Genomic DNA, 60948 nt, shown 5'->3' with positions numbered 1-60948 from the left:
CAGCGTTCAGCTGCAGAGTCAGCAGAGACAGAGCCTCCTGCAGGTGGGCAGCTCTGTGCTTGCAGAAATGAAGGGGGGCAGTGGACTGGAACCCTGTGGGCCCCCCATGCCTGGGGCAATCCCCCCCAAAAAACTGCATCCATGGTTGTTCCTCCCCCACTCTCCCTGCATGTCCTCCCTTTGCTTTTCTGCTGGGAAGCACGGAGTGGGGGTGGTTTCTGCAGGTGTGCTGTCATGCAGAATCCCCCCGCGAAGTAGCAGATGTAGCTAGTCAACACCCAGGCTCTCTCCCTACCTTGTCTACTGCTCAAAAGCAGCAGCCCTTTCCAGCAATCTTCACACCATCTACAAGGCCCAACCCACAGCTGATAAACACCCCCAAACAGGGCAGGGACTTCTTCATGGTGAGAAGGACAGGGTAAGAATGACTGGGTTGCTCAAGGGTTTTGTCCACACTAGAAAAAAAAGCTTTTTAAATAAAAGCAAATGAGTTTTAAAATCTTACAGAAGACCATGCTGCTGGTCAGGTGAAACCCAGCAGGAACCTAGTATTCACCTAGATCAGCTACAATGTTAAAATTACAAAAGGCCCCCCCATCAGCCCTAGGGTTAAACGTGGCAGCCAACATACCTTCTACCCTATACATAGATATACCCAAAGGAGGAAGAGAAATGATGGAGATCCTGTTCAACTGACCTACAAACTGGGGGAACCCTCCCATGGAGGTACAGCAACTAGGCCCCTCCTTGAGAAGGATTCCTGCCAGAAACAGGCATCCCCTATCCCAGCTGTGGGGATAGAATAATTCTCCAAATACCTTTATTCCATGAATCCCATTCTTCTGGTTTATACACATAAAAGATTCCCTCAGAAGCTTGGCAAGAAGGGCAACTGCCTGCTATAAGGAATGAAAAGTTGTCTACTCCCCCAAAGAAACCTGGAGAAGATGCTCTATATGCCAGCATTACTCTTCTCCCACTGCTACATGCAATCTGACTCTCAAATTCACTACTGCCCATGTGAAACCTCAATGTGCTTTAGCTAAGTAAGGTTATCTCCATTCTGCACCTAAACTAACTGACAGGGCCCCATTTAAATCAATCTTTTTCCAAACAATACAAGTGTCAAGAGGCATTACTTATTTCACCAGAGAATGTTTCCTCTTGGGAAACTGACTTCCTGGCCATGGCAGTGTCTTCTGGCTCATGTGCACCTGCAGCAATTCCTCCTCATCATGCAGTGCAAAATAATCTGGAAGTGGTTTGTATAATACTTAGCACTTCAGTGCTCTACAAACAGTGTTTACTACACCTAAGAGCTAGGTATTATCCTCATTTTGCATCCTACTTTTGGCTAGAGATTTAAATTTCCGAACAGTATGTGGGCCCTGAAATCCAGCAGGGAGCAGTAACTACCTCAGGAAGCTAAATCCAAAGTGAGTTTATAATAGAACCTCCCTTCCCACACAGTATGATCGCAGATAAGTGCATCTGAGTGTATGCCTGCTACAAATGAGAGTGTACAGCCATTTGTTCCATCAGAAAGCTGAACCTGTAATTGTTTAGTGTACAGTGAGTTCTGGTTTTAGGCTAAAGTAACTTCTGAACAGAATGTCACTCAAACCAAATGTTATTAAATATGAATTTCTATCTACATAGGGAATCCATTAAGTCTTGGAGGAGATCTACAGCTAATTTAAAATTACTAGTGGTCAGTACACAGTAATACAGGAAATACAATTATTTTTTTCCCTAGTGTTTTCTTGGGATGACTAAATACTGTACTCAGTTACATAAACACCATATCGTTCAAATATGAGTCATAAGCAGCATCATATAGAGGTCTGCCACATTACTCTTCAGACATCCCTCCATTCCTTTTTAAACGTACTGCAGCTCTATAGGCTGCAAGGCCTCCCTGTTTCATCTCCTTAGCGTTCTATTTCAAATATTTGTATTTCTTCTTTCCAATAAGTTGGTTCTTTTGGAGGATCAAATCGAGGAGTACCTCCTTGTAGTTCAAAACTCAGCATGGATACACCTGAAGACTTTTCAAGAACGTCTGCTACGAGAACATGTGCACACTCAGTTGTTATTGCATTGGCAGATTTAACTGGAACAAAGTTAAAACACTGTGGCATCCTCTTATCTCTAGTACAGATGGGTGGTAAAAAAACTGTATATGGGCTAACAAACATTCATCTGCACACAGGCTCCTCACCTGGGGATCTCTCCTAGAGTAGGGTTTGCACTAGCATAGCACTTCATTCAGCAAAGCCTGCATCTCAAGTTAGTCTCCTTTATCACCATAGATTCTTCCTATAGTTACTACACAAGCACATTTCAAAGTAATTATACAGCAATCCAGTTCAAAGAATCTTGCTCTTTTTAAAAAATATATTTATTCAAAGAGGAATAGGTTTAATAAAACACTCCACATGGTTTCAGCATTGAAATATTAAGTTTCACATTTTACACATGTAAATATATTACAAATTCACTTTTCATCAAAGTTCAGTTAATGTTGCAGCATTTTCCCATTGTCTTGGTCTTTCAGGCCATTTAATCGTCATCATCCACGGTAATCAAAAAATCAACTTTTTTGGTAATCCTGAAAAATGGTAAATTAATTTTATAGCGTAAGTATTTAATTTGTATTAATACTGATAAATGAGATAAAGGTCCCAATCCCCCACTCAAAGTTTTACTAGTTATTTAGGGTATGTTTGAACAGCAAAAGCTGTGAACAGGCTAGCTTACCAGAACTAGCTTGAATCCAGCTAGCACAGGTAACAGGAGCAGTGAAGACAGCACGGACGTCAGGTTGGGCTCATGAGCTGAGTATATACCCAGCCTCTGTACTCAGCTCTTGAGCCCACACTGCTCCCTACACTAGCTGGATTCAGGCTAGCTTGGATAAACATGCACAGCTTTTGCTTGTAGCTATACCCTAACTACTCTGTAGGCCCTGTCTAGTCTTGGAGCAGGCTCATGTAAGAGCAGCTAAAATAGTGCATGAAAAAAGTTGTCCAGAACGTTTCTCTCATGTTTACATGAAACATGCAATCCAAAATTAAACTATTTATAGAAAGCTGTTTTGTACTCCTAAAAAGTTTCCAAGCTATCTTTGTGCAAGGCTGTGTGACATGAAACATTTTAGACACCACCAGTCTTTCCTTCCATTTGATATAAAAAATTACAGGTTTAAAATAGAATTAAGCTTAGAAAAAAAAAAAAGGCAAGTGTCAGTGGGGTGGGTGGTGGTATTGTAATAAAGATAGTAAGTTTTCTAGTTTCGCAGTAACTGCAGCATGTTGGTACAGTGGAGGAAATGAAGAACTTTTCAATGTCTGCTTAGAGGTTTTACTAGACTTTTATTTTAGGTTCTGCCCCAGAGACTGGCAGGATAGCAGCACTACTCCATTCCTCTTTCCTGAGGTCCACCTACACTACAAATGTGACCTACTAAACCTAGGGTTACCATATTTCAATAGTGCAAAAAGAGGACACTCCACGGGACCCCACCCCTGCCCCAACTCCACCCCTGGCCCTGCCCCAACTCCACTCCCTCCCCTGAGCACCCCACATTCCCCCTCCTCCCTCCCGCCCCCCAGCTGCTGCTGTGCTGGGGAAGTTGCTTCAGCCCCTGCCGCGGTGGAGAGCGGCGGGAGCTGGGAAAGTTGGAGCCCGGGGAGGAGGCGGTCCCCATACCATGCCTCCTTATTTTCCCGGATATGTTTGGCTTTTTGGAAATTCCTCCCGGACGGGGATTTGAGGACCAAAAAGCCGGACATGTCTGGGAAAATCCGGACGTATGGTAACCCTACCTCTGACACTCACCTCTCCCTCCACTGGAGGGACTCTCCTGTCCATACCTGTCCCGGAGCCTTCCTTTAAAGGGGCATCCCCATATCAGTGGGGTCTACTTGGAAAAGATAATATTTACTCCCTTGGGTTGGATTGTCACAGCCCAGCTCAGCCACACATCATGAGTACTGTGAGAAATGGGGCACAACACTAACCAAGGCAGCGTCATTTTAGGGACTGTATGGGCCTCGAAGTTCAAACAAGCTATATAAAGTCATTTTCTTTACTGGGAAACCAAATGGAAGTTTTTCTAGAAGGGTATTTTTAGAAATCTCAGTATGACGACAAATTTCAAGCTCAGTTAAATAACTTTTTTGTGAAATGATGCAGAGCACAATTAGTACAGAGACATGAATAGTGAGAGATCCAAGCTGGTTTGCCTGATATTGTGTAAAAATGTGTGTAACTTTGATATAGAAGGCCTTGCCAAACTAATTATCGAAGCATATGCAATCATCATCGTAGACAGGGACTTGTTTATACTGCTCTATATACTATACCAGTGTTTCTCAATCTGGGAGTCATGATTTATTTGATAATTTATATGGTAAAAATGAGAAAATAAGCAATTTTTCAGTAATACTGTGCTGTGATACTTGTATTTTTATGTCTGATTTTGTAAGCAAGTAGTTTAAGTGAGGGGTACTCAAGACAAATCAGCCTCCTGAAGGAGGTCCAGTAGTCTGGAAACATTGACAACCACTGCTCTAATTGACCTGGATCAAGAATGTCTTTGTTTTACTTTCTATTTCTATAGTAAGGCTATTGGGATCTCAGCATTAAAATACAGTCTCAGAAGGATTTTTTGAATCATGTTTTTAAGAAATTTAATAAATGGACCACTGCACTTCCCCCAAATTAATGAGTCTGATGTTTCATTTTTTAAGACCAAAGGTCCCTGCATCTTCGAAGTATTAGAGTGAGCTGTTTTCCAGAAACCCAAAGATGGAAGTTCATTAGCAATCTATTTGTGTGTAATACATTTTATAGTAACAAATAAAAAGGAAGTCACAACTGGTCTAGTCAAATTTGCTTCCTGCCCTCTAGTTAGGGACATATCTCCCTGCTGTCAACAGTTCTCTCTGGAAACAGCAAAAGAAAGATCCCAGATCAATCTATGAAACTGAAAAGGGTATTCCCAGAAACACTGAGAAAATGAATGCCAAGGGCTTTTGTTACACTTTACCAGGGAGATCAGGAGTGAATGCACCAAACCGAAAACTCACTGCTGCGGAAATAAACACTCAGGGATAGACTCTGCTTGGAGACAGCAGAATCTGCTACCATTTGCTGCTCTGAGGTGTACAGTGCCTCACAGAGCTGGAGAAAGGAGGCAAGACCGTGGCTGGCAGTGAAGGAGAGAGAAAGGTGCATCGCTGGCCTCCCCTCTGCGCTGCTATGGTGCCAAGCACCCCCCTCACCAGGCCCCCCAGGCGGGGGGTGAGGTGACACCCCCATGTGCCCCAGGCCGGGCCAACCTGCGGTGGGGTCCCTGTCACTTTAAGAGCGGGGCTGGGCTGAGCCGAGCCGGCGGGGGTTGCTCCGCTCCCGGCTGATTCCGGAGCCTGGGCTGAGAGCCAGGCTTGTCTCCTGCACCAGCTCCGGGTGAGCCTTTGCTGCGGCTCCCCCAGTCCCCCCGGGCTGGGCCGCCGCACGGTAGGGGCGGGTTGCATGAGGCAGGGCAGGACCCGGTGGAGCCGAGGGCTGAACAGGCCCAGCAGGGCGATGCGGGGGCTGCTGGAGGGGGAAGCTGGGGAAGGGGTGGCACGGCCTCAACCCCCTGGGGCTGCCTGCCCCACGGAGGAGGCAGAGGGGCGCAAGCCGCAGCAGGACCCCAGCCCCCTGGGGGAGGGGATCTGGGGCCAGCCCAGGGAGGCAGGAGCAGCCCCAGGGGTTCTGGGCGTGTGCAGGGCAGAGCCCCGGGAGAGCCCCAGCCCCGCAGCGGGCAGTGCTGCAGAGGAGGAGCCCGCACCCCCTGGCAGGCGAGGGGAGCCCCAGGCAGGGGGAGCCGGGCCGCCCACACCCGCCTCTCGCGGTCGCTCCATGCTGCTCCCAGTACCGCTTTCCGCCGGCGCGGCTGCCCTGTCAGCCGCTTTTGGGTCTTTAAATAGCCGTCCGGGGGGAAATCTCTGACATTTTTAGCTTTTTACAAATTCCCCCCAGACAGCTATTTAAAGACCCAAAAGCCGGACATGTCCGGGGAAACCCGGACGTATGATAACCCTACTAAAACATGGTTGTCTCCTAGCATCCTATAAATAAGCTGAGGCTTTGTTTAAAAATGGTTTGGTCCCATCCACGCTACAAGTCACTGACAACCATGCTCACCAACTTATTTAATGCCAAACTGCACAAGGAGTTTTAGACAAAACATTTTCCCTACCACTGCTCTGAAGAATTTACAATTCATTAGTTGTATCTGTAGTACAGAATAGGCCAAGATATTAGACTGCTTTCCTACCCTTTGTTAAAGCTCAGAGAAAAGCCACAAAAGAACTTAGATCTTGCTTACACTATCACTTAGGGTATGTCTACACTGCAGTAAAAACCCATGGCTGGCCTATGTCAGCTGACCAAGGCTTGTGGGACCCAGGCTGCAGGGCCATAAAACTGCAGTGCAGATGTTATTTTCTCCTATGCAAGACAAATAATGGGAATGTGCTTGAATCTACCATATCCAGAACTTCAGAAGCTTGACTCAAAATGACAAAGGTGCACAATTTAAGAAAAAGTCTGGAGACACAGGGACAAGGCCCATAGATTCTCAGTCGGGGGGGCGGGGAAGGAGAAAAAGAAAAAGTGGTGGAGGCCATATCATCCTTTATGGTCTTAGCTCAAAACATCTGGTACTATAAGGCTTTGCTTGTGCAGCTCCAGAGGACACTGCTGCCCAGAAGGTTCTCAAAGCTGAGGATCTCTGAGCAGGTACATTTTACATAAAATGTGTAGAGGCCAGTAGTGGGATGAAGTTTGGCTATAAAATTAAGAATGTGCAGACTAGAAGAGTAAACATTTAATGTACATCAGAGTCCTAAAATGCTCAGAATTTCCAATGAATTCAATCAAATGTCAATTAAAATTTAAGTAATTCCCTTTATATAAGGATTTAAGAGAACATCTCAAACAGGTAATAGTCATAGGATAAAGTGTATTAATACTGTAAAATAGTTTTGGATATTGACAGAACTTGTGATACAGAAGTTTTTCTACACCTTAGAATCTTCATGGAATAGAAGATATTTCTTTTAACAAGGTACACCTCTTGTAAAAAGAATACTACAAGTCACCAAGGGGCTTAGGTTGGTGTTATGGGCTCAGATTTGGCCAATTTACAGAGCAATATTTCATTTGGTAAGATAGAGGACTATATATAGGTCATATGTCCTTAAACACTGGGACAGTATCATATACTTACCATGCATCTTCAGTTTAAAATTAAAAATATAAAATGCAAAGATTTAGAAGAAAAATTACCTTGATCTATTCCTTCTGTTCTCTTCCTTTTTAAATTTAAAAGTGAATTTTGTTGTTCTTTTAAGGCTTCTGCGGGACAGTTTGGTCTTGGCAATTGACTTCCTGGTGTTGGTCCTGGTCGATTACTAAAATACTTCTGTTTCAGTGCCTTAAAGATAAGGGGAGAAAGCTGGTCAAGTTAATAGTGTGCACAAATTGATCTGAAGGTATATTCTTTCCTTTTCTTAAACTCCTTGCTTATAACTTATGACACTTCTAGGGGTTCTAAGATTGCAGTTCTAAGACTGGAGTTGTACTCAAGAGTTGCTACAAAACCCAAGATTTCAGATTCTCTCAGCGACTTCCATACAGTTTGCTCAATTTACAAGTTGAGATAATTTGCCTAATCATCTGTATTACAGTACGTGCCTAGAGTCCCCAACCAAGATCCTGGCCCCATTGTGGCAGATGCTATACATGTACACTAAGACAGTTATAGCTCTGAAGAGCGTACAGTCTAAATACTGTAGACAAGACAGAAAAGGAAAGGGGCACAGAGATTGACTTTTTCAAGGTAATCAGCGACACCTCTGGCAGAGCCAGGAATTGAAGCCAGATTTCTGGAACACCATCCTTATGTTGATTTACAAAGTAAGTTGGGTTCTGTTCTACTCTTCCCTAATCGCTCTGATTCTGCAATGCCAAAAGAAAGAAAAGCTTGTTACTGAGTACACAGAGGACCTGAACACATAGGAAGCAGATATGTAAAATTGATACTTATTTTATGTAAGTTAATTATATCCTCCCCTCCCCTCCACTTAAAGCAGATTTCAGTTCCACAGCTTCTATAAACCACAGTTCAGGAAATAAATAAATAAAGCAAGCAAGCAGCTGGAACTGCCAGGAAATGTTTTTGCTTATCCTAATTATAGTGTTCAGTCTCTGCTGTAAGTCAAGCCACATCGGGAAGAACCCAGGAGTTTAAAGCAGAAAACTTGCAATTTTTAAAATGGGTTATAAAAGGTGTCCGTCACGGAGGTCAGGGAAGTCATGGATTCCGTGGCTTCTTGCGACCTTTGTGACTACTGCAGTGGTCAGTGTGGCTGACCCTAGGGCCACCACAAGCAGCTGGCCCTGGGACCAGCTGCTCAGGCGGCTCTAGGGACAGCCACACCAGCCGCTGCTGGAGCGGCTCTGCAGCCAGCCACACCAGCCGCTGCTTGAGTTGCCACAGCCCTGGGGCCAGCCATACTAGTCACTGCTCTGGCAGCCCCAGGCAGCTGGCCCCGGGACCACCTGAGCAGCAGTCCCGGGGATGCCAGGAGCAGCTGCAGCAAGACTGGCTCCTGACAAGATTCGATCAGGGTGTAGTTATGGTACACCTCTATCCTGATATAACGCAACCCGATAGAACACGAATTAGAATATAACACAGTAAAGCCGTGCTCCAGGTGTGTGGGGGGGGGGGGGGGGGGAGGAGAAGGAGGGAAGAAGGGGAGGCTGGCTGTTGTGTACTCCGGCGGATCAAAGCAAGTTCAATATAATGCAGTTTCACCTATAACACGGTAAGATTTTTTGGCTCCTGAGGACAGCGTTATATCGGGTTAGAGGTGTATAAGTCAGACAGGTAACTGGCCGTGATTTTTTGTTTTTTGCCCGTGACCTGTCCATGACTTACTAAAAACACCCATGTTTAAATCGTAGCCTTAGTTATAACGGTCCTCCTGCTACAGTATTTTAATTCATATTTTGCGGCTTGATCCTTGAATATCAGCCTATGAAAAAGGACTTCGTAAGTAGCCTCCAGTATAGCATTCTATTTTACTAGAAACTGAATGCATACTAAAGCGTATATCTGATAAAGAGGCAGATAACACTATGAAAAAGTGTTGTTGAAAAGGCTACCTAAGGCAGTTAAACTCATCTCCTCCTGTCCTATCCCCAAAAATGTAATCTTTTGAGTGGTAAGGGGAATTGCAGTGATCAGGTGATGGGACACCTTTGTTCTTTGCAGCAGTGTTCCCTCTGGCATGCAACAGTGGGAGAGGGAGAAGAAATAGGTATACACTACATTTTGGGTTTATCGTGTGAATTGTTGTTATTCCCCTGCCCCGCCGCCAACATACTCAGAACAAGAGCTGACTGACAAATAGCAAGAGCTTTCTTGCAAAAGTATCAAAAAAGTATGAGGAAATTTGTCTCACTTACCCAGAATTCTGGGTAGGGGGATGGGTCCATAAATTCAGTAGTGATGGGTTCTTCAATCAGATGTTTTAACTGGCTGGGCTGACCCTCCAGATAACTTCCCCCACTGAAAAGCCCCTCCGAAAACTTGCTTCCAAAGCTGCTATTATGAATAAAATACTCATTCAGATATTAACAATAGCAGAAAATCTGCCCAACAATTAAGAACTGTCCAATCTGGAAAAACACAAACTGGGACAACCCTGAGGGTCATCAATTAATTTTAAGAGCATGGTTATCCATTCACTCTTCCCTAAAGCGGGGATCAAGCGCACAATTGACCAATCACCTTCCAGAAGAAGTAGATAAAATACAGGGTCGGGATGAATTTATGAACCCATATGCCCTACCCAGAAAGAAAATTTGTCTCACTTATCTGGAAATTTTCATTCTCATTTCAGGGGATGGATCATAAATTCAGAAGTGCTGGGATTTTTGTAAAAACAACAAGGAGTCTGGTGGCACCTTAAAGACTAACAGATTTATTTGGGCATAAGCTTTCGTGAGTAAAAACCTCACTTCTTCGGATGCATGGAGTGAAAGCAGTAGTCCTGCCCTCGCTATCAATTGTTGAGTGGGCTAAGGGTAGGCTACAGCTCACAGAACTCCTGTCAAAGTCTGCTTCATCTGACCAAAGTCTATCAGTCTTCTAGGATTTAGTAAACATATGTAGGGAACCATCAGCCCATGAGGCTGCATTATCTTATTGGCTTTAATCTTGAATGGGGGAGATTACCTCTTAGCTTTACATGCCTTGGAAAATCTTCCCCCATTCCCTTCAATATATATATATATATATTATATATATATATATACACACACACACACACACACACACACACACACTTTGCTGTGGAGGCTCTCAAAGCTTTCTGTCCCCTAACCCTGTATTAGAATGAACTAAGCAGATGTTTTACTGAGAGACTTTGTTCTCTAAATACAGATGCTGATCCTGCTGTGTATCGCAACATGCACCAGGAATAAAATCTTCTATTACTGTATATCAAGAATTGGCTGAAAACTCTCTGGGCTTGAGTAGGATTGAGAACAAATCACTGGAATTTACTAGTTTGTGGGTAGGGGGTTATGTTTATTTATTATTTTTAAAGTGACCTCTCAATAATCAGGCTGCCAGCTTCTGAGATGCTGTGATGGAGCAGATGTTCCTATGATAGCAGATCCTGAGTGGATCGTCACAAACATCTCCATGATGTCTGAAAACCAGGGAAGTTTGGGCCAGAGCGGTGCAATCAGAATTACAGCCTGTCGTCTCTGTTAGATGCTGCATGTTATAGGAAAAAATCTATGAATCTAAAAAGAGGGAATGCATATAGCAGAGCTGTTGGCCATACCTAGGAGGTCACTGATTCCCCTGGCCCGACTATCTCATTTCCTGGTATAGGAGTTGTTTTTGGCATTGGAGCCTCCATGTTAGTTTCCCAAAGGTCTGGGCTATGGGTTTGAACACCTCTGGTGAAGGCATGATTAAGGCACAATTTCCCCTGCTCCGAGCTTTTGCAGCTGAGCCAATCGCTGGCATTCAGCTGCCCTTTCATATGCATGGTTCAAAGTGACAATGTTTTTCGCAGCCCGTTGGAAGAAAAATGTGGCTTCTGCTTGTAGCAGGCTCAACCATGTGCCCCATCTGTTTACATATGCTATGGCAGTCAGGCTGACTATGAATACAAGTATGTGTCTTGAGTTTAAGGTGGGGAGGAATGCCTGAAGGGCTAGGTGAATCACTTGCAATTCCAAAACAGTTTATGGCGTAGTGAGATTCTGTCAGTGACCCTGACTTTGTACCATGTGTTTCAAAAGATGTGTCAGCTCCATACCCTTCCAAGCTGGCATCCATCATTATTGCATCTCTGTGGTTCTGCCAAGCAGATACAGTCTGTGAATCTTGTTGTAATTGCCATCTAAGGGTCCTTTTACTGTGGAGAGAAGTCTTCTAGTGAGAGTTGAAATTGTGAATGTGAGCAGGGAAGCTGAGTGGGCTGTACTGCAGGCACTAGAGATGAAATTTTGCCCATGACAGTAAGTATATGCATGAAATGAACATGCCTAGAAAATCTTCAGAGTAGTGATGACTGTGAAGGATCTTATAGGTTTTCTCCAGAATCTGTACTTGCCCGTTTTCAGGGAGGAAGGTCCTGTGAAGTGTAGTGTTCAGCCCCAATCCCAGGTGTTCCATTGTCTGGGTAGGGACAAGCTGTCTTTTCTTCACATTGATTATAAATCCATGTTTCTGCAGGGTGTGCACTGGTCATTTGGGTGTACTTGAAAGACTTCTGTAGGAAGGAGGCTCTTTATCAGAATGCCACTGAGAAAATGATACGGATACTGTTCAGAGATGCCCCTAGTATCTGTGACTACTCTGGGGGCAGTGGCAGTGCCAAAAATGGGCTTTGTACAGCACGTGCAAACCTCAGGTACCATCTGTGTAAGGATGGAAAAGTGACGATATGGTTCCTTGAGGTCGACAAAGATTAGGAAATCCCCATTGTGGTAGCTCATGACAGACAGGAGCAGTGTCCATTTTGAACCTGTGGAAATGGATCAGCTTGTTGAATCTTTAAATCCAGGACATCCCTGTCCTCCATGATTGCCTCACAAATCAGGAACAGTATGGACTATAAGCCCCAATACTGATCCTGGTCTGGGACAGGTTCAATCACCGTGATATGGAGAAGGCTGTCTATTTGCTGGAGCATAGCCTTCCTCTTGGATGGGCTGGGCAGCCAGGGGAAGAGAGGGTCTTTTAGACCTGCACCCTCACCCCCAGGGAATATTGGCTGGAGGGAGTCACTTATTGCTCTTAGAGACATTCCTGTAGAATGAGTCACCTCTGCATTTAATAGGCCTGGTATTCTCCCATCTATTCTTAGAGAATCTCATCTCTCCTACTATTATCTATATGAAGCTCCATAACCCCAAAAGGGATGCCTAAAATGTTTAAAGTTCGTACTGTGCTTTAGATCTCCCTTTTTATACTGCCCCGCCCCCAAACATTTTGCTCCCACGTATAGGCTTGCTACCAAAAACCTGTCTTGAGGAAATATCCACCTTCCACACCCACAGTCATAGAAGCCTTCTTGCCACTATGCTAGGTTTTGGACAGCCTACAAAGGCCCTCACTCTTAGCCTGCTGCATCTTTGGAGGCAGAGAAAATTCTGGAGGGGCTTTTTTTACATTTCAGGGCCTGAAGGGACCATTGTGATCATCTAGTCTGGCCTCCTGTATAGCACAGGCCACAGAACTTGCCCAAAATAGGTCTTTTAGAAAAGCACCCAATCTTGATTTAATAATGGTCAGTAATGGACAATCCACCACAACCCTTGGTAAACTGTTATGTTCCAATGGTTAAATACTCTCACTGTTAAAAATTTCCAGTCTGAATTTGTCTGGCTTCAACTTCCAGCCATTGGATAGTGTTGTACCTTTCTCTTCTAGATTAAATAGCTCATTATTAAATATTTCTTCCCCATATAGCTACTTATGCCTAATCAAGTCACCATCTACCTAATCAAGTCACTTCTTACCCTTCTTTGTTAAGATAAATAGATTGAGCGGCTTGAGTCTATTACTATAAGGCAGTGGCTCTCAACCAGGGGTCCAAGGCCCCCAGGGGGGCTGCAAGCAGGTTTCAGAGGGGCTGCCAAGCAGGGCCAACATCAAACTCACTGGGGCCCAGGGCAGAAAGCCAAAGCCCTTGCCGCGTGGGGTTGAAGCCCAGGCCTGAGCCCTGCCACCCGAGGCTGAGGCTGAGGCCGAAGCCTGAGCAATGTAGCTTTGTGGTGGCTCCCGTGGCATGAGGCCCCGGGCAATTGCCCTGTTGCTAGCCCTGGCTTTTATATGCAGAAAACCCATTATTGTGACAGAGGTGATCTGTGGAGTTTTTAATAGCATGTTGGGGGGGCTTCAGAAAGAAAAGGGTTGAGAACCTCTGCTACAAGGCATGTTTTCTAATCTCGTCTCTAAACCCTCTCCAATTCATCAACATCTTTCTCAAATTGGGGGCACCATAACTGTACACAGTATTCCAGGAGAGATCACCCTAGTGACCAATACAGAAGTAAAATAACCTCTCTACTTCTACTCCTCATTCTCATTTATGTATCCCAGAATCACATGAGCTCTTTTGGCCATGGTGTCACACTGGGAGCTTATATTCATCTGTTTATCCACCACAAGCCCCAAATCATTTTGGGTCACTATTTCCCAGTGAAAGCAGTTACCTGGAGAATCAGCCCAGCCAATCAAAACATCTGACTCTGCCTCATATAGCACAGAGGCTGAAGAACCCATCAGTACTGAATATATGGATCCATCCCCCGCAAAGTGACAAAAAAGTTGTCACAGCTAGACTTTCAGCAACAGATTTGATATGAAAATTCTGGGATAAGGCTCCCACTGTAAAAACCAAGGAGGGTCAAGAGTTTCAACAGAAACTGAGAAAAATTGAATTTTAATATGAATTTATTATTTCAAAGTTTATAAAATAAGGGATGGAAGGTCCTGTATGAAGACATGTAAAGCTCAAAGTTCACCAGGTAGCTGAACAGTATACTGATAACACAGACTACCAAGCAGACCCATACTGTCTCATGGTTTCCTTGTACTCCCTTATCTGTCTGTATCTATCGTCTCTTGTCTTATACTTAGACTGTGCATTTGGGGCAGGAGCCATGTTTATGTTCTGCGTACAGTGCCCACCACAATAGGGTCCTGACCAATGACTAGGGTTCCTAGGAGATATGGTAGTGGTACTGCAATAGTGTTGCAAAGGTAGGATGTAATGAAAGTGTCAAAAAAGCCTAGGAGCCACAAATCTTTCATCTTCATAACTTCAACCTAGATCCGTAGGGGGAGATTTTCAAAGACACAAGTGGCAGACAGACATCTAACTTCCAACTGCCATTTATGCCTTTGAAAGTCTCTTCCATAGCATGAGAAGGTTTTATAGTAGTTATATGCTCAGAGCAAGAGGACGTTCTGGTCCATGCCAGGGACTCCTATGTGCTATAATAAAAATGTCATCTTATTTATTCGATCTCAAAACCTCAACTATCACTCCTTGTATCCAAGAGATATTGAACTGATGTTAACAAGAGGTGTTAGAACGTACACAACCTATAACATACAATACAAACAAACATTCTACCATACCTGTGTAGCTGTGACCCTAGTACAAGGATTAAATATGAATAGACCTTGGAGAAGATCTAGCAAGTCATCACCAGCTGCACTGAAGATATGCTGAAGTGGCATTCCAGGGAAACTTTTAAATGTTACATAATCTGGAAGACTAGACATGCCCTATGAAAACAAAATGGGAATCAGATTTTAAAACAAATAAAGGAAAGCTTAGACCCCAACTGAAGGAATTGCCACAGTGCAGCTTATGGATCAGAAGTAACAGTCAACTTTTAAAGCATACTGTCAATCTGAAATTGAGTCAGTTTAATAAAAATTACTACATTAGTTTCAGGTAACAAATTTATCAATGTTGTGGTTTTACAATCACACTACCCTTTCTAAAGGATTTTTCCTACTATGCAGCGTAAAGACCTCCACAAAGCAGGAAAGTAAATGACTATAGAACGGAATCAAGAAAAATGACTATCCCTAAGAGGGTCAAATACACTAACAAAATTGAAAAAAAAAAAAAAATTTCCCCTCTAGTCTCATTATTGTAATCCTAGGAATGATTTGCAGTAAAAGAACACACAAGATTTTCAGACAAAAGCAATTTAAGTTGGCCTCTTTAACGTGGAAGTCATTTGCATCAACAATGTGGGAGACTATGTTCTGCATAAGTAATACTCTGCAACTGCTTCTGCAGTGGGAAACTGAAGAACTTTTGAAAAAAATTGAGCCAAATAGTTTAACACCTGTTCAAGTTGCAATAATGCATATCTTACTGTTGCTTTCATCCAGTTTGCAAGTCACCTCTCTTCTTCCCCCAATATCATACAAAGTTATATTGATAGACTTAAAATGATGCTAAATATTTCTAGCAACATCATTTATACTGCAATAAGTTTTAACCAAACACACCACAGCATGTTAAAGTGGCAGTAAACATGATGAATGAATGAATTACATCTCTTGTATAGTCTATAGAAGTGAGGGAATTAAGGTTCTTAATTTTGAAGAGTTACAAGATTTGTGAATTAATTTCAGAATATATCCTCTCTTTTGGCCAAGTATCCTACAAACAAGAATTTCTTCAAGGTTAAAGTTTTCATTAAGCACCAAGAATATGATAAAATATTGCAAGATTCTTTAAACACTTCCTTTTGAATTATGGTATGACCGCATACAACTGTTCTGAATCAAAACACATTTGCAAATGCCTACAAACTACGTGGCTATATCAAACAAGATGAAACAAAAAAGCATTAAATTATCACTCCTCTGTGTCCATGGCTATCATCACATGATGAAAGTCTATCATGGGAAGTTTTATTTTCACTCTTAAGTTACACATGCTATTATACTAGCAGGTATCTGATCCAAGTAACAGTTTTGGAAACCTGGACTAGCTGCACTTTGTTTTGTAAATTCAGCTAACAGTCTTTTTGAAGTAATTTCCAAATATTTTGGTACAACTTTAAATTTAATTCAAACAGTTAACAGTAATATAAAAAAAGAGAATGTTGAGATAGGTTTGTTAACTAACGGACTTACAGGCCACTGTTCTTCTGTTGGAGTCCCCAGCGTTTCAAATATTTTTGTCAGCTGATCAAGATCAGAGTCTCCTGGCAAAAAAGGAACCTGTAAGAAGGCAAATGCAACAGCCATTCTGATTTAAAGATTTAATCAACATCTGAACTTGGACTCCCAGGGAACAACTTTGATTTTTCCCTTTGTGAAAAGTATTCTACTGTTATAGTAACATGGCTTTGGATACCAACTATCTGTAGATGGGCACTGATGGAATGCTTGGGGCTTCACCATAACATCTAAATAGGTTTCAAATGCCATTTACATTTAGGCATGACATCATTAATCTCATCACTAGATTTTCCATTATGAAGCTAAACAACCATTATGTAAGTGAGATAATACAAAAGTATGCCTCTTTCTAACCTACTAAAGATTTTAAACATACCATGTAAAGTAACCTAAATCTGTATAGTTGCATGTTTTAAATTTTTCCTCAATAACTTTGTGATCGTTCCAGTGCCCACAACTAGTGAAGAAAGAGAAAGATTGATATTGGAGACCATCTAGGTTTTGTATTCAGAATGAATTCAGCGATGACAATACTAGGAATTAAATGATCTCTACTTAAGCAAAAATAATGGGGTACTTGTCAAGTTTAAACTACATTGGAAGTAGTAGGAGGAAATTAGCCTAATTCAGTCTACCATGTACCTACAATACACAAAAGGCAGAAGAGAGAGTTCTGGGACAGAAGTTGAAGAATAAGGTGACTATTAATGTGTTAAGCGTGAAGAATTAGATAACAATATTAACAGTGAGGGTAATTGAAATCAAAACTGAAAAGCCAGTGTAACTAACATATTCATAAAAAAAATCAAGGCAAAGGGGACACCCAATGTTTTTGTGAAATTTAGTTTATATTTTCCTCTCAATGTTATCTGTTTAAGACCATTTTGGATAAAAGTCTCTTAAAATTGTCTAAAATTAGACATAGTAATAGCAAGTGTGCTGTAGTGCGGTATCCTGCATTGCAGGATTGGATTAGATTGTCCAATAGGACCCTACCCTTTCCATCATTAACCCTCTTAAATATCAACATCATTTCTCTCAAGCTTATCCTACTTTAAAGAGAGTTTAGCTTTTTGAACAGAAGTGGAAAGAATTTTACTCTCTTCCTCTACCTTTTTTCCTAAGGAACTTTATTGTAAGGGGCCCACTTAAAGGAGTTAGTCACTGGGGGTGGGGGGTGGGCGGGGGGGAAGGATGCAAGGAAGAGCTATGAGCCATACACAAAATCTGAGAACCACCACATTAAAGGTTAGACAAATGTTGACATTAAACTTTGTTCTACTGGTCCATGGTTAGTAGGGGAAGGACAACACATGGAAAGTTAGTACATACTTTTAACGTTGCTAGACATTGTACTTCAGTGCATATGGAACGAGAGTCACTAGTGATATACATCTCTACCCTGATATAACGCGACCTGATATAACAAGAATTCAGATATAATGCGGTAAAGCAGTGCTCCGGGGGGGCGGGGCTGCACATTCCGGCAGATCAAAGCAAGTGCGATATAACGCGGTTTCACCTATAACGCGGTAAGATTTTTTTGGCTCCCGAGGACAGCGTTCTATCGGGGTAGAGATGTACAAGCAATTCATGACTTTGCCAATAAAAAAAGTGATGTGAAAGGAGATGTCAGATTTCTGTTGATTAAAATAGATAGTATGAGGTTATAAATGTCAAAGGTTAAAATACAAAAGATGGAAGTACATAAGAACCTATGTACAAGAGCTACATTATGTTATAGATAAACACAAATATTTGTGTTTGAGGCTTACCCTAAGAAGCAGTTCTGCTAAGATACAGCCAACAGCCCACATATCTACACCTACACCATACATTCTAGCACCAAACAGTAGCTCAGGTGCTCGATACCATCTGAAAAGCAAGCAGGAACACTTTCAAGCAAGGATAATTCGTATAACACAGCATGCAAATAAAGTATTTAACTGAGCAGAAGTGTTACAGAATGTTTATTGCTCACTCCCTGGATATTTATCATCAAGTTAATGTCTGAAAAGATCTATATCTTGGAGAGAGCTTTTCCCCCCCCTTTAAGGATGTGGTTCAACATCCTGATGTTGTACACACTTCCCCAAAACAAAGCAAAATGGCAGAGCATGTTTGCACTTAGCAAACAACTGGACTGCAAACTTGAAAGACAGAAGATATAACTGGCAGTCTGAATAAATGAAAAACAATCAAGGTTATTTGTCAGGAACCAAAATAAGTAGGCATTAAAATTCCTGCCAATATCTAGACACCTCAAAAGTGACAGTGACAGCCACTGATGATTTAAGTGCTGAGATTCTTGTGTAGAATGAATCCTAGCAGTTACTATTAACGCAAAGTAGCTAGTATCACTGCTTAAAACAATTCAGTTTACCTTACACATGAAGATAACACTTTAATTAGATTCCACTTGCAATGATGAATACACTAGTATTTGAGAACAGCTTAGTAGATGGAAGAAATTAGATGGTTCCAAATGTTGGTAATTATGCCATTAATGAAATATCTAACACAAATCTAGCTTCATTTCTTCCATTAGAAGAAGACATTTAAAATAAATCCCAACTATTCATATTAGTATAGACAAATGAAAAAAATATTCTGGAAGTTCAGTTGTGCTTTGCACCCCCACTCTGTTTTTAGAAGTGTGTATTAAATATTACAAAAAACCCAACAGATTTATCTGATGTCAATTAAGACCATTTAGTTACCCTAAGAGACACATGAGTGAGTGGTTAGGAATACTACATTCAGGGCAAATAATTTGGTTAATATACAAGAGAAAGAGCCTAAGCCTTGTTGTTTAAGAAGTTAATTACAACCAGGACTTACAAGACTAGTGTACATACGTCCTTGTGTTTCTGGAGAAAAGGCAACACCTAGAGTTACAGAAGATCTTATACAGGCGTGTATTCCATAATCCTTTTTACACAGACAGTGGGTGAGGTAATATCTTTTATTGGACCAAATTCTGCTGGAAAGACAAGCTTTCTAGCTTACACATGTGACCTGAAAAACAACAAGGAGTCCGGAGGCACCTTAAAGACTAACTGATTTATTTGGGCATAAGCTTTCGTGGGTAAAAAAACCTCACTTCTTCAGATGCGCCTGCATGTGACCTGAAGAAGAGCTCAGTGTAAACCCAAAAGCTTGTCTCTCTCCAGAGAATTTGGTCCAATAAAAGGTATTACCTCACCCATCTTGTCTCTCTAATAGTTCTGAAAAGCAATTAGATAACCTTGCAAAGCACTGAGGTCAGCTTTTATAGCAGTTATTCAGGTTCCCATTGCCACATTCATATAAAGTTAGCTCTTGGGTTTGTGCACAGAGCTGATTTTACAAGATACCCATCTATCCAACAGCCAAGCAGAGTACTTTATTTCTTACCTTGTTACTACCTGGTGTGTATAGACTCTATTTGGGCTTCCAAAAGATTTTGCCAAGCCAAAGTCAGCCAATTTTAGAACCCCATTTTCATCTAGTAACAAATTGTTTGGTTTGAGATCCTGTCAAGAAAGGGACAAAGACAATAAAACTGACAGTATCAATAAAAGCATGACTAATAACGAGCTCCCCTGGCACTCTTGTATTAAAGTTATTCTAGGAGAAAAGCTTCTATCTTTATAGAAAGCCCTTTTTGCAAAAATAAACTCTGCATTACACTTGTGTGTGTGTGTGTGTGTGTGTCTTTGGCTGTCGTACTTCTACTACTTGACCTGCAAATTTTCCAAACACCTTTAAAAAGCTGATTTAAGTGTGGCCATATCTTCGCTGCCAAAGAGCTGCAGTTTAGTTTTGTGGCATTACTCTGATAGTTACAATAAAAGTTTTAGAGATGCATTTGCTCCCTGAAGTTCAGTACACTAGTTTTATTTAGATTGATTTAAATATATTAACTAGAAAGTGATATGCAATTTAGCAGCCTTCCACTACACATTTGAAACCAGCCCTTTTTATTAAACTCCATTTCGCCATTTATTTCATCACAATAAGTTGGTACTTCCCAGTTCAGCCAAGCTAAGAGTTGCAATCAAAAGATTTAAAGTACCATTATATATATTAATGTTATTCCACAGTACTCCATCGCAATTTTGAAATGGAAGGCTTTCATAAGTAAATAGGAATACTTTCCTAACTGTACAGTGGATTGGTATTGTATTCTTACTTACCCTGTGCAGAATCCAGTGCTGATGTAAATATTCCAGTCCTTGAAGTGTCATCAACATATATGCTTTGATGTGAGATTGTGTCAGCACAAGACTACTATCCTTTATTATAACCTGGGAAAAAGCAGGTTATGAAACTTTTTACCAAAAATCTAACTATGTTTAATTATCTTATTACAATTCTCTTTGCTTAATGTTACTATTTTCCTTTAAGCAAAGTTGAATATTACATGGTGCAATTGCTAATAAGATTCTATGCCACTGGGTTGTGTGAAAAGTAGTGGAAATACTTAAGTTTCTTCAGAAAAAAATATAGCTATTTACACTGGAGAATGGAAATTGAAATGGAGACCACGGATATTCCAGATACCATATTTGTGTTAAGTTTATATTGACTCCATGTTTTCTCTACCTGCATGACCACATAAGCTTGATCTGAAATCTCAACTTCTTCCAGCTAAAGTGCCTCTCTTAGGCAAGAGGAATATGCTTAACTATAACTCTACCACCTCAACAAAATATACCGCATATGCTATTGTGGCAAGTCCTTCTTCACAGAAACCCTCATTTATACTTTTGTGTTCTCTGTCTGAACTATTTTACCTTCCTTCAATATAGCTCCAAGACTAGCCTTGGCAGAACACAACAGCCCTCTGAACACACATGAAGGTACGACCTATTCACTACCATTAACAAATCCACTTGTTTCAGAATCCAAGTAAAAATGGCCTCTTTTTTTGTATAGATCTTTCATGAACTTGCTCCATCCTATTTTTTAAACATTCTCTCTGCCTCCACACACTGCTCCCTCCACTGGTTTTCTAATAATGCTTTGCATACCTACAATAGCTTCCATTTCCCAACATGCTTAAAAAGTCAAGTTGAAATTTGTAAAATATCTATAATAGTTATCTTAGACTGCATTAAGTTTTCTATATGTCATACAATGCTAATCGCTACCGATCCTGATCCCAGCTGGGTCTTGTGGATGCTACCAAAATACAAATAAATGCTTTGTTTTGCCTTGTCCTAGTTTGTCATGGCATCCTAGGTCATAAAAATAGATTTTACTTAGTTTTGAATTATATAGATAAGTAAAGTTAATATATTAGGAAAATATATAGAGCAAACACTAATAGTTGATATTTTACAAGTCTCAACTTGAATTCTTATGAGTATTTGGAGCACATCATCAAGGAGAGGGTAAACATTGCTATCAGCAAAAAAAAAAAACACCTTTTATTTTGTTTAGTAATCTATTAACTTTGTTTTGATCTTGTATTCCTCTAGTTTAAGCACCTCTTCCTTTATGACAGGCATTACAGATATTAGCGAAACATACAACTATTCTTTTGACGTTTGTATATGCTCTTCCGGTTGCTCACTGCATTCTACACTGACAGATTACTGCCATTAAATTAAGCTCTTTTTCCCTGTAAAGCATGGATAGTCATTGCATATGCACTCTTGCTTACTACAGTCTTTATTTTGAAGAATGCATAAAAACATGCGATATCAAATCCCCTGCAAAGATTTACTCATTTAGACTCCAACAGGGATCAAACACCAGCAAAACAGAAAACTATCAGTGGATAATATGTTACTTATATTTCTTGTAATGCACCCAATTCACAATCTAACAGAACTGATTCAAACAGGACTGCATGCCTATTACTACTAATTACAAAATAATTACAAAAAAATGTTTGTACATTGTCTAGCACAATGAGGTCCTGGTCTATGACTGGGGTCTCAAAATTTTAATTCTACACAAATATGAGATTAATAAACTATTTCCTGACAAAAGTCTACTGACACTCTAGAGTAGTATTAAAAAAATAAAGCATTGTATCCTAATAAAGAATGCATGAATGTTAATATACTATAAAACCGATTTTAAAAAGATACTACCTGAACTGACAAAGTGTTATAGAGTCTCATCTCTTACCAATACAAATCACTAATCTTTCTTGATTTAAGTATTTTCAAAATGCATTTACTTGGAGATACCATCTGGATATCAATATGAAAAAGTAATACATTATCACAGTTTCCAGTATTTCAATGGTTTTGTGCAAAATATTGAAAATTAAAACATTCCAAGTATTGAATCAAAAGAAGGCAACAGCTAAAGCAGTCTTACCTCTAGATCTGTTTCCATAAAATCAAAGACCAGACTAATATTGGATTTGTGTCCAAATGCATCAAGAAGCTGGAAAACCAAAATATACCACAACATGGAAAATATATTTGACTGCAGAGTACTTTTAATATCATCATTTTAATGTTGTGTCACTTCGGTATGTATTGTAATGGTTTTCAGGAAGGGGGAGCAGAGTTGCATATACTGGGAAGAGAACATACTGTAGTGATTAGAGGGCAATATGGGGAAATCTGACATTCAGCCTGGCTCTGTCTCTCTCTTGCTATGTGACCATAAGAAAATTACAAACTGTGTCTCAGTTTCCCCACCTGTAAAGTAGAAATGACCAGTCTTACCCACTTCACAAGTAAGTTAAAGGGCTTAAATAATTTGTCTTTGTAAAAAACAGATCCCGAGTGGAAGGCATAGTAGTTGTACAGAATTAATTTTTTTTTTATTAAAGCTAATGTTAAATTATATAATACACAGGTTAAGAAGAGTGTCTGTATGTCTGGGTATAGTGCTTAGATTATCCACATATATAAAGTTTGTTTAAAAAGTTATAGGCTACATGTAGTACATAATCAGCAATCCAAATTTAGGTGAATAAATTTAACAATACAGGTTAGATGTTAGCATCCAAGTATTTGGGTACATCACTCATGAAAAGTTGTACAGAGAGTTGGTTGTGGAAAGCAAAATATATATCAATGAATTACTACTATATTTTAAAAACAGAGTTAGACACTCCTGTAAAATAGGATTACCTTCACAGCCTGAACTACAGTGGGAGCGATATCACAAACTAACAGAGCAGACAAGAGCATGATGGAGTCTCTTCCTTGTTCTTGCTCTTTCAGAAATGCTTTACCTATTCTTGTGTGCAGAGGGGAGATGGGGGGGGGGGGAGGGAGAGGTCACATGCCTCCCCACCCGATTTGCTGCTTAGCTTGTACTGAGCATGCTCAGTAACATTGCTGAAGCCACCTGTCCTCACTCTGCCCCCTCCCCCCGACTATTGTCATGTACCCGTTGTCTGTCTGTGTGGATTCAGCTTTGTATGTTTTTGGCAAACTGTTCTTGGCCATAATACAGCATTTAGAACTTCAGTTCATAAGTGGACGATTGAGAACTTCTAAGTTTTGCAAGTTATCAAAGACTCAGACAAACTCATTTTAGCATCTTTACTAGGATGAGCAAAACTGTTTTGCGAACATACAAGCTGTCAGGGTTCTCCCCCCCTCCTGAACTCTAGGGTACAGATGTGGGGACCCACATGAAAGACCCCCTAAGCTTATATTCTACCAGTTTAGGTTAAAAATTTCCCCAAGGCACAAATTCCTTTCCTTGTCCTTGGACAGTACTGCTGCCACCACCAAGTCATTTATAGAAAAATTCAGGGCAGGGTCACTTGGAATCCCTATCCCCCCAAAATATCCCCCCAGACCCCTTCACCCCCTTTCCTGGGGAGGCTTGAGAATAATATACCAACCAATTGTCTTCAATGTAAGTACAGACCAGACCCTTTATTTTTAGGACACTAAAATTAATCAGGTTCTTAAAAGAAGAACTTTATTTATAAAGAAAAGGTACACTAATCACACCTGCAAAATCAGAATGGAAGGTAACATTACAGGGTTAAATAAAAAAAGATTTAAAACAGAGGATTCCCCTCTGGCTCAGCTTCACAGTTACAAAACAGGAATGAAACTCCCTCTTAGCATAGGGAAAATTCACAAACCAAAACAAAAGATAACCTAATGCATTTCCTTGCCTTACTTACAAGGTTTCAATTTTTGTAATTTTAGATGGATCACTTCAGGTACGTTTTCAGGAGATGATGTACCTGCCCGGAGAGGGAACAAACAAAGAGCCACAAACAAATCCCCCCCCCAAATTTGAAAGTATGTTCTTTCCTCATTGGTCCTTCTGGTCAGGTGCCAACTAGATTTGAGCTTCTTAACCCCTTACAAGTAAAGCAATTAGTACAGCTGCCAAGGAGGGATTTTATGCTATCCTTTTTATATTTATGACAAGCTAAAGCCTTTTTTGAATGTTTGCAGTCAAGTTAACTGCTTATTAATTGATGTGTTTCTGCACCTCCTGGTTTCAGCTACAAGCATGGAAATGCTGTAAGAATGGGCTTGAGATCCAGCAAGAACAGTATACTTCCAGGGAAAATATTTAAATAAAGCATCTGAACTTTTGTACGTCTATCTGAACCAACCGTTCAGAGAATCAACCATCACTAGTATTTACCTTTACAAACATTTATCTGAAGCTGAAAGTCAAACAACTAAAAAAATGCATGCTCTGAACTACAAGTATTACTGCAGCCCACTGGATTTTAAATAGCATTAGTGAAACTGAACAGACCTTGTCGGTTTCACATTACTGTTGCTTAGGAAAGCTGAACAGCAACAGAGGCAAGAGAACAACATGCAAAAAAATCAGGGAAATGCCACATTGCATTGATTCACAAGCAACTTTATTTTTAAATTTGAATTTTTCAAGATTTGAGATTCTCTCCCCACCTAAACAGCAAAAGTTTCCAACTACCACTTGGCAAAAATGCAAGTGGATTTTGAGACCTGCCTTTTTATTAAAGTTATTTTATCACGGTTTGCCAACTTGCAAGACAGCCAGTATAAGAATTAAGATAAAAATCTCCATGATCACAGCAGACTAGATCTACAGTATTCAGGGACTGACTTACAGCATATGCCACAAGTAGTATTCATGTTATACTTACACCAATGATATTTGGATGGCTTAGCTCCTGTAACAATTTTATCTCCCTCAGGGCTGTTCTGTTGATTCCTAGATTGAAAGGAAGATCACATTAAAGGCAGGAGCAGCATATAAAAACTTCAATTTAGCTACCAATAAGAATTTCTAATTCAGCTTCTTTTGTATGTTGTTGGTCATTTACGATTGTTTGAGAAATTATGAACTAGACTACAAAGTGAGAAAAAATGCATTCAGTTTGCAGAATGGCAACTAAGTACATCACTGTAATTCAAAGTTGGGTACGCATCATTATCATAGCAGACAACAGTAAATACTTCACAACTAACAAGTTGGTGGAAATTCACACCTTATGATGTGACTGTTTCTATAGCAGTGTATGCCCCCTTTTGGCAAAATAGAGAAGTTGTGGCATAGACCTAGAAGAGTATATCAAATCTTGACCTGTCAAACAATTTTAAGGCTTTTTAAAAAAATGGTTACTTATCCAGCAACAACTGTGGATCCCACGGTGGTTGTACATGTGCATCATCCTTTTGAATAGAGGTTCTTTTGAATAGCAATGTCCATCGGGGCAGCATATGCACTCTGCCTCCTCATGCTCCCATGTGACAGGGGGATAAAGAGTGGTATGTGCGATCCACACCAACAAGATACCAAAGAACTAGAGTTATTGTAGTGTATGTAATATTTCTTCCTTCAAGTACATGTTAGTGTAGATCCCACTGTAGGTGACAGTCAAGTAGTATCCTCTTCAGGATGGTGGGAATAAGTTGCAGCTATATCAGTAAAACCGTGATTGAAATACTGCTCTCCCAAGCGTGGCAGCTGACCTGGTGGCTAATTCCAAGGCATAGTGTTTGACAAAGGTCAGTGGGTTACTCAACATTAGAAATCTGTAAGGCAGCAGTTTTGGAACATTCCTAAAGCAAGTGGAGGATGTTGCTTGTGCTCTGGTGGAGCAAGTCATGATGTTTAATGAAAGAGATACACCAGCCAGCAAGTAACACAGCAAGATATATCGTGTTATCCATTTCAATATTCTTTGTGAAGAGATAGATTGACCTGTAGAGTGCCCACCTATGGCTAGAAAGATGAAGTGCACAGTTTGGTGCTGTCAATATAATAAAGCCAAGTCCTGGACACGCACACACTCCCAGTGCTGAGTGTGGCTTTGAGAAAAAACAGAAGAAGGTTGATTGACTGGCTTAGATAAAATTCTGAGACACTCTTAGGAACGAACTTCAAGTGAAGTTGCAACATCACTTTGTGCTTATGTAATGTGGTATGGGGAGGTTCAGATATAAGTGCCTGAAGCTCACTCAATCTCCTGATTGAAGCAATAGTCGAAGACGACCATCTTCAGAGATAGGTGGTGTAAGCTGCATTCTGTGAAAGGTTGGAAAGAGGCCTCCATGAGACTCAGACTAAACTGAAATCTCAGGCAGGATTCTGTTCTCTGAACAGTGGGTAAGTGTGCAGCAACCCTTTGAAAAATGTAGATATTGTGGGGTTAGAAAAGACCAAGCATCACTGAATAGGTGGACTCCAGGAGATTAACAAAAGGCCAGCCTGTTTTAAATGCAACAAGTAGTAGAGAATGTTCAGTACTGAGACCTGGACCAATGCTCACATTGAGAACCTCTTCCAATTAGATGAATTCTGTATCTGTGGTACTTAGTTAGCCAATAGCCATAGAATAGGTGCAGGGGTTTCAGGTCTGGATGGAGTATCTTGTCATGGTGTTGTAAGATGAGGTCTGGGAGCTGGATCTGAGACTGGATGGACATTTGTAGCAGGTCTGTCAGCCAAGACTGCCTCAGTCAGCACAGAGCTAGGAAAATAATCATGGCTTTGTCCCGTTTGATTTTGGAAGTCATCCTGAGGGTCAGGATAATTGGTGGAAAGGCATAAAATAGGCCTTGGGACCACTGCAGAAAGGCGGCATCTGGTAGCAACCCCAAACTCATGCCCGCTCTGGACAAAAGTTTAGCATGTGGCATGGTGGTAATTGCCTGCCTGCTTAGGAAGTCTGCCAGGTTGATGCTGACACTTGGGAGATGAAGAGCCACTGATGTTCTCCAGTATTGGTGGCACCATGTCCAGCACTTGATGGCTTCCAGGCAGAGAGGAAATGAGCATATATCTCTTTGTTTGTTTATGTAGCATATTGCAGAGCTGTTGTCCTACAAGAAATGCACTGTTGGATTACAGGCTAACCTGATGGCTTGATGTGGAACCCCAGGTCTTCTGAGGACAAAATCTCTTGAATTTGTAGATTGTCCAGGTGGGCTTCCCCAATCAGTACTTGACACATCCATGATTAAAGTCTTTGTCAGGGAGGAGGGAGAAGATGGTACCACTCCATGAATGTTTCTGGGTTCCTTCCACCAACTCAGTTCTGCAACAGGAGGTGGCACCACAAATTTCTGATCATCTGGTGTGGGAGGACAGGTCCCAGTAAGTCCAATATGGCCAAGGTGGGACATTACCTGGGTACTGGCCTTGTTAGCTGACCCAGTGTTACTCCCATGCCATTTGGTGCAGCACTCAGTGCTCTGAATGGGGGCTTCCTTATGCCCTCTTTGGGATCATTCTCCATTGGCAGGGGCAAAGGATCTCTGCTCAATGCTGACAAGAATATATAGGCAATGGCAAGGTGTGTATATTCCCTTCAAAGGGCACTGGCAAGGCACCAGTCCTGGTCCAGTCCACCTCATCAGTACCAGGAACATTTGCGGATGGTATATGGGTTCCTCTACTGAAAGAGTTAGGTCCTTGCTCAGCTCCATCACAGGTAACAGTAACAGGATCAGTGTCAGGGTTCTTGCTCTGCCCAGCTGCTTAGGGACTGTGTTCTTGGAGGACTGACATTTCATGTGCTCTAACTGGGACTTCTTTGGTTTCAGGGCTATGCTTATGCTCGGTACAACTATGCAAGTTGGAGTCCTGTTTATGAGCAGGCATAGGTGTTATTTTATTGTCTGAGGTGTCAAGGTAGCTTGCACAGGAACCAAAGTCACTGGTTCCAGCATTGTCAGTGCTAAGGTCTCACGCACTGGGGACTTCACCAACGTTAAGGTGGTCAGTATCATCAGTACCAATACTGCTCTCTCTGCGTTCTTTCCATCCCCTGACCACAGAACATGGAGTGCTCAAGGGAATGCTGGCCAATGTTGCTTTATCCAGCCCCACTCTGGCTGTAACCATCATCTCTTGGTCTGAAGTAACCAGTATGGACTGTTCAGGGAGATGCAACTTGAGCCAATTGTCCCTGTACTGGATCATGGCACAAAGACTTGCACACAGAGCACCTGTCTGGGATGTGGCTCCCCCTTAAACAGAAGAGGCATCATGTGTATCTGTCACAGGATGGCCAGAGATGAAATCCTGAGGATTTGGATTCCATCATGAAAGTTTGGTTGGCACAAAGTGCCTCACCCCAGTGTATAGTGGGGTCAGTTGATTTCATCTCTTTTTTGGGAACATCATTTGCATGAAAGTGTGAAGATAATTTCTTCCCCAAAAAAGTTTAAAAAACCTGTTTAAGGTCTCTGAAGAGAGTAGTGGGTTGGACACTCGCTGGGTTCCATCTTGCTGCCACAGACAATAAAAGTGATCTTAGGGAGGGTTGTGCCTGCCCTACTCTTTATGCACTTGCATGAGAGTGCAAGGAGGCATAGTGTGTATGACAGGCCCTGCTAGACACCACTATTCAAAACAATCTGATCTTGCATGCATGAGGCACATATGTACCTACAATGAGATCCACACCAACCCATAGTTGAAGCCTAATTCTTCCTACAGTCATCTTCCTTCTGCTAACTATGATTGAAATACATGAATGATATTAAACGGGGAGACATTGGGGACACCAGTGTGAAAAGAAATACAAAAGGACTAGCTTCTTACCAATCTAATATGCCATGCACATCAACAGCACTATGATAAAACATACAACAGAAATGTGGGCAGGAAATCAAAGGAGAAAGAAGTTAAAGGCACAGTAAACTCAATGTTGTAAACTAATAATTATGTGACTAGCCAAAGATTATTAAAAACTGAAAAGTTTTAAAATTAAATGTATTTGCTGCTATTTATATTTAATTTACATCTACTTATCTTAGATAATGGAAATCAATTGATTTGACACTCTAGGATTTTATATCATGTTCAACACTGCGAAGTATATGAAGTTTTCTATTTGTTTCTCTTTCCATCCCCCACATGTGTTGAAGTATTGTTATTGTGGAAAAGTTACATCAAAGAAGTAGGATTAAGTTAGTCAATATAGCTATCACTTTTCCAGCTAGGACAGACTAAATAACTAATTCACTGCTCTACAGCAACAGTAGGAAGTTCACAGTCACACATTAAAGGCAAAAAGCCAAAACAAGTTAAGGTGTACAAGTATTTTAAGTACTTACCATCTTTAGCTTCCGATCTATGTCCAAGTTTAATCTAAAGAAATAGTAAGTGCTGTATTATCTGTAATTAAAATCACATTCCTCAACACCTGAAGACAACCTCAATAAGTTTCTCAAAGATAAACTGAGTTTTAATGTTAACAAAAAATCTTAAATAGCTAAGTAGTTTATTTTTAGAAGGGAATTTGTAGCTTTGGCATTTACAAAAGGAACTGGTGTTTATGTTTCCCAAAACCAGACATAATGCAATCTTACCAAAGAGTTTTGTAACTGCAACCTCAGCCTGGGCCTGCAAAGCCATACGACACCAGTAATGGGCTTCTCCCAAGAAGGTGAATCATACCAAGTACGAATTTTATCAAGACTGGCATCCACATGGTTGTTGCAAATCACCTCAAATGTACAGGCTATTCTGATTTTACCAGATTGATCCCATGCCAAACATTTTTCAGTCCTGAAGTTATTTTTTAACCAACAAAACTTCACATGATCTTACAGCAATTTTACAGTGCAAACAAGTTTGTTCTCCATGGCAATTTTAAACAGCAACAGCCTTATGGGAGCAGTAGTAGAGAAGTAGTAGTAGTACAATATGAATACTGAACAACCTGACTGCATTATTGAAATGGCTCAACTTTGCTTATTAAGCAAAGCTGAGGGGTACTTGCTTCTTCATTATGGTAATCCCATCATAGTAAGATTCCCTCAGAGCATACCTAAAACATTTATATTCAATATTACAATTTACTGTAACCTCATCAGGTTATGGTGTTTCAAATCAGAAAAGAGCAATTGCACTGTAAACATTTTACTCCAAAGGCTAAATTACAGAAATCTATGACTGTCAAAAGCAAGATTTCCCCCAACACCAATAGCCAGACCATCTAAAAGGGTTATCTGGAAACAACTTTATCTGAGGGGGACAAACATTAGACACTCCTTTTGAAGAGGACACAAGTGTGTGGAAGACCCAAAGTTTAACACTACTAACATTATGTTTGGAAATGCATGTTTGGGGTTTTTTTAAGTAATAAAAAGTAACAGCCCACCAAAATGTGGTCTGCAATATTTAAAATTCCAGCTTCTGAGCTGGGTGACCAATCACAAACCTAGAAACGTAATGGTGTTGAAGCCAGCGTTTTACATTATGAAAACATTTGAGGTGGCTGATTTGGACTGGTCAACCAGTTGGTCAACCACCACACTGTTGGTGCCATAGGAATAAATAATCACAGCTTTCCTTTAAATTGATAAAGCCATTGAACAGTTTCAAGAGCAACTAGATACCTGATTGCAGAGTACGTACATAAAAGAGCACACAACACTCACCTTTTTAATAGCAACAATCTGATTGGTGTTCTTATCCCTTGCTTTATAAACAGTGGCAAACTAAGACAAGAAAAAACAGTAGTCCTTGTTTACAATATTATTATTAACCATATAACAGGTAAGTGCAATAATGTAGTGTTCTTCATAGACATAGAAATTAACATAATGGATCAAACCTATAGTCCAGTAGCCCATCTTCAGCAGTGGCCAACATAAAAAATCCTGCCCCTCATGACTATGCTCTAACTGCTGTTGGAGATTGGCTTAAGCACAGAAGCATGAAGTTTTATACCCCCTTCGAAGTCTCTTTAGCGGTAACCATAACAATTGTGCATATTCTTATCCAATCCAGGGGTGTCTAACATATGGCTAGCAGGTCAGATCTAGCCTTTGTGATGTGTTTGTGTGATCCAAACAACACTCATTGTGCAGAAACAGAGCTTTCACATTTAAAAACTTTCCAGCTCTCATAGGAAGCAAAGAAAGTCTTCCAAAACATGACCATAACCAGTGTTGTGGTGTCTGCCTCAGTTTGCAGACAGCCTGAAACAGTGACTGAGACAGATGAACTCCCTCTCTCCCCCCCTTCGCCCCCATTGGTGTGTCAACTCTAAATATCAGTGAGACTTCAGTGTCAACATTAACTATTTCATTGCTGATCACTTTAGCAGACGGACTGGGAAAGTGAGTGGGAGTGAAGACTGGCCCAAAGGCAGAGGAGGGAAAGAAGCAGAGGAAGGGGGATGGAGAAGAAAAGAAAAAATACAGGGCAGGATTAGCAGCCTCCTATGGGGAGCAGATCCTCATTGAGTGATATTGAATGTGTCAATTAAAGCATTGAATAAATAGTAAATTTTAATTACTACATAAAGGCTGTGGTTCCCCCAGTGACCAACTGAGTGAATTTCATTGTTGGCAAAATAAGAGGTTATGATCAGCTTCTTTTTACATGAGTTGTGGTCTCTGACTGTTAGCTAGTTGCTTCAAGTGCCTTGGTTAGGCAACGTTTGATGAGCCCTGTGCTAGTTTTACCTAGAGAGGTGTCATGTGTGGCAATTTCTTGCTAGTTCTAATCCAAGCAGAATATTGAAGTTTTCTGAGAACTAACAAAGGGGAATACATTATTCTAGGTGAGAGCAAACCATTGATTAATACAGAAAATATTACAATGACATTTTATAACTTTCCATCTCATTCCTTATGCATCCTAATATTGTTGACGTTTTTGGCCAAAAGTGCATATTGAACAGATATGTTCACAGTCCCGTTTTCCTCCCCTCCAGACTTCTGGATCCAGTTCAAGGTCCTGATCCTTATCTCTAGAGTGTTCTGTGAGTTAGACCTTTTCCACCTCAAACTATCTTGCCCTCAGTGCCTTGCCATGAGGGTTACCACCACCTAGGACATAGTGCCTAATAGTCTCTTATGTGAAGCTTGAAGGTTTGTGGGGGAGAAGGGTATTTTGGGTGGAGGGCCTTCAGCTCCAGAAAATCCATGAGTTATCACAATGGATCTTGCAATACTTGGGGCAAATAAGGCATAGCTCTTTCCTCTGCAGAAGCCCTTCTCCCAATAATGGAGTAAAAGCAGGAACCAGCGTTCTGGTAGATACTACCTACAATAAACAGATAGTGACTGGAATTGTCCACCCACAGACAGAAGCCTATATGACTCTCCATTGTGTGTCTCGTATAAAGATGCCACAGATGTCAGTGGATTGCCTCAAGGTTCTGTTTAATATATTTGTTAGTGATCTGAAAAAGAGAGGTGAACAGTAAAGTGACAGTTTATACATGACAAGCTTATTTAGGTTAATCAAGACTAGAGAAGAGTGGGGCACTAATAAACCTAATTAACTGACCTAACAAAGCTAGGTGAATAGGCATCATAAGGATGAATGGAATTCACTGCTGAGAAAGGCAAGGCTAGTCACTTTGGAAGGAGTAACTATGCATTCAAAAAGCTGAGTTCTAAATTAATTGTCACTGCTCAAGAAAAGTCACAGGTGTCAGCCAGATCAGTGCACAGCAGTGGTCAAAAAACAAAATGGTAGGGTCTAAAATATGGGATAGAATAACCTGAAAATCTTTTAATATCATTATACAAACCAATGGAATGCCTTTACTTGGAACACTGTTCTGTTCAGGTCACTCTATATTAAGAGATCTATGAGAAAGGGTTCAGAAATTGGCAATGAAAGTGATTAGATTCATGGAGAGACTCCCAACCAAGAGACTGAAAAAAAATTAGAGAGAAGACCAATAAGAGCAGATATGATGGAGGTTTAACAAAATACTGGAGGAGATAGAGAAGGGAAGTCAAGGGCTCCAATTTATGCTCATGATACAAAAAGGGGACATTCAATATAATTGAAAGACAACATATTTAAATCTGTTTTAAAAAGGGTTCCTTTTATCAGTGTGTAATTAATATGTAGAACTCGCTGTCACAAGAGATATCAGGCCAAAATGAACAGGATTAAAAACAGAATTAATATATTTACATGGATACTGGAAACATCAAAAGATATTTATCCTGATATAAAAGGGATAAGAACTCTCAAAGTTCAGTGCAAAAGCCAAATATTTAATGAAGACAGAAGCTTCCCCTATGGGCTGGTCATTCTGTATTTGTCCTTTACAGAGTTTCTTGTACCTTCCTTTGAAGCATCTGGTATTGGTCTCTGTCAGACTGGATACTGGACTAGATGGACAAGGTATGCAAGTGTTTATATTCCTAGATGAATGCACCAGAAATCAGAAAAATGCCTTTAGACCAGAGGAAAAGGATAAAACTCCCAAGTATGATACTCATACCCTGTCCCAAACTACGCAAAAGAGATGCGCCCCCATCCTTAGGGCACACACACTGACCCCATACTCCAACTACAGCAGGTCTGCACAACCCGTCAAGCGGCGAGGGCCATATTACTCCAAAGAAAACAGCTGAGGGCCGAAACCCCTCGGCCCCGCCGAACTCCCCCCCCGCGCCGCCCACCCCACGGAAACACCCTCCCCCCCCAGCGCCGCCCGCGCCACAGAAACAACCCCCGCCCCAGTGCCGCCCTGCTGAAACAGCAGTATTGAACCTTGGTAATATGTTATAGCTGGCCCCTAAGGTAGTATAATTAAGGTAAAAAAAAATGTCTTTTTGCTAGAAGTAGAGTAAGATCTTCCCCCCACTTTGTAATCAATTGCCCTGTTGAATGAACGAGGTGTGAATGAGGAAGGCGTGGAAGGAAGGCACCTCCAGACAGCTGCAACCCTTGGAGAGGGGATGGGAGCCAGACCAGACCAGTAGAACAGGTCAGCCACCGACTCGCCGCTTGCCTCCTCAGCCCCCCACCGTCCCGGCTCACGTACTCAGCCCCCCGCCACTGCCGCCGGCTCACCTGCCCCCCCGCCACTGCCGCCGGCTCACCTGCCCCCCCCCCCGCCACTGCCTGCTCGCCTACTCAGCCCCCCCCCGCCGTCGGCTCACCTGCCTGCCTGCTCGCCTCCTCAGCTGCCTCCTCTCCCGCCACCGGCTCACTTGCCCCCCTGCCACTACCCGCCCGCCTCCTCAGCCCCCCGGCTCGCCTCCTCACCCCCTGCCACTGCCCGCTCGCTTGCCTCCTCAGCCCCCCCCCGCCAGCTCACCTGCCTCCCCGCCACTGCCTGCCCACTTGCCTCCTCACCCCCCCACCCCTCCAGCTCGCCTACTCAGCCCCCCTCCCTCACCCGCCACTTGCCTACTCACCCCCGGCAGGCCACACAGTGAGCCCACACGGGCCGCATGTTGTGCAGGCCTGAACTACAGCTACCAATAGACGTGATGATAGCCCCTCAAGTCAATGTGACTTTATTGGCATGACAAGTGTTGCCAGGGCATGAGAAAAACATCCCTCACGTATCTCTCATATGATCCACCTAGGATAGAATTATATACTGTGGGGGATCTAATCCTCTGTGTCTATTTGTCATTACTGTCCCTTCCTGATCTTGTGGCAGGGTACTACATAGCACAAGGCCACCTCTTATCAGCATCCTTCTCAATTTCATTCTGGGACAGGAGCTAACCAGAGTACAGACCTTAAACTGCCACCATCCTCACTCTGCGCAGCACCTCTCTGTTGCATAGGCTAGCCCAGGGCTCCACCATAGCATAAATTGAAGATGCAATAGACACCAGTTTCTTGTGGCACAACTGGAAAGAATTTAAACCAAAACAACATAACTAAAGCCCAGCCACCCAGAATAGAGCACTTTCAAAACCTATAAAGAAAGAGTCCATGAATAGAACCAGACCAACTCTCTTCAATCCATACATCAATGACCTACCAACTCTAGTGGAACAATTCCCAAATTCAGAACTCCCACTAATGGACTCATAAGTTGACTGCTGTATGCTGGGAACCTAGTTGTACTATCATCTACTCAAGATGATTTGCAAAGAATCTTACTCCTTCTTAGAAACCTACTATAATACAGGTCAACCTTGGCAGGGGCAGGGAGAGAATCAGTTTTTTAAAAAGAAAAGTCCCTAAACAGCCAGAACAGGGGACATTTTTCTTTGAGAGACTTGAAGATCGAACAGACTTAATTATAGATACCTAGACCTTATTATAAATACATCAGAAAGTTTCAGATGGGCTATCAGAATTAAAGAAATAACCTTCCAGGCCTTCCACTCAGATAGAAACACACAACCCCATTCTCGCCTCCCCACAATAAACTAACCACTAAAAGCTATTCAACAACACAACCCATTTTACTTATGGGAGTGAAATTGGGGGCCCAACTTAAGTTACATTAACTGGGATAAGCCCCGCAACAAAAACCCTACATCTGCAGTTCTGCAAACATACTCCATGTGCACAGGAACAGGTCAGAATTGGGATGATTTCCTCCTATTAATCAATATACAGGAAAGAATATTCAAATTCTAATGCCACCACAACCAAATACTACCTCTACCCTAATCTCCTTAGATTTAGGAGAGCTAAATCTAAATGAAAGCACAATTTACTTCTATATGTCATCATTTCTTAAGTGCAAGACCTCCAACCCACTGACAAGCAAAGCAAGCAATGAAAACGAAAAGATGCTCAAAATACTAGAGCAACACCTCCAACACACCAATGAAGGACAAACAAACAGCAATAAAGTGGACTGCTTCAGATCCCTGCATGGAACTTCCTACCTGCAAACCATATTACCACAATGAAATGTGTATAACCAAGGCAGATTCTCCCTAATTCAGTGACCACAAACTAGAAGTGCAAAGGCACAAAATATACTCTTGTCTAAACCCAAAGAGGTAACTTTGCATTCAATGAGACACAGGAGAAACATTTCCTACTGAAATGTGTCAGGTAGTAAGCAGTAAGAAAGATTTTTCCTCAAGTTATTGTATCGAAAAGCAACTAGGACAAGTTGCCCCTGACCCTGGGAAAAAGGAGAAGAATGAACAGAAGTGACATTGTGCTATAGAGCAACTTGCTATCAGAACCAGAATGGAGAGTACCTGACAAGTGAATACAGGAGAGTGAAGCCCAAACAGCGTATAACGCTATCCCAGTGGGTTCATACCCTCCCCTGAGATCCTAGTGAAGTCTTTTTTTTAAAACTAATTGAAACACTCCTACAGCACATGAGCGACCCAATTGTATAATTAATATGTAGCAGGTGGCCTTGTCTCACTCAGCTTGTCTCTCATATCCTGGGAGCACAAGGCAACAACACCGGCCCGGACCCCCTGATCCCCAAGCCGAGACCCCGCCCCCCCACACTCCACAGCCCCCTCGCGCCCAGCCAAGACCCCACCCCACCGGCCGGCCCAGCCCCTCTACCCCCAACCGAGACCCTACAGCACAGGCCGGCCCAGCCCCTCTGCCCCCAACCGAGACCCTACAGCACAGGCCGGCCCAGCCCCTCTACCCACAACCGAGACCCTACAGCACAGGCCGGCCCAGCCCCTCTACCCACAACCGAGACCCTACAGCACAGGCCGGCCCAGCCCCTCTACCCACAACCGAGACCCTACAGCACAGGCCGGCCCAGCCCCTCTACCCACAACCGAGACCCTACAGCACAGGCCGGCCCAGCCCCTCTACCCACAACCGAGACCCTACAGCACAGGCCGGCCCAGCCCCTCTGCCCCCAACCGAGACCCTACAGCACAGGCCGGCCCAGCCCCTCTGCCCCCAACCGAGACCCTACAGCACAAGCAGGCCCAGGCCCAGCCCCCCTGCGCCCAGCCGAGACCCCCCGCACAGGCAGGCCCAGGCCCAGGCCCAGGCCCAGCCCCTCTGCCCCCAACTCCGCAGCCCCCCCGCGCAGACCTCACCTGCCCCTCGCCCAGGAAGTCGAGCTTCTCGTAGCGCTTAGCTCGCGCCCGCGCGTCCATCACTGCCCAGGGGGATTTAAAACCGTCACTGCCTGAGCCGGCCGCTGCTTCCGGCCCCGCACACGGAACCCCGCCCCTTCCCCGAGCTCCCTGCGCATGAGCTTTACTAGCGGCGGCGGCGTCCTCCTCACGACGCCATCGTCCCGCTCTAGCAACAGTTACTAAGCGACGCACGCTCGTCGCCCTGGGCTCCAGCCCCGAAGCGGTGTCAGCCCCTTCCGAGCCTGCCCCGTCAGACGCCTGCCGCAGGCGGGGCAGGACGGGAGGCGCCGCGTGGAGCCGGCTCAGGGTTCCTGGAGGAGCTAGGGCTGAGTCGGAGCTGCTACAGGGGAGCGCAGCATCTCGCTGAGCAGGGCGGGGTGAGGCGGCTGCGGGCTCCACGCTACCGCCCCTAGAGCTGCACCAGCAGAGGAGTTTGCCTGAAGCACTGCCTGGCAGACTAGGCCGGATACAGTCCGACCACACCAGGCAGGCAGCAAGGGGCTGGGCCCGTTCCCCTGAGTGAGAGGCAGGGACACCAAACTTTGGGAAGATGGGAACTCGAGCCTGAATGAGACAGGGACCTTAAACTGGGGGGGGAGGGATAGCTCAGTGGTTTGAGCATTGGCCTGCTAAACCCAGGGTTGTGAGTTCAATCCTTGAGGGGGGCCACTTAGGGATCTGGGGCAAAATCAGTACTTGGTCCTGCTAGTGAAGGCAGGGGGCTGGACTCGATGACCTTTCAAGGTCCCTTCCAGTTCTAGGAGATGGGATATCTCCATTAATTTAATTTAATTTAATTTAATTTAATTTAAAACTCCTCCCCGACATCCACCAACACTCGCTTCAGCTCACCCAGAACCGCTAACGGATTGCGGCTGAGACACAGCTACAGCAGGCTGCTGCAAAATGCACTCTCTTTAATTTCTAGAGAGGTGTGAGCCCTTTGAAAAGTGCATTGCAGTGATATGTGCTGGACGTGACAGGCCCAGATCACAGAAGCAAGGTCTGCATCTGACTCAGTCACAATCTCTTGCTCAAGGGTAGAGATAAAAGCATTCCCGAAGAGCACAGAATCATATTAGATTAGGATTGAAACAGACCTCCCAAGGTCATCTAGTCTAACCCCCTGCTCAAAGCAGGCCCAACCCCAACTAAATCATCCCAGCCAGGGCTTTGTCAAACTGGGCCTTAAAAACCTCTAAGGATGGAGATTCTGCCACCTCCCTAGGTAACCCATTCCAGTGCTTCACCACCCTCCTAGTGAAATAGTTTTTCCTAATATCCAATCTAGACACCCCTCCACTGCAACTTGAGACCATTGCTCCTTGTTCTGTCATCTGCCACCACTGAGAACAGCCTAGCTCCATCCTCTTTGGAACCCCCCCCCCCTTCAGGTAGTTGAAGGCTGCTATCAAATCCCCCCCTCATTCTTCTCTTCTGCAGACTAAATAAGCCCAGTTCCCTCAGCCTCTCCTCATAAGTCAGGTGCCTCAGCCCCCTAATCATTTTCCTTGCCCTCTGCTGGAATCCCTCCAATTTGTCCACATCCTTTCTGTAGTGTGTGGGGGGGCCCAAACTGGACACAATACTCCAGATATGGCTTCAGTGCCGAATAGATGGGAATAATCACTTCCTTCGATCTGCTGGCAATGCTCCTACTAATGCAGCCCAATATGCCGTTAGCTTTCTTGGCAACTGTTGATTCATATCCAGCTTCTCGTCCACTGTAATCCCCAGGTCCTTTTCTGATGAACTGCCGCTTAGCCAGTCGGTTCCCAGCCTGTAGCAGTGCATGGGATTCTTCCATTCTAAGTGCAGGACTCTGCACTTGCCCTTGTTGAACCGCATCAGATTTCCTTTGGCCCAATCCTACAATTTGTCTAGGTCACTCTGGACCCTATCCCTACTCTACAGCATATCTACCTCTTCCCACAGCTTAGTGCCATTCGCAAATTTGCTGAGGGTACAATAAATCCTATCATCCAGATCATTAATGAAGACGTTGAACAAAACCAGCCCCAGGACCGACCTCTGGGGCACTCTGCTTGATACCGGCTGCCAACTAGACATTGAGCTGTTGATCACTACCCGTTGAGCCTGACGATCTAGCCAGCTTTCTGTCCATCTTATAGTCCATTCATCCAATCCATACTTCTTTAACAAGACTACTGTAGGAGACCATATCAAAAGCTTTGCTAAAATCAAGGTATATCACATCCACCACTTTCCCCATATCCACAGAGGCAGTTATCTCATCATAGAAGGCATTCAGGTTGGTCTGGCATGATTTGACCTTGGTGAATTCATGTTGACTGTTCCTGATCACCTTCCTCTCCTCCAAGTGCTTCAAAATGGATTTCTGGAGGACCTGCTCCATGATTTTTGGGGGGACTGAGGTGAGGCTGACCGGTCTGTAGTTCCCCAAATTCTCCCTCCCTTTTTTAAAGATGAGCACTATATTTGCCTTTTTCCAATCGCCTGGGACCTCCCCCGATCGCCATGAGTTTTCAAAGTTAATGGCCAATAGCTCTGCAATCACATCAGCCAACTCCCTCAGCACCCTCTGATGCATTGCATCCAGCCCCAGGGACTTGTGCATGTCCAGCTTTTCTACATAGTCCTTAACCTGTTCTTTCACCACTGAGGACTGCTCACCTCCGCACCATACTATGCTGCCCAGTGCAGCAGTCTGGGAGCTGACCTTGTCTGTGAAGACGGAGATAAAAAAAGCATTGAGTACTTCAGCTTTTCCCATATTATCTGTCACTAGATTGCCTCCCCCATTCAGTAAGGATCCCACACTTCCCCTGATCTTCTTGTTGCTAACATACCTGTAGAAACCCTTCTTGTTACCCTTCACATCCCTTGCTAGCTGCAACTTCAGTTGTGCTTTGGCCTTCCTGATTACACCCCTGCATGCTTGAGCAATATTTTTATACTCCTCCCTAGCCCTCTGTCCAAGTTTCCACTTCTTGTAAGCTACCTTTTTGTGTTTAAGCTCACTGAAGATTTCTCTGTTAAGCCAAGCCAAGCTTGCCATATCTGCTATTCTTTCTGCACATCGGGATGGTTTGTTCCTGCACCCTCAATAAGGCTTCTTTAAAATAAAGCCAGCTCTTCTGGGCTCCTTTCCTCCTCATATTAGCCTCCCAGAGGATCCTGCCCATCAGTTCCCTGAGGGAATCAAAGTCTACTTTTCTAAGTCCAGGGTCCTGCTATAGGATTATCGAAGAGCAGTGGAAGTAGAAGGATAAAATTGACTTTGAATATTCAAAGTGATTTTTTTTTTTTTTTTTTTGCTTTGTTTTCAGAACTTTGGAGGAAGATGGTGATTTGGAAGGCAGAAGAGTCTTTTTTTTTTTTTTTTAATCCAGTCACTTTGTTGTGCGCTTTTGGGCCCACAAACTGGTTTGTAGAACAGAACTTCATGGTTAATATTCCAGCTCTCAAGTGGAATCATTTTCAGGAAAATTTGGACAGATTATATAGTATACTCCTTAGACTCAGACCTACTTACATCCATGCTTCATATTCTGGATATGACTTTCCATCAATGCCAGGACTAGTGGAATGTGCAATTGATTTAACAAGTAAGTTTTGTAAGACAATGCTTTTTCATTGCTTCCTCTGCATTTTAACATGGTGTTATCCTTTCTATGCAACATATTCCATTGATTTAAAATTATTCTTTTGCTGCCACTCCTTCAATTATACTGGAAGTAGCAGCCAACCCCCAGTTAGAACTGTTCATATTGACACATTAAATAACTAAGGCCTGGTCTACACTTGAAAGTTATTTCAGATTAAAGTGTGAATTTAAAGCACAAAAGAGAATCCAGAATAACTCACTGTGTGGACAAATTTATACTGGAGTAAGTGTTGATGTGGGGAAGCTATTCAAATTAATTCTCCCAGATAGACAAACCTAAGAGTTTAACTCTCTTTTCTTTGTCCATGTGTAGGTAATGCATAGTAATAATATGAACCAACTTCTCTCTCATCTTTGTCTACTATACTCTGCAGTATGTTCTGGCACCACCATTTTGTACTTTGGGAAAAGAATGGTCTGTGATGAGAGCTCATGACTGGGAATCAGAGATCTGGCTTCTATATTCCTTGTTCATTCAACCATTGTGTCTCTCAACTCCCCTCTTCAGTACATTTATTGGTATTTTTCTGTCAGTAATATTACCATTATCACTGTGACAAAAAAAAAAGTATTGTTGTACAGTGTACACAATTCACCAATATATTTAAAATTCTATGAGATAGTTGGGAGAGATGGGTCTCCAGGAGGACTTGAAGATGCATTAAGACCTGGTTGTACCTGAATATTTTATTTCCTGAACAACGTTGTCAGTGACAGTTTAAGTACTAAGACAGACTGGTAGTGAGTTGTTGGGGTTTTTTTTGCTACCCAAAGAGAGCCGACGATAAAGAATTGCCCATCCCTATCTGTAGATATGGCATATTATTTTAATGTGGGTCTTATTTGTCAGCAACTACATTTCAAGGCTTTAGTGTTTAAAATTACTGTGAAACATACAGAACCAGTTAATCTGATAGAGCACTCACTGGTCTAGTTGGCAACTGAACCTGAAAACTATACTTGGATACAATCTTGAAAAGATAGGAGGCAAGCCCTTTCCCCAGCATGAGCCTGCAACTTTGCAACTCTGCCCCTCACGCTGTTTTTGTATCTTCTAAGAAAGGACTGAAGTCCATTTTTAATAGGTTAAAAGGTATAAAACAAAAGCCTGATTTCTGCACTAGTAGGCATCAAGGGACTGAAAGGAAGTTCTCCACCTTACTGGGCTAGTGGTTTTGTTTAACCTATTAAAATGGCTCAAGGCACAAGGAGTACTTAACAGATGTGGCACTCAAGTTAATTTTTTAGTCTCCCTTGTATCCAGATTATGGTTAATTTGTCGAAGAGAAGAAAAGGCTACCTGTAGTTCTCTTCTTGAGGCCAAACCCATCAGCCCCCTGATATATCTGAGCTCTAAAGGTCAGGAAAGCAAGAATCAGTTCTGAATGGTAGTTTTCTCTAAAACTGTATGCAGATGAGTAAGATCTGTTCCAAACACAATTTTAATTACTAAAATTAGTCCAAGAATAAGCTGATCACCTCTATCTTAATGCTATTCTCACCCTAGGAAGCATTTAAACTGTCAGGGCAAGCAGCCACCATGCAGCTGGATGCCAGAATCAGAGCTTATTTTTATATAATATCTGTCTGAAGTTGAAAAGTAGGAACATTAAGATTGCTACTTTTTATTATAAGAACTTTACAATGCTCATCTTATGGGCTTGAGAGATTTCGCACTAGATCTGGACCTTTGTTTGTGGATCAACAACAGCTACAAAAATAGATATTCTTGACAATTTTATTGCTTAAGTTACATTTTAATAGTGTAGGTTTCTAAAGGGGATTCAGACAATTACCTTAGTCAGCCTTTAACAGAAAAGCTGGCCCAGAAACATAAATTAGAAGACAAGTGTCTAAAGTGTCAACTTTCTCACCCCTTTCTACAGGGCCATTATTAAAGCTATTAACAAACTGTTTATAACATTCATAGAGTGAGGAAGGCCTTTAATGTGAATACAGTAATTCATTCAGCAGTGGTGAACAAGTATCTTCTGTAATTATTCTGGACCTCCACGCTGTAAAAGAAAAACAGACAATTACATGTCTTCTACTAAAGGAAAGGGAAGCTGACATGCTGGTTTGCACTTTGTTACTGAGTAGGGAAGTACTGTTTTCAATACAGGGTTATTTGCACATTTAAGAATTCTACTTTTTATTTCTTACTTTTATGAAGGGACCACATTTCTACTGGTCTTAGATGTTGTAAAAAACCTCACAAAATCTGAGAAATGTGTATGTGACTTTATATAGGTCAGTGTAAAAATTAACACTGCAGCATTACACTGGTGAATAAAAGCCTGCAAAAGAAACTGACTAGTTATTTTCTTTGTCCAAGTTCAAAAGTGCAAAAAAAAGACAGTAAAAAACAAGCTTCCTGTTTAAACATTCTTTGTTTTAATAATCTAAGGTGTCCAGCAGATGTTTCCACTGTTTGCCCACTAGACTTTTACAGCTTAATACCTCTCATTGCTGGGAAACTTTTACGCTGAATTTCACACCTTCTTTAATTCCATTACTCCTAGTTATATCCCTCTTTCCACCCTATATAAAATTCCTCTCTGTCATCAATGTTTATATCCTTTGAATACTTGTGGACTTAATCACCTCATCAAGCTATACAGATTTAGTTCTTTTAGTCTTGTCTCAAACCCATCCCTCCAGCTCTTTAATATTTTTGATATTCTTCTCTAATCTCCCAATTTGTCACCATCTGGTGATGAAATGCTCAATTAAATGTTCTGTCTCTCGTGTACTTGCATAATGCTGCAATATTAGTTTGCAAACACTATAAGGGAGCATTTAAACTCAATTTGTTTTCAGTGAAATAAATCATGAATATTTGTGTCTGTAATTTTTATTCTTAAACACACAACCTATATTTTGGGCATAAGCTACCTGTTTAGCCTCTTCAGTCTATGAATAAACTCATAATTGAAAGGGTCAACACTTTGTATTTCTATTAAAATTATATTTATTTATATTTATTGCACATTCTACAATTGTAAATACAATAGGTAATGACATTGAAGCAACATGGTTTAATGGATTAAGTGTAGTCTAGAACTTCAAAACAAATTCTAATCCTGATTTTGTCACTGGCTTTCTGCGTGACCGTGGGCAAATCACAGCCTGTGTTTATCAGTATCCCGAACTGCCAGATAGGGATACCTTATCTACCCAACTTGTGTGTTGAGGAATATTTAGTTTGTATTTACTGCAAAATTAAGTTGTAACGCTCGATGTAAGTGCAAAGTTAACAAGAGTTTAAAAACAAGGATATTTATCATGTTGTCCAGAAGTTGTTTTGCAAAGTTTTCAACATAGTGAATAACTACAGAGGACGTATGTAGTAACACAAAACTTACTTGAATGTATTCCATCTCCTCATCTGACATCAGCTTTCTCCTGTACTTTTGAGGTAATGTTTTTACTAATTCTGTCGTGTCTGGTGTGCCTTGTACTCTGCTAATGGATGAAATGTTTTGAAGGGCTGGTGGTCTGTCTCCTACAGACATCTGTGCTGCTGAAGCATGGAGTGGTGGTACCCTTGCTTGTAGAGATTCCTGCACTGAAACCCAGATTTCAAAACCATGTATAGAAGTACAGATAATATTTTAATACCTTAACGGGCTTGAGCATAGTTATTCATTAGGGCAGTCAGCAGAAGTTAGAAGGTACTGGTCGTTCAGTTGAATTTTTCACTATAAAGCTACTTGCATGAATTAAAATCCCTTCCTTCTCAACATATACTTTTTTCAATTTTAGGGATTAATATAGCAATGAGAACATTGATACAGTCAAATTTTGAGAGTAGGAGGAAGCACAGATAGAAAGGGATAGGTACTGATGTTGCAATGGTAGCTAAACCAGTACATAGTTTTACAAATACTTATATTGGGAAGCTATAACTGCAGATTAAGAACATACAGTGCCTCACACTGTATTTGTATTTATTCAATGCCATAAGTGTGTGGGATTCTTTAAAGTTTGGTCATTATATTTCTACTCAAGTAGTTTACAATACAAGTTGTCCACAGACAAAGGGACAGGTCTATGAGAGGATAAAGGTTGTAACTGTGAAATATTACAAAATGTGGTTTGTATTATACCCATTTTTAATGTTTTGTTTGTATTTTTAATTAATTCATATACTATAGTTTGTAGATAACATCCAAAATGAAGGTCACAGGGAGGCTAAACAGGGAGTGGAGGTCAGTTGCTGAACACTGACCAAAATGGGTGAGTTTTGAGGAATTTGAGATGCACAGGATCAGGAAAAACATTTCAGGCAGAGGAGACAGAGAAGGCATGGGATAACTTGTAGAAAAGTACAAAAACAGCCTTAAGTATAAATAAGCACTTGGATCATGAGCTGGGGAGTAGGAAACTAGGTGTCAGAAGGGCCTTAAAGCTGCAAGGATGGAAGATTTTGAACGTGATATATGCAAGAACTTGATGATGAGGGCTAGATGGTCAAAACAGCCAATAATGAATTATTCTAGTGGCAATGTGTTTATATTTATATAGCATTCATCCCTCTGGACAAAAAAAGAACGATACGCATAAATGATTTAGACTTGACAACACAGTAGACTACAAAATTATAATATCCTGTGGAAGTAAAGATTCCTAATTGAAGTCCCAAGTCTCATGGGAGCAACATTTCCCATCCTATTACACCCCCCAGCCTCAATTTGTGGACTAGAGTGAATGTAATGCAAAAGTCAAGGAAGCCAGAGATGAGGAGGCTGTAGTAGACCAACATTTAAGCAGCAGTGATAAGATAGTTGCAGAATAAGCAGAAATGGGATTTAGCAATCCTAAATGAGTCAAAATGTACAAGGAGTCAAATGTGACACTATGCTTGCCAAGCCAGGTGACCAGATGGATGATGAAGTTGCTGATAAGATCAGAATAAGAAGCAGAGGAAGATTAGTTTTTCAATTTTAGCCATGTGGAGTTTCATCTGATTCAAGGATATTGAGCAAGAGATGTGGGATTGAACACTGTGGGTGACAGCAGCAGTAGGGAGACATATTTAGGAGTTGACAGTGAAGAAACTATACTTGATACCCTCAGTATAGGTAAAGCTTCCCAGAGACTGAGGGAACCAGGAACAGAGCCCTCAAGGCCAACCAGTCAAGTATACAGCCAACCACAAAAGCATCATGTGATAGTAAAATACAGGCTATCATATTCTAAATCACTACAGGATGAATGGATTGAAAGTGTACAGAACAGTCTTGAGGTGACAAAGGCATGGATCAAGGTAGGAAGGTCTAGATCTATCTATACACACACACACACACACAAAAGAAACAGTCACAACCAAAGCTAGTCCAAAATTTTCCAGGGAAGCTGAAGAGTCATGCTGGACCGTAGACCCTGGGAATCCCAGCAGGGGCTTAATGAAACTGACATTCAGTGAACAGCATTCTGATTAGTTTCCCATATTTCATTCCACAAACACCATGTTTCAGTGTCTCCAAATTGAAATTTTGGATTTGTTGAAATATTTCAACAAATTTGGTTTGATTATGATGAGAACAAATCCCCAACTTCTGAAAAGCTGAAATTTCTCATGAATCAAAAATTGTGAGTTTCAGCCAGCTCTAATCAGAACTTGCACATCAGATTTAGAAGAATAAGAGATGAGAAATGAGTTGTTTATTCAATCATTGAAAAAGATTTTCAATGGAATAGAGGGGATGGTATGATGGGATAGCCTAATTTTGGCAATTAATTGATCTTTGATTATTAGCAGGTAAATATGCCCAATGGTCTGTGATGGGATGTTAGATGGGGTGGGATCTGAGAATTCTTTCCTGGGTGCTGGCTGGTGAGTCTTGCCCACATGCTCAGGGTTTAACTGATCGCCATATTTGGGGTTGGGAAGGAATTTTTCTCCAGGGCTGATTGGCAGAAGCCCTGGAGGTTTTTCGTCTTCCTCTGCAGTGTGGGGCACGGGTCACTTGCTGGAGGATTCTCTGCACCTTGAGAATCTTTAAACCATGATTTGAGGACTTCAGTAACTCAGGCATAGGTTAGGGGTTTGTTACAGGAGTGGGTGAGTGAGATTCTGTGGCCTGCGTTGTGCAGGAGGTCAGACTAGATGATCATAATGGTCCCTTCTGACCTTAAAGTCTATGGGTGTTGGAACTGGATACAAATTAGATGGCAATTTGTAGATGGCAGTGGGCAAACACTGACCAAAACACTGCACAGAATTCTGTCAATATACTTCATTTTTTAACAAAAGTATTCAATGGAAATTCAAACTCAGGTCAAAACCACCAATAAAGCCAACCAATAGATATTTTGTGGCATTAACAAGAAAACTAAACTCTCAAGTCTCAATTGTGATTTAACTGGTATACGAACTCAAGAGAAAGGCTAGTTTATTAGCAAATATGTAGTACTACTACTCAAGTAAAAAATGTAAATCAGTTCAAAGTAATACAGGTGACAAAAATGCAGCTGCATAATTAAAGTGGCTTCCAACTATATTTTGCAGGAAGGCCATCAACTGAAGATCAATCTCTTGTACAGTCACCAGATTTATTTTTTTAAATAAAAATATTTTTATGGAGGGTTGAAGCATTAGATTCCAAGAATTAAAGTTCTAATTTTTCAAAATTCTATAGTATTGTAATGTTCATTATATCTACCTCTACCACCACCAGTGAAAAACCTTAAAATGAGTAGGTGAGCTCTGGGGACATCAACAGGAAGGGATCATTTAATTTTAGACGCGCTGAACAGGTTTGACTCCAATATTTAAGAACAGGTACTGAATTAAAAGAGGAATGAACCAGGAATCATCACAGCCTCCAGACAAAAAGTGAAGTATTGGGCCAGAATTTCATAAAAACATCTATTTTTGTTTCAAATACTTTATTGAGTCAAGAGGAATGTTAGTCATAACAATACACAATCCCATTTTAAAGGAGCAATATGACAACTTTGATGTCTACATATGATGGTGATTGGTATCCTGTAAGCATCAATGTAGTAATATACAGATATACAGGAAAGTCAGATTGAGTACTGTTTTTTTAAATATAACAACTTTTTTCCCCGTATGCATAGTGGGAGTAAACTGCCCTCCCAGGTACCATCAGGATTTTAAATACATCAGACAAAGCAAGGAAACTTCATTGAAAACTCATGCTGCTTAAAAGTGAATTTAGCACAGCCTCTCATAAATGGAGATTAGTGTTTGCAAAATGAGCTCATAGTATAAGATTAAAGTAGGAGGATAAAAATGGAGATCCTCAAAACTCTGCTTGAGCAATAGAGGAAATAAGGTAATCTCAGTTTTATGCATTAAGTACGGTCTGTTTTCTAAAGCGTAAAATAAGGCAGCTGCCACCAAACTAGGTCAATGCTCAGAAATAATTGAGCCATATAAGTCAAAAAGAAACAATGTGTCATGGTCCTTATGTAATTATTAAGGCAAATAAGTATGACATGGTATAAGTTTTATTTACAAATGAAATACTTACGTTTAGGTTTGGGACTATTTTTTCTGTCCGGGAACTTGATTAAGGGTGTATGTGGCTTGACTACCTAAAACAAGACACAGCAGTGGAAGGAGGCAGGGGCAGGGGAAGGGGGGGGGGGGGGGGGGGAAGAGAGAAAGTTTGGGTAAATAAAATGTAAAAGTTCATGAGATTTTCATGGCAAGAATGCTACACACTACCCAATTATTTTGACCCTGTTGCTTTGTGCTTTTATTAACACCAGATTTGGGAGATTTACAATAATTTAAATTTTATTTTTTAATCAAGGCTAAGACTGTTCAAGTGACATTTCAGATTCAAAATTGTACTAGACTGTAAAGCAAATGCAATGCTTTTTTAGTTTCCACACAACTAACTATGGCTTATAGAGGAGTAACTATAACTGCAGTATAAATTGGATTCTAATGTTTTTGTGCTACGATCATGGGACCTTTGGCTCCTTTCTGCCTTTTCACATTAGCTCAGATGGAGGGACAGAGTTAACTAGTCTCAGAAGTAAACAGCTATACATTAGTAGGTGTGGAGTTCAACCCCCATCTGCATTAAAATATTTTTTGCATTGATTTTTCCAAAAGTTTATTTCTTTAAAATAATTTTTTAAAAAAGGGCTTTCCCTCATTCCCAATAACAGCAATTTTTGAGTTGCAAATAAGCATTTATGGGAAGGTGACATTTTGAGGGTGCATAATCTCCTTCTCATGAGGGCTACTGCAAGATAGGCAATTTGCTAGCATCCCTATAGCAGTAGGAATAATACCACAAGAGAAGCAGGCAATTGAGCACTGGGTCCAACAGACCAGGTGACTAGTCAACAGGGGTAGGGAAGAAAGGGATGTGAGAAGATCAAGACATTGGAGAGCCCCTACTTGCTTGGTCCATGAAGCAGAAAAGCAAATTCTACTACACATTGAGTACTGTCAAAGGCACAAAGGAAACAAGACTGGAAAAAAATGAAAAGATTTTTTTTTCTCAAATCTCTTTCATGTATCTTAACGGTTACTTGTACTAATAACAGGTGCTTATTTTTGACAGAGGTGTGATTTGCAAGCTGGTGTCACTTAAAGCGGCAGCTGAAGACAATTAGAGCAGGCTATTGCCCACATAGCTAAACCAGAATGGAAAAAATTGGAATACAGGCTCTTGAAGAAAGAGCAGCGAAGATTTATTCCCTCCCTCGATTCTGCGCCCTCTCTTCACCAGCTCCTCCGAGTCTCCCGAGGAAGCTCTCCCAGGGTGATGAGGCGCCGCCAGCATCTCCACATACCGCACCCGTGCGATTCCCCCCGGGGCTGCTGTGCGAGCCCTGAGCGCTTCCATGCACCGAGAACGAAACGACGGGTCGTGCGAGCAGAGCCTCGGGCCTTGCACCTTAACGCAGAGCCGGGCTGTGGGGCCACGACAAGGCCCGCACGTGGGGCGGCAGCAGCTCTGAAGGGAGCCTGGCTGCAGCCACTGCATGGCAAGTGAATATCACCCATGGAAGCCAGGATGAGCCCGTGGGCAGCGGCAGTCCGGGTTCCGTCCCGACTCCCTCCCGCCGCTGCGCGGAAGAGTCCCCGCCCCCGGGGAGGTGAGGCCCCCCCTGCTGTCAATGACCCCCAGCGCGCGCCCGGCCTCACTCGTGTCCCCCCCGCAGCTCAGACCCGCTCGCCCCTTCTCCGAACTCGGGTCCAGAAGCACTTCGGCCCGCCACTGCCCAGAGCCCCCACCAGCGCCCCGGCTCCCCAACGGCACCTCCAGGCCAAGGGCATCAGCCCCGGCCGCTCTCGCTCTGCGGCTGCTCCGGCGTCTCCAGCCGCCGTCGGATGTGGGTTGACCCCACTAGCCTCCCCCCGGGCGGCCGAACGCAGAGCTCCGGGCCCGCCCCCTTCGCGGGGAAACAACTCTAGTTACCTGAACGACCCTGCTGGCGGCCGCCATCTTGCTGCCCATGGTGACCCGCAGCCAGTTACGGCATCCTCCAGTCCGCGAGCACGGCGCCGGCGCGAGGGGCGGGGACACGACAGGGGGCGGGGCTAAGCTGGAACTGCCTGGAGGGCGGGGCTGGAGTCAGGATTTCTGCGGGGGCCGGGCCAGAGCCGCCTGGAGGGCGGGGCTCTGCAGCCTCCTGGGCATTGGTAGCTCTCTGAGGTCAGCGTTGTCCGGTCTTTCTTCTACGATTGCGGCAGCCACATACACAATATTTATGGCTGTGTTCGTTCAGTTAGCAAGCAAAATACTACGCTGAGTACAATCTTATGCTGTACACAGAGATGCTGGAACAATTTGTACAGTGGAGGAGCTGAGCGCCATTGAACCAAACTGTAAACCCTGTATATGACAGAAACCACTTCAAACCAGGGGGTGCTACAGCACCGCCCCTCCCCAAACCCCTACTTCCAGCACCGATGGCTGTACATTCCCTATTAGACCCGACCTAGGTGTTTAAATACACTGCTCCAAGGAGTTGTGAACTTTCTATCCCAGCAAGCTTGGCTTCCTTGTCAGAAGTATTATTAGAAGGCTAAGAGGTGATGTTATCATGTGCTTACACAGGGATAGGCTATCTGGTAGTAGAATGCTTATTGGTCTAGCAGAGTTAAGGTGACCATATTTTGCTGGGTACATAATTGGCATGTTAATATTTCCATAGCCACAATCTCCCATATTTTTGAACCATTCCTCTATAGTTGGACTATTTTTCTTTTTCCAATGAGATGCTATCAGTAGCTGAGCAGCTACTAGCAAACAAAAGATCAATTCATTTCCTTTTGTGTGATCATTTCCAGTAGGAAGCCCTAGGAAGTTTACCAAAGGATCATTTGGTAATATATCCACCAAATAGTGGTAGTTGGTTACAGATTGCATCCTGTTGCTCTCCAATGACTGGACAAGTCCACCATATATACATAAAATCTCCTCTTTTACCACAATTTCTCCAACAGTTATCCCTATTCAATCTCTCTCTACATTTTAACATGACTGGTGAGAGGTACCATTGAAACAGTATCTTAAATAAAGTGTATTTTATTGTGCTACAAACTAAGGTTGCTGGCCCTCTTTTCCATGCCTCTGGAGTAATTTGTCTATACATGTCCTTTTCCCAGTGTCATATGTGGACTTTTGTTAGAAAAGTTGTAAAGATTATCAATTCAATATATAAATAATTGATAAGAACACTGTGTAGCTTGGCTTGACTAGACTGTATATGCCAAATAAGTTATAATGCCATCACTTCTGTTAAAGTTATCTTTCTGTATACAATTTTTCTGCTAGAAAGTTGAGTGAGGCATTATGTCTCTCAAAAGTACTGGTGCTACAAAAGAGTGGGCCAGTTACTTTTGATCTCTAACTAGGTTAGAAAAGTTTCTTTACTGAAGAGCTGGCCAACCATATGTATTCTATGGCTCTTTGAATCTTAAAAATGCTTGTCACTTGGTTAAGATCTGGATTATTTAAAAGTGGCATGGGGAAGGAAAAAAAACAAGAGAAAATGTAATATATCAAAACCATAGAGTTTTTGCCAAAAGATGTGTATACATTTCTGGAGGGTGTTTTTTTTTTTTTTTTAATTAATCCATGGTAGCCTAGTGAGGTTTACACTGGCACAACTTCTTTGTTCAGTAAAGACCCAGTCTTTGGCAGTGTTAGAGTGCCACCAATCCACTACTGCTTTGAGCTAGCTGGCTTTCATAGTACCGTAGAATATTTGGAATAGTGAGTCCATCTGCACTTACTCTTGGTCTTCTCTTATTCCATATACATTCTAACAACATGCTCTGTATTCCTGCTAGGGTTTTACCTGAGATGATTACAGGAAGATTTTGAAACAAGATACTTAGCAAAATGTTCATTTTGACTGCAGCAATTCTTCCCAACCAAGAAATTGCAGACTTTCCCCAGCAGTACAGCTCTGTTTTAATTTGCTGAAGTCAGGTTTTGATATTTAAATAATAGAGTTTTTATAGTTTGTTTGAGATTTGAATTCCCAACTATCTTATAGAATCTGTTACCTATTTGAACCCAGAAATTTTAGGAAGAGTGACTTTTCAGAGTCTGGAAAACTTATAGCTAGCATTTCAGATTTGGTATAATGTATTTTAAACCCAGACACTTCCCCAAGTTCCTGGATTTCTTTAGAAACTAATTTGAGGGAAATATTTGGCTTAGATAAAAATATTACATCATCTGCATATAAAGCTATTTTCTGATGTGTTCCTGTCCAAAGTTTTATTCTTATGACACATTAACTGTTCCTTAGCACCAGTGCAAAAAGAAAAGGAAACAGCGGGCCTAGTCTTTCTCTGTAATTCAAATAGGGGAGACTTAACCCGATTAACTCTCAGCTACTTTTTGGGTGGTGTAAAGAGCAGTTATCCATTTAAGGAACTGAGACCAATGTCCATGTAGGACAGGACTTGAAACAAAGTTCCACGCCATTCGATCAAAGGCTTTCTCTGCATCAAGTCATAAAAGACGGTTACTCACCGTTGTAACTGTTGTTCTTCGAGATGTGTTGCTCATATCCATTCCATTAGGTGTGTGCGCGCCGCGTGCACGATCGTCGGAAGATTTTTACCCTAGCAACACCGGCGGGTCGGCTGTGGAGCCCCCTAGAGTGGCGCCTTCATGGCGCTGAATATATACCCCAGCCGACCCGGCGCCCCCTCAGTTCCTTCTTGCCGGCTACTCCGACAGTGGGGACGGGGGGCGGGTTTGGAATGGATATGAGCAACACATCTCGAAGAACAACAGTTACAACGGTGAGTAACCGTCTTTTCTTCTTCGAGTGCTTGCTCATATCCATTCCATTAGGTGACTCCCAAGCCCAACTTAGGTGGTGGGGTCGGAGTGAGACATTGCTGTGTGCAAAACCGCTGATCCGAAGGCAGCATCGTCCCTGGACTGCTGCACTAGTGCATAGTGAGCTGTAAACGTGTGGACTGATGACCAAACCGCCGCTCTACAGATGTCCTGGATCGGAACTTGCGCCAGGAAAGCAGTCGAGGAAGCTTGGGCCCTCGTGGAGTGAGCGGTGAGGTGCGGTGCTGAGACACCTGCCAGGTCATAGCAAGTCCGGATGCAAGACGTAATCCAGGAGGATAGGCGTTGTGAGGAGACCGGTGAGCCTTTCATTCGGTCGGCCACTGCAACGAAGAGTTGCGTCGTCTTTCTAAAGTGCCTTGTGCGGTCAATATAGAAGGCCAGGGCCCTGCGTACGTCCAGAGAATGCAAACGTTGATCCTGGCGAGTAGCATGTGGTTTAGGATGAAAGACCGGGAGAAATATATCCTGGTTGATATGAAAAGGAGAAACCACCTTAGGGAGAAAGGCAGGATGTGGACGAAGCTGCACTTTATCCTTATGGAAAACCGTGTAAGGGGGCTCGGATGTAAGCGCCCTGAGTTCAGAAACGCGCCTTGCTGAGGTGATGGCTACGAGGAAGGCTGTCTTCCAGGATAGGTACAGAAGTGAACAGGTGGCCAGTGGCTCGAATGGAGGACCTGTGAGCTTGGAGAGAACCAGGTTGAGGTCCCACGTCGGAACGGGCTGACGTTGTTGTGGGTACGTCCGGTCTAAGCCCTTGAGGAATCTAACGACCATCGGGTTAGAGAATACCGAGGATGCGAGTTCCCCTGGGTGAAAAGCCGATATAGCGGCCAGGTGAACTCTAATTGAAGATATCGCCAACCCTTGCTGTTTTAGGGAGAGGAGATATTCCAAAACGAGAGGAATAGGTGCCTGCAACGGGGACGTGGCTCGTTGTTCGCACCAACAGGAGAACCGCTTCCACTTGGCCAAGTATGTGGTCCGTGTTGAGGGCTTCCTACTGCTCAGCAAAATCTGTTGGACAGAGTGCGAGCACTGCTGCTCTGCCTGGGTGAACCATGGAGCAGCCACGCCGTGAGGTGGAGTGATTGCAGGTCGGGGTGACGCAGGCGGCCGTGGTCCTGCGAGATGAGGTCCGGGCATAATGGAAGCGGGATCGGTGTCTGAACCGAGAGCTCCAACAGCGTGGTGTACCAATGTTGTCTCGGCCACGCTGGGGCGATCATAATCACCTGTGCCTGGTCTCTGCGCAATTTGAGCAGTACCTTGTGGACCATAGGAAACGGAGGGAAGGCATAAAACAGGTGGTCCTTCCAGGGAAGGAGAAACGCGTCCGAGAGGGAGCCCGGAGCTCGACCTTGCAGGGAGCAGAACACGTGGCACTTCCTGTTGTCTCGAGATGCAAACAGGTCTATCTGGGGAAACCCCCACTTCTGGAAAACGGAATGTATGATGTCCGGACGGATAGACCACTCGTGTGTTTGAAAGGACCTGCTGAGTCGGTCCGCCAGAGTGTTCTGGACTCCAGGGAGGAACGATGCCGTGAGATGAATTGAGTGGGCGATGCAGAAGTCCCACAGGCGAATGGCCTCTTGGCATAGCATTGACGAACGTACTCCTCCTTGCTTGTTGATGTAAAACATGGCGGTAGTGTTGTCGATGAGAACTAACACACAGCGGCCACGTAGGAGATTGAGAAATGCCTGGCACGCCAGGCGCACCGCCATCAGTTCCCGAACATTGATGTGCAGGGCTATCTGGGGTGCAGTCCACAGGCCCTGGGTATGGTGTTCGTTGAGATGGGCGCCCCAACCCAGGGATGAAGCGTCTGTGACCAGGTGCAGAGAGGGTTGAGGGGCGTGAAACGGCATCCCCTCGCAAACCACCTTGTGGTCTAGCCACCATGTGAGGGAGGTCAGGACCGAGTTCGGGACCGTGACCACCATGTTCAGGCTGTCCCGATGTGGGCGGTATCTTGATGACACCCAGGTCTGGAGTGGGCGAAGCCGAAGTCTGGCATGCCTGGTTACGTACGTGCAGGAAGCCATGTGACCCAGCAGGGTGAGGCACGACCTCACCGTGGTAGTTGGGAAGGCCTTGAGTCCTTGAATGAGGCTCGTGATGGTGCAAAAGCGATTGTCTGGCAGGATGGCTTGTGCACGTCTGGAGTCTAGAACCGCGCCGATGAATTCTATTCTCTGGGTAGGTTCTAGAGTGGATTTGTCCTTGTTGAGTAGGATATCCAACTTGTTGAATGTGTGCACTATTATGTGGACGTGATCTCGAACTTGTTCTTTGGTGCGACCGCGTACCAGCCAGTCGTCTAGGTACGGGAACACCTGTATCCCTTGCCGACGAAGGTACGCTGCCACGACAGCCATACATTTCGTGAACACCCTTGGGGCCGAGGATAGGCCGAAGGGAAGAACTGCAAATTGATAGTGCACTTTGCTTACTACGAATCGCAGGAAGCGTCTGTGAGGCGGGTAAATTGCTATGTGAAAGTATGCATCTTTCATGTCGAGGGCGGCGAACCAGTCTCCAGGATCGAGGGAAGGGATGATGGCCCCCAAAGAGACCATGCGGAACTTCAACTTTACTACGAATTTGTTGAGTCCGCGCAAGTCCAAGATGGGTCGCAGACCTCCTTAGGACTTGGGAATGAGGAAGTAACGGGAATAGAATCCCCTGCCCCTTAACTCCACTGGAACCTCCTCTATGGCCCCCATAGCAAGGAGCGTGGAAACTTCCTGTATAAGAAGTTGCTCGTGAGAAGGGTCCCTGAAGAGGGACGGGGAAGGGGGGGAGGAGGGGGGGATTGAAGAAAACTGGATAGCATATCCCCTGTCCACCGTGCGAAGGACCCAACGGTCCGAAGTTATAAGGGACCAGGTCCGGTGGAAATGGGAAAGGCGATCCCGAAAGGATGGGGCTGGATCCTGTGGGATGACTGGGGCGCCGTCCTCGACCGCACCTTCAAAAGTTCTGCCTGGGGCCTGAAGGTGGTCTAGGTGGCCCCTGGTTCTGACCAGGTTGAGGGCCGGTCCACCTTCTTCTACCACCTCGCCCTCGCCTCCGGGTCGAGTCCTGTCTCTGACGAGGCGGGGGGGGGGTAGAAGCGCTGAGGCTGCGGTCTAAATGGCCTGCGCTGAGGGCCCACAACATGCATCCCCAAGGAACGCATGATCGTCCTGGAGTCCTTGAGGTTCTGCAGGCGAGAGTCCGTCTTTTCGGAAAACAGCCCTAGTCCTTCAAAGGGCAGATCCTGCAGGGTTTGCTGCAGTTCCTGAGGCAGACCCGAAACCTGGAGCCAGGAGATCCTCCGCATAGCGATACCTGAGGCCAGGGTTCTCGCAGCAGAGTCCGCTATGTCTAAGGAGGCCTGTAAGGAGGTCCGAGCCACCTTCTTACCCTCCTCCACCAGGGCTCCAAACTCCTCCCTGGACTCTTGGGGAACCAACTCCTTGAACTTCCCCATAGAGTTCCAGGAGTTAAAGCTATAGCGGCTCAAGAGCGCCTGTTGATTAGCCGCTCTAAGTTGCAACCCTCCGGCTGAGTAAACTTTACGGCCGAATAAATCGAGGCGCTTAGCCTCCTTCGATTTGGGCGCTGCGGCCTGCTGACCGTGGCGCTCCCTTGCGTTCACTGATGCCACCACCAGTGAACACGGCTGGGGGTGGGTATACAAGTACCCGTAGTCTTTAGACGGAACAAAGTATTTCCTTTCCACCCCTCTCGCTGTGGGTGGGATAGAGGCAGGAGTCTGCCATATCGTAGATACATTGGCTTGTATCGTGCGGATCAGGGGTAACGCCACCCTCGATGGGGCATCCGCTCCGAGGATATTCACGATGGGGTCGTGCACCTCCACTATCTCCTCCGCCTGCAGGTCCATATTACGGGCCATCCGACGCAGAAGATCTTGGTGAGCCCGAAGATCTATTGGAGGTGGACCTGTGCACGATGTGCCCGCCACTGCCTCATCCGGAGAGGAAGAGGAAGATGCCTCCGGTGGGACAGGATCCAAGGGAGGGTCCTGGGCTCCCTGCTCCTGGGCCGAAGCATCACCTGCGCTTGAGTCCAGGGCGTCAGGTGGTGCGGACACGGAAGCCTCCATGCCCCCTGGCGGAGGCCGAGAGATGGTGGACTCCGGGGCCCTTCTAACAGAGTGACCGGAGCGAGAGGTCGAAGCAACTGGAGCCCCTTGCGCCTGATGGTACGCCCACGGGGTCCAAAACGACCAGCGAGATGGGCCATGAGAATGGTCCTCTGTTATGTTCTGCCAATGGCCCAAGTCCTGTTCCTCGGCTTGCCCTTGAGGGGGGTATGCCGATCTCGAGAGGTCCTCCGAGGAGCGAGACCCCGATCTCGATGGCCATGGCGGTGCCGAGAGCGTCGAGACGATTCCCGTGGGCTGCGGTGCCGCACGGTGCCGGTCTGGAGATGATCTATCTCCACGCGGTGCCGGCGATCGGTGCCGGGACCGCGACCGGTGCCGATGACCTCGCCGGTACCGGGAGTCGGATCTGGACCTCGACGAGGACCTGGAGTATGCCCGGTACCGGGAGCGGCCTCTCGACGTCGAGCGGCGACCGTAGCGGTGCCGAGAACTACGTCTCGACGTTGATCGGTGCCGACGATCATAGCGGTGCCGAGACGTAGAGCGGTGCCGCGAAGAAGATCTTGGCCGCGAGTACGACCGGTGCCGAGGTGATATTCGGTGCCGGGACTGCGAGCGGCGTGGGGACCTGCTTCGGGACCTGGATCGGTGCCGAGGTTCCAGCCCTTGCGATGGAGGGCGCATCAAGGCAGGTTTCCCCCTCGACTGGACCGGGCGAGGCAACGGTGCCGTCGGTGCCGGTGGTTGAGGCGGTGCCGGCTCCGTGAGAGCTATTAAGTCTCTCGCCGCCGTGAAGGTCTCTGGCGTCGACGGGAGGCACTGTATCACCGCCTGCCTCGGTGGAGACGCCGTCTGCACCGGACTCAACGGCCTCGGCGCCGGAGTCGACGGTGCTGGAGGCACCTGTTTCCGGTGCTCCACCGGCGTACGCGGCTCTACCCCCGGCACTGGGGGAGCCAGCGTCTTCGGCACGGAGGTCCCCGTCTTATGGGCTTTCTTATGCCCTGGGGATAATGACCGGCGCCGAGGCACTTGCTGTGCTTTCGGTGCCGACGAGGTCCGGTGCCGGGAAGGCTCATCTGACGCCACTCGCGTGGTCGTCATGGCCGGTGCCGCCGGGGCACTGCGCACCGAGGCGCTAGGTGCCGGGGCCTGACTTGTAGATGGAGCGTCCGGACTAAGTGCCGCCTCCATCAGGAGTTGCCGGAGCCGAAAGTCCCGCTCCTTCTTGGTCCTTGGTCTGAAGGCCTTACAGATCTTGCACTTATCTGTTTGATGGGACTCTCCCAGGCACTTCAGACAGGAATCGTGCGGGTCGCTCGTGGGCATAGGCTTAGCGCAGGAGGCGCACAGCTTGAAGCCGGGAGCGTTGGGCATGAGCCCGGCCCCGCGGCCGGGGGAGAAAGGGGGAGACGACCCCCTTAATCCCCTGAACTATTATAACAACTAGACAACTCTTAAAACTATTGGACTATTTAACTATAAACTCTAGGACTATAACTATAACTATAACTGCGAATAACGAACTAAGCTAGGGAGAGTGGAGAACAGCTAAGCAGCGCTCCACAGTTCCAACGACCGTCAGGGGCGGTAAGAAGGAACTGAGGGGGCGCCGGGTCGGCTGGGGTATATATTCAGCGCCATGAAGGCGCCACTCTAGGGGGCTCCACAGCCGACCCGCCGGTGTTGCTAGGGTAAAAATCTTCCGACGATCGTGCACGCGGCGCGCACACACCTAATGGAATGGATATGAGCAAGCACTCGAAGAAGAACTAAAGATTTCTTTTTGTTCTGGCATTAGGGATGATTGCAAGTACTATCTGAATGTTGTCTGACATTTGTCTATCCTTAATAAATCCAGTCTGATCTGGATTTATATAAGGTGAGAACACTGATTGCAATTGGCTAATTAGTAATTTTCCTAAAATCTTTGTCACGATGCAGCAGTGATATGGGTCAACAGGAGCTGCATAACGATACGATCTTTTCCAGCGTTAGGGAGAACCACCACCGTAGCTTCTTTCATAGGTTATGGAAGTTCCTCCCCTAATAGAATGGTATTGAATGTTCCTCTCAAGGGACCCCCTATTACCTCCTAAAATTCAGCTGGAAAGCCATCAGATCCTGGAGCTTTACCACTTTTCACACCTGCTACTATTAAAAGGGAGGTGATAATCAGTGCAGTGCTCTTAAGGGTAAAAAAAGTGCTTAGTTGAATTTTAATTTTAGCCATGTACCTTAGTAACGTGAAGAACAGAAAAAGAGACAGTTACCTTTTCCATAACTGGTGTTCTTCAAGATGTGTTGCTCATGTGTATTCCACAATAGGTGTGCATGCTCGCCACATGCACCAGTGTCGCAAGTTTTTCCCCCTAGCAACCCTTGGAGTGGCGCCTCCATGGTGCGGTATAAGGGGCGCTGCACGCTCCCCCACCCTCAGTTCCTTCTCACCAGACAACTCCGACAGAGGGGAAGGAGGGCGGGATGTGGAGCTTCTTGATGTTTATGTGGAGGGCCAGGTCCTGTGCAGACCACAGACCTTGGGTCTGAAGGTCCCCCACATGGGCTCCCCAGGCCAGATCTGATGCATCAGACACCAGTTCCATTGACGGGGGCCTGCCTCTGAACGGGACCCCACGTAGCGTGTTCCCTGGGGAGGCACCATCGTAGGGAGGTGATCAGCGGTTCAGGCACAGTGAGGACTTTGTCCCTCCTGTCTCTGGCCTGGGAGAACACTAAGGCCAACCACAGCTGGAAGGGCCGCATCCTGAGTTTGGTGTGGTGGATCACATACGTGCATGCAGACATGTGACCCAAGAGTTGGAGGCACGCTCTGCCTGTTGTCAATGGAAACCTTGTGACCGTGTCTATGAGCCCTTTCAGGGTCTCGAACCTGTCCTGAGGGAGGGAGGCTCTGGCCGACGGGGCTTCCAGGACCACCCCGATTAACTCTATGCATTGTACCGGGACTAACGTGGACTTGGTGTCGTTTAACCAACAGGCCTAAAGTGGCGAATATGGACAGGAGTGCCACGTGATCCCACACCTGCAACCGGGAGCTGCCCTTGACCAGCCAGTTGTCCAGAGAGGGGAAGATCTGGACCCCCCCGGCGCCTGAGGTAGGCCGCTACCACCGAGTCGGAGGCCTAGAGGCCGATAGGGATCGAGGACTGCCCAACACAGGTCTAGCTCTGCCCCAGATTTACTCCAGTGCCGCGGTGGAGAAGGCCTCTTCTTAGCATGCCCCGTGGACAGGGAGCGGTGCCGACTAGTAGCTGGGGCCGAGGGGTCGCCGCGCACCAACATCATGGTGCCCGGTGCCGACTCAGAGCAGCGCGCCGCAGTTGGGG

At 44.0% G+C, this 60948-nt stretch overlaps 2 protein-coding genes across 5 annotated transcripts; both read right to left on the bottom strand.

Annotated features, from left to right (window-relative positions):
- Positions 1 to 2385: 2385 nt before the first annotated feature.
- On the bottom strand, positions 2386 to 37614 carry CDK7 (cyclin dependent kinase 7). 3 transcript variants are annotated; one of them, XR_010602181.1, is made up of 13 exons: positions 37456 to 37614; positions 31129 to 31188; positions 29800 to 29833; positions 25377 to 25444; positions 22625 to 22693; positions 20485 to 20595; positions 19703 to 19821; positions 18082 to 18181; positions 16259 to 16345; positions 14735 to 14884; positions 9529 to 9667; positions 7342 to 7489; positions 2386 to 2611 (listed from the first exon to the last, which is right to left on the bottom strand). XR_010602181.1 is itself a non-coding variant. In XM_005299353.5 (12 exons), the coding sequence occupies exons 1-12, from the start codon at positions 37513 to 37515 to the stop codon at positions 2586 to 2588; spliced, it is 1032 nt and encodes a 343-aa protein (XP_005299410.1). In that variant the 5' UTR covers positions 37516 to 37614; the 3' UTR covers positions 2386 to 2585. The 3 variants fall into 3 exon arrangements, 1 of the variants encoding a protein (XP_005299410.1); XR_010602182.1 differs by having other exon boundaries at positions 9529 to 9664; XM_005299353.5 differs by lacking the exon at positions 9529 to 9667.
- Positions 37615 to 42870: 5256 nt separating this feature from the next.
- Positions 42871 to 51160, bottom strand: KGD4 (alpha-ketoglutarate dehydrogenase subunit 4). Of its 2 annotated transcripts, none has more exons than XM_008169408.4 (4): positions 50563 to 51160; positions 48652 to 48715; positions 44512 to 44714; positions 42871 to 43161 (listed from the first exon to the last, which is right to left on the bottom strand). In XM_008169408.4, the coding sequence occupies exons 1-4, from the start codon at positions 50599 to 50601 to the stop codon at positions 43144 to 43146; spliced, it is 324 nt and encodes a 107-aa protein (XP_008167630.2). In that variant the 5' UTR covers positions 50602 to 51160; the 3' UTR covers positions 42871 to 43143. The 2 variants fall into 2 exon arrangements, with proteins under 2 accessions (XP_008167630.2, XP_008167629.2); XM_008169407.4 differs by lacking the exon at positions 50563 to 51160 and adding an exon at positions 50038 to 50412.
- Positions 51161 to 60948: the final 9788 nt, after the last annotated feature.

Source organism: Chrysemys picta, chromosome 6, assembly GCF_011386835.1.
Source record: "Chrysemys picta bellii isolate R12L10 chromosome 6, ASM1138683v2, whole genome shotgun sequence".
NCBI classification, from domain to species: Eukaryota; Metazoa; Chordata; order Testudines; family Emydidae; genus Chrysemys; species Chrysemys picta.
The sequence above is the reverse complement of the archived record's forward strand: the minus strand, read 5'-3'. Positions and strand labels throughout refer to the sequence as shown.

Coding starts and splice junctions, on each gene's coding strand:
- CDK7 (XM_005299353.5), bottom strand. CDS start 37,515: ATGGACGCGCGGGCGCGAGCTAAGCGCTACGAGAAGCTCGACTTCCTG. Junction 31,189..37,455: donor ACTTCCTGGGCGAGGGGCAG/GTGAGGTCTGCG, acceptor TTCTTGTCTTAG/TTTGCCACTGTTTATAAAGC. Junction 22,694..25,376: donor GCCATCCAAATATCATTGGT/GTAAGTATAACA, acceptor TTGGTTTTCCAG/CTTCTTGATGCATTTGGACA.
- KGD4 (XM_008169407.4), bottom strand. CDS start 50,127: ATGCAGTGGCTGCAGCCAGGCTCCCTTCAGAGCTGCTGCCGCCCCACG. Junction 48,716..50,037: donor CAGCCCGGCTCTGCGTTAAG/GTGCAAGGCCCG, acceptor GTCTTGTTTTAG/GTAGTCAAGCCACATACACC. Junction 44,715..48,651: donor AAATAGTCCCAAACCTAAAC/GTAAGTATTTCA, acceptor TCTGGGTTTCAG/TGCAGGAATCTCTACAAGCA.